Source organism: Suncus etruscus, chromosome 4, assembly GCF_024139225.1.
Source record: "Suncus etruscus isolate mSunEtr1 chromosome 4, mSunEtr1.pri.cur, whole genome shotgun sequence".
Lineage (NCBI taxonomy): Eukaryota > Metazoa > Chordata > Mammalia > Eulipotyphla > Soricidae > Suncus > Suncus etruscus.
Genome location: NC_064851.1, coordinates 120,976,981 through 121,049,069, shown reverse-complemented (window position 1 = coordinate 121,049,069; position 72,089 = coordinate 120,976,981).

The following is a 72,089-nucleotide window of genomic DNA, read 5'->3' as shown; positions in this document are numbered from 1 at the left end:
TGTTTCTTTATGTTTTAATGATATTTTAACATAATAATTTAATGACAAGTTTTTTAATATTTTAGGGTCTATTATTATTTGATAGCAGGTTTTATTTTTTTATTATATTTCATCCTCTCTTCCTAGTTTGTAGGTTCTTCCCAAAAGTTGAATAAAGTTTGCATAATACATTGTGCCACACTAGCTGCATTTATTTAAAATTTACTTTAATAGTTAAGTAATGAGTTATCTCGATTTTTTTTTTGTAAATTTGAGGTGTACTTTCACCTTCTTGGAATTATTTAACGAAACTGAGATTTGGAAAATACTCAGCTAATATTCTTCTCTTTACTCTTTCAGAGATACCCATTATTCTTATGTTTTATCTTCTAAAGAAACTGTTTTGATTGTTTTTATAATTTTTGAAAATCATATTTACTCTGTTTCAATAATTTTTAAATTATTTCAATTATTCTCTTTTGTTTCAATTGTTTCTATATTGCAGTCTTCTACATCATCAGTTCTTTATTATAGAAGATTAAAATAATTATTTCCATAGCCTTCCTTTCACTAATATACTCTTCATATACCAGATATATTTGGACATATATATTCTCAATGTTTTTGATATAGATTTATTGAAAATATCTTTGTCCAAGTTTCTATGTTCTGATATCCTGGACCAATTATTTTGTGTTAAATTTAGAGTCTCTAATTGTACTTACTTTTTGTTATACCTTTCATAATTTCCCAATTCTATATTTTCTCCATTTTAAGTTCTATGTATTTCCATTCTCCTTAAGAATGTTTTCTTTGTTATTTTAAAGTTGTAATTTTTGGTAAAAATTTATGAAACATTTGTATAGCTGCTCTAACATCTGCTGCTTTTTCACAAGGTGATGTTCTGGGGTGTAGGTTTGGAGCTCTCTTTTTATATAGTGATGATAGAGAGAGGAAATAGAATAAGACTAACACCTATGATCAGAGTCTTGACTATGCATGGAATGCCAACCAGACACTGAGTCCCATACTGTCAATGCTTTCTCTATGTCCAGATTTAGTCCCATTCACGCAAAAAGCCTAGATTGTAGTATCTTCATCTCATATCTATAGTTTTGGTTTCCAACTTTCTCAAACCTTTTAAAAAGAAAGGGGAGTCAAATGCATAATGTTGTTGCCTCCTTATCTTAGAAAATTAGGACTTTATCCCAATCTTTGTCTCTGTATAAAATCAAATACTTCACCTCTATACAGTTTTTACTGATATCAGGTAAGATCTTGACATTCACAGTCTTTAATTTACCTACCTAGGTCAGTTAAAAGCACAAATTGTCACTGGGGTCACAATAGTCTTCCCTTCTCCTTATTCTTCCAATTTAGTGAACTATTATTAGTCACCAAATTTAGGACACAAATGCATGATTATCCAGGCAAACCTGAAAAAGAGTTGATTTAGTTTCTATGTGAAGCGTAGGTGATTTCTGGTGGGCTCAACATCAACTAACCATCAAGGGAAAAAAAGCAAAAAAAGAATAAAAATAATCAAAAAACTTCTACTGACAGCTTTTCAGAATGGCATTCATAAGACAGGAAATGTTGGCAAGAATATGAAGAAAAGGGAATTCAACTTCACTGGTGGTGTGAATGTAAATAGGTAAAGAAATTCCTTACACAAACTATAAAGGTCCCTTAACACAGAACTACTATATTGACCAGATATGGGCATGTATCTGAGGGAAATGTCATTATCTCCGAGAGATAACTGCACACATATGTTCACAGGGCAACGATGTAAATATGTGTTCATTATAATTGAATGAAAAATAAAAAAATTATGAAAACATTATTAAGCAAAAAACAACCCTAGCTATTTGAAAATGATGAAATCTAAAGCAAGATAAGGAAAGACAAAGATTTTACATGTCATTGAACTCAGAGAACGATAACATAAGAGTGGTTTCTCCTGGGGCCGGAGAGGTGGCGCTAGAGGTAAGGTGTCTGCCTTGCTAGCACTAGCCAAGGAAGGACTGTGGTTCGATCCCCCAGCAAACCCATATGGTCCCCCCCAAGCCAGGGGCGATTTCTGAGTGCTTAGCCAGGAGTAACACCTGAGCATCAAACGGGTGTGGCCCAAAAATCAAAAGAAAAAAAAGAGTGGTTTCTCTTGGGGTAGATACATGCAGGTGAAGAAATCAGGGTACAGAGGACTGGTGACTCTAGAAAACAATACAGAATTGTATAACAGAAAGTGGCTATAAGACCATTAACCACAACTGTACACACACACACACACACACACACACACACACACACACACACACACACACACACACACCTTCTTGGAGATCTGAAAAATAAATTATGAAGAAAACTGGAACACTTGGAAACTTCTGAGGAAAAAGCTTAAAAACAAAGCTGTGGAAGTTCCTGCACCTATCTAACTTATGTGGTGTTTATGATGGCGGTTTTGAGAAAATTTAAAAAGTCTTTGTAATTACTTTTAAGATCAAATAAGATTTAACAATACCATCCCATTCTCAGTCCAAACTCACAAGGGGCTAGATTAATACTAAGAATGGTAAATGATGGGAGACTGATACAGGTTTTGTTTCTTTTTTTGTTTGTTTTTGGTTTTGGTTTTGGTTTTTGGGCCACACCCGGTGACGCTCAGGGGTAACTCCTGGCTTATGCACTCAGAAATCGCTCCTGGCTTCGGGGACTGACTCTATGGGACGCCAGGTGATTGAACCTCAGTTTGTCCTAAGCTAGTGTGCACCAGGCAGATGCTTTACCGCTTGCACCTCTGATACAGGTTTTTATAAGAGAAAGTCGTATGGAATGCTGACAGAATTGCGATTATTGCAAAGCTTGTTTTAATGATGAGAGAACAGCAGAGCCTTTCAATCTATTTTATGCATTAGACATATTGCCATAAAGAGGATTATGATAACTTAGTAAAGATCTTATATCACACCTCATTCAGAGGTGCTTTAGGAAGAAAATCAAGGTTATCTGATTGTTAATAACATTTTTCTTGTGATGGGATTGCATTGTAAAGCCTTTTATGAGAATAAGTTCTTAACTACTTAAACAGATACTGTATACTGTCACTACTATTTCTAATTCCCAGTTACTTAAGGAGGATAAAGTTGTAGCTCCAAATACAAGACACTACACTGAAAGGCATCTATGACCTATTTTTAGAAAGATTAATATCCTTTCTGTAGAAAAATTTAACCTAATCTTTGTTATTACGAGGTTGTCATTCTTCTCCAGGAAGTACCATACTAGTGTGATCTGAATTGCTGCAAATCTAAAGAAAATCTAAAGAAAAAGAAATCTAAAGAAAAATCTCAAATTTGTCTTAGGATTTGGGCTCTTCGAAAGATGGGAGAATTATAAATATGGGGGCCAGAGAGGTAGCATGAGGATTAAGGCACTTGCCTCGCATATGGATGACCTCAGTTGAAGCCCAGGAACTATGGTCACTTTGCCCCATCCGCAAGCACTGTCAGAAGTGATCTGTAAGTCCAGAGCCAGGAGTAAGACCAATGCAACCAAAGTGGAACCAAACCTTCCCCTATCTCCCGCCCAAATATATCTACCTATACCTATCAATTGTATATACATATATCAACTATTTCAATAAACTAATGATTAACTTGTAGTTATATAAGATATTAAATTATTTAATCCTAGATATTAGTTTTATGGAAAGATAGACAACAGCCAACAGTTTCTCTCGTCTGTATCATCATCCCTTATTTTCTTTATTGTCCAACTCTACATTTGGAAACTAATGTTTTTTTTTGGGGGGGGCACCTCATGTGATGCTTAGGGGTTACTCCTGGCTAAGCGCTCAGAAATCACTCCTGGCTTGAGGGACCATAGGGGATGCCAGGGGATCAAACCATGGCCAGTCCTAGGTCAGACACATATAAGGCAAACATCTTACCGCTGTGCCACTGCTACAGCCCCTAATACTTTATTTTTAAATTTTCTAATTCAAACATCATAATTTATGAAGTTACTCATTGTTGAATTTTAGACATGCAATGTTCCAGCAACAATCGCACCACCAGTGTTATCCTTCCTCCACCCATGTTCCCCGTTGGGACCTAATGATATTTTGCAGCATCTTTCTGGATTTTTCAACAATCATCATGCCACTGATGAAAAAGTAAATGAGAGAAAATATATATTCATACACACATGTGTGTATATACACACAACACATACTTATACTTACATATTGTTGCAAGCACAATCATTTTTGTGTGAATGCTTTGGTGTATATAATAAAATACCATCGTAAGAATTTGACAACCTAATAATTGTGGGATCTATAAAGAAATAAGAGCAACCAAACATGTTTTTAATCAGTGCTTGTAGATTCTTCTTAAATATCAAATTACTCACATTTCCTTCCAACCTCACTTTCATTCACTTACTTCATGTTGGTGCCTGAAATAAGACATTGTGGGAGCATTTACACCACAGAAAGAAGTTAATACTATAAATTAGAGTATGTACTATAAATTAGAGTGTTTTGAAGCTTTCTGTTTCTTGCCCCGAACATAACTGCTTAAAACCTAGTAAAATTGCAGCTAACCTGGACCTCAGGGAAAGAATCTGAAGATCTTCAGGGAGCTTCTCAATCAGAAACCACGAAGCTGCCACTCTGACATCAGATGTCAGAGACAAGAAGCTGCCTAACTCTGTCCTTTGGGACAAAAGGTTTAACTGCACCACCTGGCTTACTGCGAACATAAAGTAAATGACTATATTTACTTTTCCAGCTCTTTAAACACAATGTTTACTTGCGGAACCTCAATGGAATCATATATTTTAAATGTTATTCCTTGATACATACCACCTGTTTAAAATTTGCAGTGAGGCTAATGAGCCTTTTAAATCCAAAGTAAAGCAGACTCTTGATGTAAACTTACTCAGGGTACAAATGCTTTTGCAATGTTTTACTTTATTAATTTTTAAATATATTTTTTATTTAAGTAACATGATCATAGTTGGGTTACAGTCATAACCAGAACATCCCCCTTCACCAGTGAAACATTACCCCCTCCACCCTTCCCATCCCCTGCCTGTATTCGAGACAGGCATTCTACTATAGTTATTTTTTTTTATTTAATTTTTATTTTGATCATAGTGGCTTACATATTGTTGACAATAATATTTTAGGTACATATTTACATAAAATCAGGGAGGATTTCCATCACCACTTTGTCCTCCTTACACCTCCGTTTTTGTTCTACCTCCCATATGCTCTTCCCTCACCCCCAGGGCTGCCAGAATATGTTGTCCCCTCTGTATTTAGCCTACTACTTAGTAGTCTTGCACCTGTTTTGTCTTGTTGCCTCCCTTATTTTAAGTTCAGTAAGTTGTGTTTTTTTTTCCTTAAAGGATAAGAGTAATAAAATATAGTAAAGGTGTGATAGTGGCAATCGCCGTTGTTTGCATAGGTCCAGAAAAATGGGGAAAATGGAAAAAATTCCTTGACCTGATTACAAAAAGGCCTCACCCAGAAGTTTATTGGCATAAAACCGACTCTGGGTTCCAGGCATACCAGCCCGTCCAATCCGAGTCATTCTTCGTGGTCCCGGTGAAACTTTTTCACACTTTAGCTATTGTTGGTATCAGATTCTTATATTTAAAGACTCTAGATTCTGTGCATTTTTTTCATTGATGTCAGGCTGATGTGGAGCATCCTCTAGTTTCAGCATACCATTAAATGCGGAGCGATCTGTCCTACATGCAGACTGTTGTTGAGTTGTCTGGGTGTTGGGAGCACTCTTTGGAGTAAGTCAATGCCAAAGCAGTGGTAAGTCTAAAATGATGTTTGAAACCCTACCAATTGTAAAACTTGTCCATTAGCCCATATTTAAATATCGTAAGATAATACCATTAATTTTTGGCTTTGAACATAGTCAAACTTAAACCCTAATCTATCACAACTAAATCTAACCCTACTACTAATTTTAGCCCTAACCCTATACTAAATTTATCCTAATATAGGACTAAAACTAACAATTATCCTAAATTTAATGATCATATTTTACTTTTTTCATTTAAGGATTGGACATAAGCAAACTTAATACAAACTTAATTCCTAATTTAAATTAAACTAAAACATTTAATATAAGTTAAAATATTAATTCCAAAACCAAACACAAAACTAGCCATAAACCAAACTTACACAGACTGGATACTATTTTAGGCCTAATGTTACAACTTATCTTAGAGTTAAATTGCCATATACCCAATGTCAATATTCAATTTTGAACCTAAGTCCTAACCCTAGACATACCCTTAAATCTAAAAGTTACCCTAAACCTATTCCAAAAATACTCTAATCTAGGCTTTAACCTACTAATCAACCTAAATTTAGCAAATGTCCTATCCCTACCTTTTACATTCAACTTTAAATATAATTTAACCTTTAACTTAACCCTAATAATACCAAAATTCTAAATCTACCCTTAATTCAAGCCACACCTTTATACTAAACCCTTACAAAGAGTATAACTGAACTTACCAATTAACCTTAATTGGACAATCAACTTTCAGTTTTAAATTTAAACATAGCAAAACTTGTCCAATAAATCTATCATAAGCCATAATCTTTTTTAAAATACATATGTTGTTTTATTTTTATTATTTATTTCTCTACTAAAATATTTCTTTATTTAAATGCCATGATTACATAGTGATCATAATATATTTGTTTCCAGGTAAATGGAAGCAAAATTGTTTAAAAAAATGTGAAAATCATTGCATCTCACAATTATTTCATTAAGTCATTGTCAGGAGATTTATTAAGTTCTTGTTGCTAGTTGATCTTTCTGTTACATCTTTTGTTTCTGAATATTAGGTGGCTTCAAATACATATTGGTATATAAAACAGTGTGTTCCCACCAGAATAACAGTAATAAAAGATTAGACTCTTTGTATGACTGCTTGTGCAGCCATGCACTCCAGAAATTCCAAGCACTGTAATGTATACTGTAGCTTTCATGGGGTGTATTTTCTGTTACCAGGCCTGCTGTATGCATAAGAAGGTAGCATGTAGAAATTTGGGAGTGTGCAAAGTCCTGATGACATCAGCCCTAATACTGACTACCTGTTGATTTAGTTAGACTGGTGTCTGCAGAAGGTCGTAAATGAGTGTGAAGCTGGGCTTATGGCAAAATGGTGATTGTGGGTGGTAGGTGCAGCTGGCATGGCCTCAGTAGGGTAGGGAATGTGACCTGCATCTCCTCCAGACACTGCCTGCTTCCAGCTGCGTGTACTCATAATTTTTTACATCTTCTTTACATCTCTTTTGAGAAGAGGTTGAGTCATTGGATCTGGGTGGAGGCAGATATGGTCACTGCCTGAAGCAGTGATAAAATGATACCCCTCTGTTAATATTACTGAAAATTATAGTGCCTTGAAGAAAAAAAAGGAAGAGAGAGAAGAGAGGAAGAAAGAGAATAAAGAAAAACAAAGAGAAGAAAAGTATCTTCCCTATGTGAGGGAACTGTGGACATTGATAGTGGGAAATATTCACAGGTAAAGGAACATAAAGGTGTTAGAAATTGTACCTACCTCTGATGCTCAATCATGAACAAATTTGTGACTGTATATCATGGTGATTCAATTTTTAAATACATTCATCACAAATATTTATATAAATTTATATAAAAATAAAAAATAAATAAATAAAAAATAGTACCAAATGCCAGTCATATTAAACAATTGCTCTATACCTAACTTTTAAATTAAACATTAAATATAGCCAAGCCTATATCCTAATTCTAACACAAACTTGTTTACTAACCCTAATCCTCAATCTATCTGTAAACCTTACCCTAATATAGCCTTACCTTAACCTAGACAAAAAACTAACAATTTGCTTAAATTTAACAATCACCCTGCAACTAACTTTAATTTTCAAATTTGAACATAGTAAACATTAATTATTAATCTTATGTGAACCATAACCTTAATCCTAATGCTAAATTTAACTCTAATCCTAAACCCATATTAACTTTAACTTGGTCTATGCTGTCTATTAATTAGCTAAGTTATATATTTTCTATACCTAAATTCCTCTTTAAGCATTAAAAAATATCTGTACTCTAACTTTTGTAGTTGTTGTTGTTTTTTGTTTTTTTTGGCCACACCCGTTAATGCTCAGGAGTTACTCCTGGCTATGCGCTCAGAAATTACTCCTGGCTAGGGGGACCATATGGGATTCCAGGGATCAAACCAGGTCCATCTTGAATGGGCTGTGTGCAAGGCATACACTGCTGTGCTATCTCTCTGGTCCCTATATTCTAACTTTAAGATGAATCATTATTCTGAAACACTGACTCTAACTCTAACGCAAATCCAAACCCTATATTAACCTTACCCTTGCCTAATCTTAAAATTCAGAATTAGCCTGAATGAACAGACTATACCTACTTTCAAATTTTCAAATTTCAGCAGAGCTAAAATGAAACTCTAAACTAAATATGAATGCTATCCCTAATCCTAACCCTTAGTCTAACATTTCATTTTTAACTTTAAACATAGCCAAATTTAGAACCTAATCATAACCCTAAACATAATGCTACCTTTAATCCTAGCCCTGTAAAAACCTTATCTATTTTGGGCCTATATCTTATAATTAAACTAAATGTTAAAATAGATTTATCTATGTTAAAAGTTAAATATTAATGTCATTCATAGGAAAACTGCTCAATTTAGGCAAAGTGTTAAGTTTAGGCTTAGATTTAGGTAAGGTTTAGTGTGAGGCTATTGCATGAGTTAGGAAGAGGTACAGGCTCAATGAATGGTTTTCACGATGACAAAACTTGAAAGTGGAAGTTAGATACTGGATGAAAATCAAATTTTGATTTTTTCAGGGAAGGACTACAGAGCATGAAAACCGGCAAAGCTTTGCAAAAGCCGGCTCCCTGTGTGTGACACCAGGCGGGGAAAATCTGCGAAAGTACACCGGCCCAGTGGGGCCCAATTGTGAAAAACTGTGAGTGTGACCTGTCTATGTCTGTCTACTGTCCTCTTGCATGAAACTCTTGCAAGTGGGGCAAAAAGAGCCTCCAGAAAACTCGCTCACCCAGACGCCATTTTCAGGGAGGGACTACAGAGCATGAAAACCGGCAAAGCTTTGCAAAAGCCAGCTCCCTGTGTGTGACACCAGGTGGGGAAAATCCGCGAAAGTACACCGGCCCAGTGGGGCCCACCTGTGAAAAACTGTGAGTGTGACCTGTCTATGTCTGTCTACTGTCCTCTTGCGTGAAACTCTTGCGAGTGGGGCAAAAAGAGGCTCCAGCGGAGCACGGCCGCTCTGCTTCGCTACACGGCTGTGCACTCTTTCTAAGGAAAGAACTCCATTGCAACAAGAAGGAAAAATCACACTAAGAACGGCGCTATATCACAGAAGCAAACATTTCTCTCCGGACTGTCTTCTCTGTTGCATGCTCGGGCCTAAGATTTGACCCAGTGTGCGGCTTCATCCACGGAGGACTCCCCTCCCTTAGAGGCAAGTCAGCCCATCAAGAAAGGGAGGAGCCAGAGGAGTGTGCTGCCTGCATCATATAGACAATGAATACCACCACAACACGTAGAAAAACCCACAATACAAGTATGACAATGGGGAAACAACGCAGGCCAGCATCAGACATAGAGAATGAAGATGACAATTCTGAGGACCAGATAATGACCAACCAACTAATCAAACTCTCAGATAAGGACTTTAGACTAGCAATATGGAAGATGCTCAACAGACTCCAAGAAACCATGGATCGAGTTGAACAGAACACTAATAAGAACCAAGAAAATATGAAGACAGAAATCACAAAACTCCAAACTGAAATAACATGTCAACTAATAGGACTGAAATAGTCAGTAAACGAAGTGAATGACAAAATGGATAAGCTCTGGGACAGGGTATCAGAAGCTGAGAATAGACTTGGTGCTGTGGAAGATGAGATAAATAACAATTCCATACAGCAGGAGAGATTGGACAAAAAAATTAAAGCAAATGAGCAGACAATGGAAAAATTAGTCAAAAAATGGGAACAGATGAAAATAGAAGTCTATGATAAGATCAACAGAAACAACTTAAGAATCATTGGAGTCCCAGAGACCCAGGAAGAAAATATCCAGGAAGAATCAACGGTCAAGAACATCATTAAAGAGAAACTTCCAGAGCTAAAGAACATATGTGATCAAATCCTGCATGCCCGAAGAGTACCAACCAAAATAGACCCCAGAAAAACCACCCCAAAACACATCCTAGTCACAATGACAAATCCCACAGATAGAGACAGAATTCTGAAAACAGCAAGATCAAAAGGGGAAATCACGTTCAAGCAAGCTTCCCTGAGATTTACAGCAGACCTGTCACCAGAAACACTCAATGCCAGAAAGCAGTGGTGGGATATTGTGACAGGACTGAATGAAATGAATGCTTCACCCAGAATACTATACCCAGCAAAACTCACTTTCCGGTTTGACGGAAGAATACATGGTTTCACAGACAAAAAACAGCTCAGAAACTTCACAGACACAAAACCAGTCTTAAGAGAAAAACTGAAAGACCTAATCTAAGACAAGACTACCCAAAAGACACACCAAATTTTGAAATAAAGATGGCGTTAAATCCCAGGACAATTCTTTCTCTCAACGTCAATGGACTAAATGCACCAGTTAAGAGACACAGAGTGGCTAAATGGATCAAAAAACTCAATCCAACTTTCTGTTGCCTACAAGAAACGCACCTGAATAGTCAGAACAAACATAGACTCAAAATAAAAGGCTGGAGAAAAATTATCCAAGCAAACAACACCCATAAAAAAGCTGGAGTGGCCATACTAATATCAGATAATGCAAACTTTATACTCAGGAAGGTTGTAAGGGACAAAGATGGACATTTTATATTAATCAAGGGGTACGTAGAGCAGGAAGAATTCACTCTCCTAAACATATATGCACCGAATGAGGGGCCAGCAAAATATTTAATACAACTGTTGACAAATCTGAAAAATAATATCAACAACAACACAATAATTGTGGGGGACCTCAACACTGCTTTGTCAACACTGGATAGGTCAACCAGACTGAAACCCAACAAGAATATACTAGACCTGAGGAGAGAAATGGAAGAAAGAGGCCTAGTGTATATATATAGGACACTCCATCCCCAGAAACCTGGATACACATTCTTCTCCAATGTACATGGGACATTCTCCAGGATAGACTACATGCTGGCACATAAAACATACCTCCATAAGATCAAGAGGATAGAAATTTTGCAGACTACCTTCGCTGACCACAAGGCTCTGAAATTATTTGTGAACTCCAAAGGGACTCAGAAGAAACACTTTAACACCTGGAAGTTAAACAGCCTCATGCTCAATAACCAGTGGGTCCGAGATTAAATCAAGGAGGAAATAAAAAGGTTCCTGGAAAGAAATGACAATAAAGACACAAACTATCAGAACTTATGGGACACAGCAAAAGCAGTACTGAGAGGAAAATTTATAGCTTTGCAAGCACACATCAGGAAGGAAGAAGGAGCTTACCTGAGTAGCTTAATGACACAGCTAATAGAACTAGAAAATGCTCAACAAAAGGACCCAAGAATAGGAAGACAGAAGGAAATAACAAAGCTGAGAGCAGAAATCAACGAAGTGGAAACTCAAAAACGATTCCAAAAGTCAACGAAAGCAGAAGTTGATTCTTTGAAAAAATAAACAAGATTGATAGACCACTGGCAAACCTAACAAAGAAAGAGAGAGAGAGAAACTTGATAACTCGTATCAGGAATGAAAAAGGAGAGATCACTACTGATATGACAGAGAATCACAGGGTAATCAGAAACTACTTTGAAAAAATCTACGCCACTAAAAATGAGAACCTGGAAGAAATGGATAAATTCTTGGACTCTTATAATCTTCCACGGTTGAAGGAAGAGGATGTAGCATATCTAAACACCCCCATCACCATTGATTAAATTAAAACAGTAATCAAATGTCTGCCGAAAAACAAAATCCCAGGTCCAGATGGATTTACTAATGAATTCTATCAAACTTTCCAAGAGGAACTACTGCCAATCTTGTCAAGACTCTTTCATGAAATTGAACAAACAGAAACACTTCCAAATAGCTTTTATGAAGCCAACATCACCTTGATACCTAAACCAGACATAGATGCTACCAAAAAAGAAAATTACAGACCAATATCACTGATGAATGCAGATGCAAAGATCCTCAACAAAATCCTGGCAAATAGGATTCAATGCCTCGTTAAAAAGATCATCCAATACGATCAAGTAGGTTTCATCCCAGGAATGCAAGGCTGGTTTAACATCCGTAAATCTATCAACATAATACACAACATCAATAACAAGAAAAATAAAAACCACATGATCATATCAATAGATGCAGAGAAAGCATTTGATAAGGTCCAACACCCATTCTTGATCAAAACTCTCAGCAAGATGGGAATGGAAGGAACCTTTCTCAATATAGTGAAGGCCATCTACCACAAGGCAGTGGCAAATATTATCCTCAATGGAGAAAAACTGAAATCCTTCCCTCTAAATTCTGGCACAAGACAAGGCTGTACTCTCTCACCACTCCTATTCAACATAGCACTGGAAGTACTTGCTATAGCGATTAGGCAAGAAAAGGATACCAAGGGAATCCAGATAGGAAAGGAAGAAGTCAAGCTCTCACTGTTTGCAGATGACATGATACTCTACTTAGAAAACCCTAAAGACTCTATCAAAAAGCTTCTAGAAACAATAGACTCATATAGTAAGGTGGCAGGCTACAAAATTAACACACAAAAATCAATGGCCTTTCTATACACCAATAGTAATAAGGATGAAATGGACATTAAGAAAACAACCCCATTCACAATAGTGCCACACAAACTCAAATATCTTGGAATCAACTTGACTAAATATGTGAAGGACCTATACAAAGAAAACTATAAAACTCTGCTCCAAGAAATAAGAGAGGACACACGGAAATGGAAACACATACCCTGCTCATGGATTGGCAGGATTAACATCATCAAAATGGCAATACTCCCCAAGGCATTATACAGATTTAATGCCATCCCTCTAAAGATACCCATGACATTCTTCAAAGAAGTGGATCAGACACTTTTGAAATTCATTTGGAACAATAAACACCCTCGAATAGCTAAAGCAATCATTGGGAAAAAGAATATGGGAGGAATTACTTTCCCCAACTTTAAACTGTACTACAAAGCAACAGTTATCAAAACAGCATGGTATTGGAATAAGGATAGGTCCTCAGATCAGTGGAATAGGCTTGAATACTCAGAAAATGTTCCCCAGACATACAACCACCTAATTTTTGATAAAGGAGCAGGAAATCCTAAATGGAGCAGGGAAAGCCTCTTCAACAAGTGGTGTTGGCACAACTGGCTAGCCACTTGCAAAAAATTGAACTTAGACCCCCAGCTAACATCATGTACGAAGGTAAAATCCAAATGGATTAAAAACCTTGATATCAGCCCCAAAACCATAAGATATATAGAACAGCACATAGGCAAAACACTCCAGGACATTACAGGCATCTTCAAGGAGGAAACTGCACTCTCCAAGCAAGTGAAAGCAGAGATTAACAGATGGGAATATATTAAGCTGAGAAGCTTCTGCACCTCAAAGGAAATAGTGCCCAGGATACAAGAGCCACCCACTGAGTGGGAGAAACTATTCACCCAATACCCATCAGATAAGGGGCTAATCTCCAAAATATACAAGGCACTGACAGAACTTTACAAGAAAAAAACATCTAACCCCATCAAAAAATGGGGAGAAGAAATGAACAGACACTTTGACAAAGAAGAAATACACATGGCCAAAAGACACATGAAAAAATGTTCCACATCACTAATCATCAGGGAGATGCAAATCAAAACAACGATGAGATACCACCTCACACCACAGAGAATGGCACACATCACAAAGAATGAGAATCAACAGTGTTGGCAGGGATGTGGAGAGAAAGGAACTCTTATCCACTGCTGGTGGGAATGCCGTCTAGTTCAACCTTTATTTTTATTTATTTTTTTTTAGGTACATAGTGATATTTTTTTTAATTTTTTTTATTTTTAATTATGAGAACAAGGATGCAAAGAAAGAGGACAAGGTAAAGTTACAGTGGAAGGACAATACATAACATAATTCTCAGAAGTCCCCTTGCTGATATCCCAACTTTGAAATTTCATCCAAAGAACATTAAGATTGTAACACACTATAATATTTCTTAACAGCACACAAGGCAATCTAAAGCCATAAAACTTACATAACTCCTTAAACATTACAGGCATAGCATTTTTTTTACATTTCCATATTCATGCATATTAGCTTAAGTTAACCTCAAATCTTAACTGGGTTCTTTTTAAGGATTAGAATCAAAGGAGCACAGCAAAAATCGTGTTAGAGTGGCAATTGTTGTTTGCATAGGCCCACCAAAATATGAGGGACATGGCAAGAAATAACCTTGGCCTAAATACAAAACGACCCGACCCCTGAAGGTTCCTGGCACAAGACCAACTCTAGGCTCCAGGCAAGCTAGATCGTCCAATCCAAGACATTGTCTGTAGTGCCAACACACTTATATTTTTCACACAGTCTCTGTTGTTGGTATCAAGCTTCTGTATTTAAGATCCTGGAATCTGTATATCCAACATTGAAGTCAGGATGTGGAGCGTCCTCTGGTTTCACCTTACAATCAAAGGGCAATGCAGGGAGCCCTGTCCTGTAAGCAAATCGTTGTTGTTGTTAAGTCTTCTCAGTGTTAATGGAAGTCTCTTTTAAGCAGGACAATGTCTGAGCAGTGTAGAGTCTTCCTTGGTAGAGGATTGCTTCCAGGTGATGCTATAGACCAGCCTGGATGTTTTGTGGATGGCTTCCCTGGTTCAGGGAAATGCCCTTTCTTCTGAGGTCTGTGCCAGGTCGTTATGTCAATGTTCAGGGTGTAAGGTCCCTTTGCACTATAAGATTTGTCTGTACCAATCTCTATTAGATAGGATCTTATTTATATGTATAGTATTTTCCCATTTTAATGTGCCTATGCACATGTACACTAGAGGAGTGAGGGTGAAAGAGCAACTGTACTCAAAGATTACTCCTGACTCTTTTCTCAGAGATTAGTCCTGTTTGTGCTTGGGGAACATATGCAGTGGCAGGGAGCAATCAGGTGTCAACCTAGTGCAAGATATTTAGGAATGGACCAGAGATCTAGCTGGTTTAGGACAAGGCATGTATCAGAAATAGTGTAAGAGTTTGACTAAGATTAAAGTTATGGTTCTGGTTAGGGTTCTTGTGTGAATACTAGGTTTGATTATGTTTAAAATTAAAAATAAAATGAAGCAGTTTACAGTATTAAGCATTCTTGAAATAATAATTTGTAAAATAATAAATTTCCTTTTCTCTGTGCTTTTTTACAATAAACAAACAAACAAAATGCCCAACTTCATAGCTACAACCTCTTTTTTTGTTTGTTTCTGGTCCACACCTGCAAATGCTTAGTGCTTACTCCTGGCTCTCAGTTTAGAAATCACTCCTGGAAGATTCAGAGGGCCATATAGAATGCCAGGTGTTGAACCCGGTCAGCTGCATGCAGGGCAAGTGTTCTACCCACTGTGCTATCACTCTGGCCTTGCTACATATCCTTTTAATTGTTCTTTAAGAAAATATAATGATTGATGAGCTCAATGAATAAGAAGCTTACTTTACACATAGATAACCTGGATTCAACCATGGCAGCATATATTGTCCTGAGTTCTACCATGTGTGATCCCTGAGCACAGAGCCAGGTTAAGCCCTATACCACCAGTTGTGACCCAAATCTGAAAAAAAAATATAAAGAAAACATGAAAGATTCAAAAATAAAAACAGTAAATTGTGATGTATATAGTAATTAAAATATGTGGCCTTGAAACCTATTAACTCATTAAAAATTAATATAAATAGAATTTCTTTATTTTATTTCTCTTCTTTGTGCTGTATTCAGTATTTTTATCAAAAATTTTGCTTCCATAAAGCTTTAAAATCTATCATATTTTCCTTTTTTGATCATGCTGCTTTCATTAACCACACCACAGAGTCTGGCACACATCACAAAAAACAAGATCAGTGCTGGCAGGGATGTGGGGAGAAAGGAACTCATTCACTGCTGGTGGGAATGCCGTCTAGTCCAGCCTTTCTAGAAAACAATATGGAGATTCCTCAAAATACTGGAAATCGAGCTACCATATGATCCAGCCATACCACTCCTAGGGATATATGCTAGGGATACAAAAACATAACACAAAAATCCTTTCTGCACACCTATATTCATGGCAACACTATTTACAATAATCAGAATCTACAAACAGCCCAGATGCCTCACAACAAATGAGTGGCTAAAGAACCTGTGGTATATACACAATGGAATACTATGCAGCCATTAAGAAAAATGAAGTCATAAAATTTTCCTCTTCATGGATGGACATGGAAACTATTATGCTGAGTGAAATGGGTCAGAGGGAGAGAGATAGAGATAGACACAGAATAGTCTCATACAATTGTGGAATTTAAGAAAAATAAAGAATATTATTGTAATAATACCCAGACAATTAGAAAAGAGGTCTGGAAGGACCGGTGCACTATATGAGGCTTACCACAAAGAATGGTGAGTGTAATTAGAGAAATAACTATATTGACAAAATCATGACAATAGTAGTGAATTTGAGAAATAGAATGCCTGTCTCAAATACAGGCAGGGATTGAGGCACAAGTGAAATGAAGGATACTGGTGGTGGAAATGTTGCACTGGTAAAGGGGAGTGTTTTTTTTGTGGGGGTTTGGTTTTGGGGTCACATCTGGCAGTGTTCAGGGGTTACTCCTGGCTCTGTGCTCAGAAGTCGCTCCTGGCAGGCTTGAGGGACCATAAAAGATGCAGAGATTTGAACCATCCCCCTTCTGCATGCATGCATGCCAGGGAAACACCTTACCTCCATGCTATCTCTCAGACCCCAAGGATGTTCTTTTTTATAACTGAAACTCAACTACAAACATGTTTATAATCATGGTGTTTAAATAAATATATTATAAAAATAAAAATTAAATCTATCATATTTTAACAAATTTTTCTCAGATAAACTTAAGGAATTCTGATGATGTTACCATAGTCCTATTAAGATTATCCTGACTAAATAAATAGGACCTCCTAGTAAAATCTACACAAAATAAAAGGACATACTGCACATTGGGCATACCAGAAATTGTGATCTTTCTTGTATAGTCCTTGCTAGTCAGTGAAGAATTTTACTTCAAAAACAAAGACACCATCTTTGGGAGTGAACACTCATTAGAACATAAGTTGTGAGTAGATACTAGGCAGAACATTACATTAAATTATCAGTGCAAAGCTCTGGAACACTCTTCTTACTAAAGCAGATACTTGCAATAGTAAGCACAGTGGCTATTCCATTTGCCTCAAGATTTGAATTACCATGATGCCAATAAAACTTGATGTAACTTGAGAGTTAGAGATATGTAAAAGAAAAAAACAAACACCAATTGGAGATAATCAAAATTCTTACCAACTAAAACTATGGTTTGTCCTTGGTGAATAAACATATGCTTTTTGTTTTTCCATATATAACATAATGTAATACCATGTAGCTTTTATAACGATGTAGCTTTTCCAACATAGTTATGAAATGGCAACACATTTCTAACATATATATTATCCCCTTAAACGCTCAGGAATCTGGTTTTAATGTGTTATGACTACATAATTGCTCCACATCATTGTGACAATTTTGCCTGTCACATATGATATATGTGGCCCACTCTTTGTTTCTACTTAATGCACCTAGGGGCTCAAGCTTTAAATTCTTTGACTTCCTGTAGCATCTCCCTCCTGAGGAAAATCAAAGAACTTAGAATGATTAGATAATTAATATGTTTAGTGTGCTAGAAGCCATCAAGGCTTCTAAAAAATCATTAGAACTATTTATAACTGTGCTTTAGTGAAATGCAAAATTAGCTCATCCATCAGGAGAACCTTTACTTCTACAGTTTTCTGACCTGAAAATATATGGGGCAGATCCTTTGAAACCTTTAAAAGTGATGCAATTCTAAATGAGGACTTTTCAAATAGGTCAGTCAACATGCAATTTTATCAATACCTTCAGCCATATCATTTTTACATTTAGGAGTCACTTGTATTTTAAGCAATTATATGTTCCAACAAATTGATACACAAACACATTAATTTTGGTGACTTCTAAGGCCTAGAAATAGAGCACTCCTAAACTTTACATTTTAGGCAAGTTGTAGAGATACAATATGTAGATGAAGACAACCATTGTGTGAATCATATATCAAGAATCAAAATTAAACTTGCATCTCTTTTCCTGATTGAAAAAAATGTGAGTCTAGATAAAAATCATGATTTACTAGAAAATATGAACATCTTTAAAATATATAAATGGCATCCATTTATAAGGAAGCATTCTTGGGACACAAGAGTATATGTATAAACTGTTTTCCTACATTTTGAGTTAGAAAGTGTTTTAAATAAAATTTAATCCTGTAAATAAAGATAAAAAGTGTGATAGAAAAATTTAGGATTAAAAAAGAAAAATAAAAAATATTACAAATTAGTTCAGGAGAAGTGTAGTGAAAAATACTTCTCATATAAAAATAAATTATTTAAAATTAGGTTGGAAGGGCTGGAGGATGGCAGAGGGGTTAAGAAGCTGGCCCTGCACATAACTGACTTGGTTTGATGTTCAGCTCTGTGTAGTTAGTGTGAGTGAACCCCAGCACAGGACCAGGAGTAGCTTTCATTTACCATTGAACAATTTACCAAATTGTCCAATAAATAAAATGAATTTGAATAAAAACAATTAAAGGTAAAAACTGCAAAAATGAACTGTAAACCAATCTGATAAAACTCCAGGTATGCATATTTGGGCTGATATCACCAGGACATTTTAGAAGTGAATGCAGCCATCTTCCCTAGCCCCACCTCCCTCACTCTCCTACTTCCAGGAGACATGGCAGCTGAGAACATGCCCCACAAATGCCTTAGTATCAGTAATAGTGCTTTGATTTCATAGACCAAATGGCCAGGCATATGACAACTTCATTTGTTTGATGCTGTCATCACCCTAAGAACATACCAATTTAGGGCCCGGAGAGATAGCACAGCGGCCTTTGCCTTGCAAGCAGCTGATCCAGGACCAAAGGTGGTTGGTTCGAATTCCAGTGTCCCATATGGTCCCCCGTGCCTGCCAGGAGCTATTTCTGAGCAGTCAGCCAGGAGTAACCCCTGAGCACTGCCGGGTGTGCCCCCCCCCCCAAAAAAAAAGAACATACCAATTTAGATACCAATGAATAGCTGAGGTCACTTCATGTTCAGAAACAAATTACTTAACAGAATGGTCAGCTACCAACAAGAGCTTACTAAACTTTCTGCCAATGTCTAAATGACCTCATTGGAGATACAATAATTTCACAAATTTGCTTGTCTCTTTCTTTGCCTTTTCACTTTTTACTTGCTATTTATTTTTCAAAAATAATTTTGCTCTCACTTATTTGAAAACAAAATATATTATGGTAAACTGTGTACTACTAAATGCATATTCTTTAAAGTAAAAATTTTAAAAATCATAAAAAATAATCTAGAGTGTTAGATTATTAAATATGAACAACTCCTAAATATATGCAAAATACAAAACATAAAATGTTATTATATGTAAGATATAGTATATATTAATAAAAATATAAGAAATATAAGATTATGTCAAATATAAGCAATTATTAAGTAATAAAAATCATGAAAAAATAAGAAAAGAGGTGTCATTACATGCAAGATGTCCCTATTTTTGAAAGAGAGAAGGCCAATGCATAAAGCCAAAGTACTAGATCTCAAGATTTTAGCTTAAAAGTTTATATATTATACTTTTATAATGAAGCGTAAAATTTAAAATGTAAGTGGACTTTTTAGAATTAGGAAATAATAAAAACAAGTTTGTGAACCAACAACAAATATATAACAAAATATATAACCAACAAAGATATAAGCTATATTTAAAAATTATTTTATACTTATAAGATCAGTTTTTCATCTAAGTAGATTTTTGTAACTATCCTAATCTTAATTCAAAAGTAGGTGTTAAGCAAGATCAATGAAAAGATAAAATATTTCCCCTGTAGTCTAATCTTCATCCTTCTACCCCACCCCTCAGGCTTTCTCCCACTGTTCACAAGTTTTATAATCCAAGACAGAAACAGTGAAGTTTCATATAAATGAATCAAGCTAGACAATTTACTAATGGTAGCACAAAATCAGTGGAATTCAGGTGAGCAAGTGATTTTAGGAAGAATCTCAAGCAGTGCAGTCAACCTATAGGATCCTTATAATATGAAATTTATGTAGTTCTAAAATGTTGGATTTGGGATACTTTAATACTTGAAACTGAATAATTATAGAAACAACATAATTTATACAAAATAAACTTTTAAGTGCGGAAGTATTACAAAGATATTACTTGATTAATATGCACAACAAAGTCCTAAATATACAAAATTACATTCTATGTTTAAATTATATGTTAAAATATAAATAATATAATAATTATAATTTATTGTTGCCATGAAACCATTGGCCCATATAATTTTAAGTACTATTACTTTTACAATTTTATATTTGATAAAGTTTGTACCTTTAGAAGACATATATAACTTCATAGATAAATTACATTTCTCATAAAGACATAATTTAAGAAACTCACTTGAATGTCATATTTTTTATCAGTCTGGTGGACAGAAGCCCTCCTCTCCTCTATATTTATTCTTTTTAAAAATATTTTTTTTATTTAAACACCTTGATTACATACATGATTGTGTTTGGGTTTCAGTCATGTAAAGAACACCACCCATCACCAGTGCAATATTCCCATCACCAATGTCCCAAATCTCCCTCCTCCCCACCCGACCCCCGCCTGTACTCTAAACAGGCTCTCCATTTCCCTCATACATTCTCATTATTAGGACAGTTCAAAATGTAGTTATCAGCCCCAAAACCATAAGATATATAGAACAGCACATAGGCAAAACACTCCAGGACATTACAGGCATCTTCAAGGAGTAAACTGCACTCTCCAAGCAAGTAAAAGCAGAGATTAACAGACGGGAATATATTAAGCTGAGAAGCTTCTGCACCTCAAAGGAAATAGTGCCCAGGATACAAGAGCCACCCACTGAGTGGGAGAAACTATTCACCCAATACCCATCAGATAAGGGGCTAATCTCCAAAATATACAAGGCACTGACAGAACTTTACAAGAAAAATACATCTAATCCCATCAAAAAATGGGGAGAAGAAATGAACAGACACTTTGACAAAGAAGAAATACAAATGGCCAAAAGACACATGAAAAAGTGCTCCACATCACTAATCATCAGGGAGATGCAAATCAAAACAACAATGAGATACCACCTCACACCACAGAGAATGGCACACATCACAAAGAATGAGAATAAACAGTGTTGGCAGGGATGTGGAGAGAAAGGAACTCTTATCTATTTTTGGTTTTTGGACAACATCATGGATATGCTCAGAATTTACTCTGGGCTCTGTGCTCAGTGGTGACTCCTGGAAGGCCTTAAAGGTTGATATGGGATGCTGTAGATAAAACCCAGATTGTCCACATGCAAGGTAAGCTCCTTACCCATTATACCATAAATGCAGTCCTTCAGTATTACATTTATCTGAGTAGCCCACAATGCTTTTTTAAATAATCCTAAAATATATAGATAGAGACTTGGTCAAATTAGCAAAAAAAAAAAAGTCAACTCTGCCAACCATCACTGATATTCTACACACAAAAAAAAATTGATTAACCTAATAGAAACTGACCTGAAACCAATATGATAGAGATTACATAGGAAAAGAGAAGGGGCTGATATCCAGACAGAATATATGAATTTTTTTTACCTAGAAATCAACTCCACTTGTACTATGCAACAAGTACAAGTACTAGTACAAGTACAGTACAAGTACAAATACTAGTACAACATGTATGAGAACAAGTATAATACATTTGTATTGTGTATTGTGCTGTTTGGTGAAACAAACAGCAGTAATGGGAAGACTGAGATGAGTGAGCAGGAAGTAAGGGATCCTGGTTATTGGCATCTGGGACCCCAATACTATGAATCTATACTTACTCTACTGGAATAGAAGGCAAGAAACTACTGAACATAAAAAAAGTTGTGAGCTTTATAACTGCTGTAAGAAAAGATAAGTTCACTGCAAAGTGGATGGAGCAGGTAGGCATTAAATTAAGTCAAATAAATAAGAAAGAGAAGGACAAATACCACATTATTTTACTTATCTATGGAGTACAGAGAGTCAAGAGATAGACAATATTTAACCATGAAAAGGCCTTAGTCTTAGGTTAGAAAACAGTGGGAGGAGAACAGAGATAGGGTACTGAAGGTCAGACAACTAGAGGAGGTAGAAAGATAATAGTGAAAGTCATGCTTTTGGTGGCGTTAAGAAAAAAATAACTCTACATATCAAAACTGTATAGTTTAACACTACTGAAACCATAGTATATAAACCATAATAAAAATGAAAGATAAAATATTTAACTGAGGGGCCGAAGAGATAGCATGGAGGTAAGGCCTTTACCTTTCATTCAGAAGTACAGTGGTTTGAATCCCGGCGTCCCATATGGTTTCCCAAGCCTGCCAGGAGCGATTTTTGAGCATAGAGCCAGGAGTAACCCTGAGAGATGACAGGTGTTACCCAAACAAACAAACAAAAATATTTAACTAAAAAACAAAATAACAGGATGTGGGCTGCCAGTAGATGCCTTTTGGAGAAATTTCACAATCTTGTGGATAGAAGCAATAAGATGAACTATAATTAACCTATTCTTATAACTAACACACACTACAGGCAAACTAACACACACTACACAGTTATACGCAATAAACATCTGAGTTAATGAAGAAACAGCAATGGTAGCTAAAAGAACTTGGTTTCTACTTGTCTTCACTTATTAGCTCATAAAACAGTCATTTCTATAAAAGACTACATAGCTTCAAAGTATAGACAGTCTAAAAAATCCCCATTGCTGGTGATCCTCCTTTGTTTTCCAAGGGCGAACTAGAATATTTTTCCTGGCTAGACAGTGAATCTGTAATGAACAGAAATGGAAAGAACATCGAAAGTCAAAAAAAAGTTTAGGAGACAGATAAATAAAGGATTATTTCACTCATATTTGAAATATTGGAAAGTAAGACAATAATTAAAAAGTACATCTAAAGCACAGTATTTGAAATTATATCAAAGAACTGAAGGTATCAGTGAGAAAAGTAGAGCAAGAAAGGGTTCATTGACCTATGGTAGAGCTATAACAATACTAGTGTGTGTGGTGCAAGATTATAAAGTGGTGCAAGATTATAGATTTTGAAGAGGTTTAAAACTCTGCCCTTTAAATATGTATAACTGTGTAAACCATTGTTGTCTCAAAAAGAAGAGAAAGTGCTGGAGATCTCACTCACTATAGTGAGCAATGCTTTGTGTATGACTGGTCTGGGTTTGTCCCCAGCACTACTTGATAGTGTTAACCAGAGTCAGGAGTAGTCCCCAAACACTGGTAGGTAAAGTTAAATGACAAAAATACATACATACAAAATAGAAAACACACCCACGCACATACTTAAACACAAATATACCCAATTATGTTGTATGTTATATATTGTTATATATAGTATGTTTCTCATTTTCTAAATGACTTTTCTTTGTTCTTAAATTCATACACAAAGTAAATAACTGAAAATATTTAAATGAACTATGTGTCTTGCATTTGAGAAACTTCACACTCTTCTATACAGACTGAACTCTGATGTCCCCTAGTTCAACACTCTCCTGTCACTTGTTCTGTTTTTATATTTGTAATAATTTCATTCTGTGCAGCCAAAATTAATTTATTTCCTGGTGTGAGAGCTAGTAGATAATCTAATATAAAGTATATTAGTAAACCATAGTAATGTACTCGTACAGAGTAATGCACTTATGTAATATAATACAAGTAATACACTGGTACATACATAATAAGTTGTTTGCCTTTTAATGCTACCTATTCAATACTAGCACATCACATGGACCTCTGAACACCACCAGGGTCATTTTTAAGTAGAATAAAAATAATCTCTGAAAAAATGACCCAGCTTTCCCCAAAAATAATTTGCATCTCTGTGTCACATACTTATTTTGAGGAGAGGGTTCAAAACTTTTATTAGTACCTAGTACTGGAGCTAGTGTATATTAGGCAAACTATTGAAATATGAGGAGAAAAATAACAAAAATCCAAGATAGCTAAATAACTAACTTCCAAAATTTTATTTAAATATGCATAAATATGTAACTGAACAAAGAAAATATTTATATGTGTTAGAGCAAGGTAATCATTAAATTTATATAACAGCAAAAGTAGAAATTTTTCAACATATTGTGAGTAAAATATGGATGTGCAGACAAAATCTGATGATTTTTATAAGGGTGACTTTTGAACATATTTGTCTAACACAATAGTAAGCTGCATATAAAACAAAACAGGTGCATTTATAGACACCGTAATATTATTATTACAAATGTTATATAGAAATGAAAGTGTTTGAATATGACAAAATAATACCTTGAAAATCATAAACAATATTCACCAGGTAATCTTAAATATTACTAGAGTATGCAGTAAACTTTCTAACACCTAAATATAACAAGAAGAGGATATTCTGGATCTTCCCTTTCTTATAATTTGTGCCATCTAAACAATGAGTCCCAATTTCTATTCTATGAATGAACACAGACACTTTTCCTTAAAACAATGTAAATTAGAAGCTGCCTTTGTGCTGTTTCTTAAAATCAGTTTAGACAAAAATAAATCCTTTGGGAATATCTGTAATGAAAAATAACCTAAATGAATAGAAGAGTACAAACAAAAGAAATGTAGCATTTACTACACTCACACAGGTAGCACAGTCTTGGCGTAGGAAGAACTTTTATCCTCCCCCCCCAAGAATACATTAATCCTCTCCTTTTTGTGTTTTCAATAGAAATCCTTGATTGATTTTGTTATTTGTTAAAATAGAACTTATCAGACAATCATTTCTTTTAGCATCTATTTCCCTTCTGTACTTACAGAGAAAAGGGCATAGAGGGGCACTGCTCTCTTTAAATCAAAACTGGAGAAGAATTAAATTTTGTAACTGGGTTTTCCAATAGTAAACATTTTGTCCTGCAAAAACCAATCCTGTTCAAGGTCAAAGAAGCTATTACCTCCATGATTTATGATTTATATCCCTCACTCCTATGACTGCATTAATTCTTATAATTATTCTCTGTGGTTTTAGATATAGGACAAGAGCAGTGAGTTATTGAATCTGTAGGTTTGACCAAATTTCAAAAATAATGTGTGAGAAAGATATTTAACATGAAACAACAATCAGCTTCAAGAACAAGTAAAACCAAAGTTAGGAAAAATATTCTGCAGTGTCAGGTGCTGACACTGAAAGTTATATGATATATCACTGATATAAATAAGGATTTTATGTCAATTGTTTTATATACCTTTAATATACTAAAGTTTTCTTGAATACATTTCACCTATATGAACTCAAATTCTAATAATTTGTTTTAAAAAAAATTGGGCTGCCACACCGGGCAGTGCTCAGAGGTTATTCCGGGCTCTGCTTTCAGAAATTACTTCTAATTGGCTTGGGGGATCATATATGATTTCAGGGATTGAACCTGGGTCAATCTCAAGCAAGGAACACACCCTCCCCACTGTGCTATCACTTCTGCCTACATTTTTTATGGAAGTAACAGTGGTCCATATAAAAACAAATTTGCAGCATTTATATTTTGATATATGCATTTCGTACATCATGATCACTGGCAAAAATCTAGTCAGCCGTAAATTGACTCACTTTGACCATTTTATCTTTTTTTTCTCTCCCTCTAGTAGCCACTACTATTGTATAATCTAACAGTTTGCTTTTAGATTGTTCACTTTATCTTCCATGTCTGAGTACGATCTATTTACCATAATACCTTCCACATCCATCCATGCTGCTACAAATAGATTGTCTTTAATATTTGAATAGCACCCACTGTGCATAGGCAGTACATATAACCTGTTTCTTCCTATCCATCTATTCATTTCTAACATTAAGTTGTTTACACCAATCAAACCTTGAATTGAAAATGTTACTGTTAAATATTGTGTTACATATAATCCTTAAATTTCTATTTTTATAGTATTTGAATACATATCAGATTGGAATATCTAGACAATACCATGAAGATATACACTAAGTTAATGTCATGTTATTAAGAAATATGGATTCTACAAAACTTTCAAAAAAACCTAATATTTATTTTGCTCAAAATAAAATTGTTTTTGGTTATTGAGCCACACCCAGTGACACTCAGGATTTACTCCTGGCTATGCACTCAGAAATCACTCCTGGCTTGCGGGGACCATATGGGACACCCGGGAATAGAACCACAGTCTGTCCTACATCAGCTGCGTGTAGGGCAAATGCACTATTGCTGTGCCACTACTCCTGCCCCCATGCTCAAACTTTTTTTAAAGCCAGTCAAGGTACTTGCAAAAATACTTCAATGAGTCCTATAGTACTCTCATTTCCAAAACTAAAACAATTGAATTTATAAAACTCACTGTTAATTAACTGTAAATACTAATAAAAATTTAGACTAAATTAAATATGTTTCAAAGTAATTGGACATCATAGTCAAGTGGAATTTATTCACACAACTAACAGATTTAACATATGAAAATTAATAAAACAAAACAATACAATTTAGAAAAATTGTAAATAATAACAATACTCTCAACAAATACAAAAGGCACTGAAAATTTTCAGTGGCCTTTCCTGATTGATAAAACCTTTGACAGTGGTTTTAGAAAAAAAAATGCCTCACCTAACCAAGAACCTGCTTAACACAGGTAGCATTCAACCTTGATGGTAAAAGTTTAAACTTTTTTCTTAGGATCAAGGTAAAAACAGAATGCAAACTATCACCACTATTATTTTTTATAGTGCTGGATGTCCGAACTAGAAAAATTAGAGAAGACAAATTAATGGACATCCAAATGAGAAAGCTCTAAAACTGCCATATGTTATATATATTGTGATTTTGCACTTTCAATATGCAATAACCAAAAAGTCATTGGAAATATCAAAAATTAAATACTGTTGATGCATATAAAATTAACATACAGAAATTATTTGCTCTTATCCATATGACTAATGAAATAATAAAAGGAAAGAGTTATCTAAATGACAATGGTTGCAAACGTATATAGGAAATATTAAGTCTTATTTTAATTGTTTATTATTGGTTTACAATGTGACAACATTTCAGGGGATATGTTTCAAGCCTATCTTTGTGTATAAATGCACATCACTCTTACAATTAAGTTCCAGTTTAGTCCCATTGCCAGAAAAAAATGTACACAATTTATAAAGCTCACTATTTCTTTTTCTCTATTCCTTCTAGTAACCAGCCTAGTCTTTACCAGGTATAAGATTTAGTTTTGTTACTGTTTGCAAATCTGTATTCTTTAGTCATACTCCACATATCACTGAACACTCTAGTATATATCTTTCACTTCCTTGTTTTTCTAGTATATTTATTCATGTGAAGCTTCATCAAGTTATTTTATTTACTTTATTTTATCAGTTATTTTATCATTATTAAAATTTATTTTTCCTATTCCCTCACCTGTACTACTTAGAAGTAGTACTATTTTTTTCTGAAAGTCCACTGTGCTCATACATAGGTAAGAGCACATAATATTAATTTTCTATCCTGTTAGATGTATATTTATTTGTCTCCCTGATTCTATTTTAAAATTTTAATTTACATTGAATCATTTAAATTACATTGAATCATTAATCTTTTTGTTCCCTATAACATTTAAATTATATCTTGAATTAAATTGTCAATAAAAGAGGTGAAATTTAAAATACTTTTTATCTATCCAAACTATTATTTTATTCAAATTGCAGTCAGTTGGAAATATTTTAATTTTTATATGGCATATTTTTCTCATTTTTTTAATTTACTTTCTGTTATTGAGTGTGTCTAACTCTTACAAAAAGCATGAATACAATTCTGAGCAATATTCTTTAGATAGCACCTTTCTGGAAAGAGAACTATAAAACAGAAATGTCTTATTGATAGTATTAAAAGAAAACCAAAACAATATTAACTATTTTAGATAAATATTAAAGGTTTTTAAAGTTCTGAACATTTTAATGCAAAGAAAACATGTATGTAGGGGCAAAGACATTTACCTTATTACTCTAAAACACAAAAGTAGCATTTTGATATCCATTATTTTAAAACTGCAGCTGAGATACATACTTATCTCTCTGTCTATTAGGAGACAGGTATTTCTCACAAAGTGTACAACAATTTGAAGCTGCATGGTTACACTTACATCAGCATTGTGAAGTGGAAATAGAACATTTCATTCCTGGTAAGTGCAATCAACATAGATAGCAAGTCTCTATGAGATGAAAATGCAGGAGAAGGGGGATTGTTGTTCTTTTCACACCAAAATATCATGTTTTCTCTCTTCATCTTTCCATTTAATAAAAGCATATGTGAATGATGCCTTTTAGCTTTTTAAAAGCAAATATAAGTGGTGGTTAGAAAAATCGGCACAAAGTCTATTCGACAGAAACTGAAAAATAAAGAGTGTCTACTGATTTCCTAAGACATGGATAGTAAATCCACACACCAATGCTGATATGCTTCATTGTCTAGTAGTCCCATTTCTTTCACAAACATAATGCCTCTCATATGGTGATAAAGAAAAAAAAAAGAAAAATACTATTTTGTATGTCTATTAAGTGCCATGCTATGACTAGGAAATTATTTAAAATCCTTTTTATAACCTCTTGGAGTAAAATGGCATCCTGATTTTATAGGAGAAACATTCAGTTTAAAGAGGAAAATAAATTCCCACTCGTACATGTGACTTGTTTGTCTGACTTCCCGTTCTCAATGAAAGTGGCTTTATTATTTTTAATATTTTTATTTAAACACTTTGATTACAAATATGATTGTAGTTGGGTTTTTGTCGTATAAAAAACATCCCCCTTCACCAGTGCATCATTCTCATCCCCAATGTCCCAAATCTCCCTCCTTTCCAATCCCCCTCCCTTGTCTATACTCTAGGCAGGCTTTCTACTTTCTTCATTCATTCACATTGTTATGATAGTTGTCAGTGAAGTTATTTCTCTAACTGCACTCATCACTCTTTGTGGTGAGATTCATATCGTGAGCTGGACCTTCCAGCCCTCATCTCTTTTGTCTCTGAGAATTATTGCAAAAATGTCAATTATCTTTGCATTCTGATTCTAAAATTCATTTTCTTATTTAAAAACCATAAATGTATCTTGAACTTTTGTTCTGTGGCCCAAGATGCATTGCATCACATCACTTGACTGTTAAATGAATGAATCTAAGATTGCTTCTGAATAAATGCAAATATATAATTATTTTACTTCCACACCATTTTTTATTTTAATTACAGAATCAACTTTCAACTACCTGTTGTAGGAGTGGGGGAAGTCGAAGACCCACTTTTCCTTCTGCTTAATCACCATTGTGATTCATTGTGAATCATTGTTTTGTGAATCATTTCTAGGAATAGAATTTTATCACTTTTCTTTATAAGACAATAGATTTCAAGGCCTTATCTACAATTTGATGTCCAAATGAAACCAATAAAGTTGTATTCAGCCTCATTGATTTGAGTCTTTTAACAAAAGATAAATCAAGTTAAATACCTTGACTTCAATTTTATCTTTGAAAGTAACAAAAGGTCTATTTGAAAGACCATGAGAGAATGAAAAAAAATCTCTACTCAGTTCAGTTTATGATTAAGAAGGGTATTAAAATAAGGTTTGCATTATCTAGTCTTTTATCTTTTTACTGAAGCCTACAATTCCCACATCTTTCTAAATCACAAATAACAGAGAAATAGCCCCAAGTAAACCTCAGTCCATTAAATAAAAAATAAAAAAAAAAAAAACATTTTCCTGCACCATGGAATGACCTGAGACAATGTTGCTCACCTTTTTGAAAGCTGCATTTGATTTGTTTATTCCTATTGTGAAAATAGAATCTAATAAAAGTGAATTCTATAAACCCAAGGTCTTTGCTTGTTATTCTTCCTTAATTATTTTTGTCAATTTCTCTAACTAGTACAGTCCCTCAAATTTTGTATCTTTCTCCAACTCAATCTTCTATGATTGTACAGTGTAAGATACATGAACTTTCACTTGAGACATACCCCATCATCAAGCTTTTCTGAGTCCTGCCTGACTGAAATTCATATTTATCAGCTACTGATTCATTGGGGTCACTCTCAGTGTTTTGGCAACTCCTGGTAAAGCTCAGCCCAGTTTGAATCTAATGTTATGATGTTTTGGCATGATGATATGGTGCTCAGTTCTGGCAATACACCATGGTGCTGTGTAGAAAAAAGAGTAAAAAAAGAGTGCTAAAAAAGATTTATGTTAAAATGACATTCAACTAACTGACGTCAATTACTGGTTTCTGATAGCACTGTGAAACATGACAAAAGGATACCAAGGGATGAGGTATTCTTAATTAACAATAATTACTTCTACATATAATGCAGTCATTTTTAATAGTTTTAAATCCCTTCCCATAGAATTAAAAAAAAAGCCTTGTAACCTCTAGGTATTGAAACTCCAGCTGTGATAAAATGGAAATACTTAAAGAAATTAAACATTTACACAAAATTATAATATGCTACAACATTATTAGAAAGATTTAGTGCTGAGCACACATAGAGTGAAACAATTTTGTTCATGTGCAGCATAATAGTTCCCTTTATTCATTTTGAAGAAAGGTTATATAAAATTTTATACTTAATATATAAACATATTTAAAATTTAAATTGCTTACAGATTAATTTTTAATTAGATTATCCACCCCTGAGTGAGAAATTTGAAACTCAAATCAAAGATATTTGCACCAAGTAATCTTATCATGGGTAGCACAGTATTGGAAGTTCTTATTTTTCACATGTAAATAATTTGAATAACCTCATTAGAATAAATTATTTTAAAATATGAAAATGCAAAGTTAACCTGTACAGTGCTATTAGAAGGGTATACTCGATCAAATGTAGATTGATTTGTTTTTATCTTTGTAAAATCAAATCATTAAAAAAAATCTATATCCAGGAATTCTCTATAATTACTTATATTTTTACAATCCTTAATGTATATCTAAATTTAAATTGATTAATGATGTCATCTAATAATTCACAGTCCAGAAGAATCTATAGGTATGGTAAAAACATGTGTAGTTGCTCTTCAAAACAAATACAAATTATGATAGAAAAGACAGATAAATTTGGAAATCAGTTAAAGATTATATATATATACTCTTCAATTATTTTTTGGGAGAAAGGTAAGGAAGCCTATCTGGCAGTATTCAAGTCTCCTGAATAAGTTCTCAGGAATCATTCCAGGCAGGATTTAGAGAACCATAAAGGATCCAGGTATGGGACCATGATGCACACCACATATAAGACAAGCACCTTATCTATTATACTATCTCTCCAGCACTATACTCTTCAATTTTAATAAAAAGACTTAAAAGAAAAACAATAATATATATGATAGATAACATAATGGACCATTTAAACATCAGGCATATAATTTTCATTGTGTAAGTACATTTAAAATTTTAATATAATCAAGTTCAAATACTTTAAAACTTCTGATAAAACATAGAACTTATTTTTTAGCGTACTCTCATTAATATAATAAAATGCACCTTTATTTTCTGCCGTAGCTATTCCATTCATTTCTATAACTTTAAAATGAATAGATACCATGTTCCTTCTTCTAGCACATGACATAATTTTTCCCATATATTCCTGTTTTTTTTTTTTCCTTTTTGGACCACACCCTGTGATGCTCAGGGGTTACTCCTGGCTATGTGCTCAGAAATCATTCCTGACTAGGGCAACCATATGGGACCCCGAAGGGATCAAACCAAGGTCCATCCTAGATCAGCCACCTGCAAGGCAAGCACCTTACTGTTGTGCCATTGCTCCAACCCCTATTTCTGTGATTTTTATGCAACCATGAGAAAAATTGACATGCAAAATTTGATGGTACATCATCAATTTTAAAAATTACAAGTCTATGTATTGCAAATAGATTACCAGAAAGTTTAACACCACCTTTTGCTGCTGACTAGCTCTTGGGGTCCAGTTGAATTAGAGGATTTCTTTGAGTACTCTTAAGGAGAGTGGGTGAAATATGAAGAAATGAGACCATACAATGAATTTATGGGAGAAACAGCATTCTAAGTTTAATATCCAGACTAGGGTTTTTTTTTTAAGGGGTTTATTGCCAGTCACAGGTATAAAAAGAATGCTCACGTTTTGTTTCTTTGCAAAGTACAATATATCTGTTAACAGAAACTTATCAGTGTGCATTGTTTGATCTTTAAAACAATACACAAGGCTTGAGATTGTTTACAGACTTTAGAATAGAATACAGTTCAGTTAGGAGCCCATAGGATAAAAGAAAGGTAAGTTTTAACATTTTAAAGTAGTTCCTCTGGGGCCAGGCCCTTGGTGTCATAATGATGTAAATTAAGAGATTAGCTAGAAGCCAGGTTTCCTTATCAAGTTTCCTTTTCCTAAATGAACAGGTTTTTAGAACTTGGGGCTTATAACAAATGACTAACTTCCTAAGGTCTGGTTTTGAAAAGGGCAAATAAAAGAGATAAACTTATATGAAAGGGGTACAGAATCTATACCTGGTAAAATTCAATAGTCCAATGCTATCCTGGCCAAACCTTTTTGGAGTGTAAATTGATTAGCATGTATTCTGTGTCTAGGGGAAGCCCCTGAAGCAAAGCAATCCTTTCTGTTACAAACTGCTATGGTATTCAAAGACAAGGAAGAAAGAAATTGTTTTTGATGCTGAATTTTCCAGGTAAAGATAAATTTAATCAAGGCTATATTGCCTATAAATATATAGCAGAAGGGAAAATTAATTATAGACCAAATAAATGTGAAGGAAATATAATGCCAGTACCATAATATGAATCTCAAAAAATATCTCTACCGAATTTCACCAACTCTCTGTGCAAGGGGCTTTTTGGTTAAAATCCCATGGAGGTATTTGAATAGCTATCCATACTAAGAATATGACATCCTACTGGGTCTTCTTTTGTCCCCCTCAGAGAAATATAGAAATTCCTATAAATGGTGCAGCAACCATTATCTCACATGATTATCTGTTTTATGTATGTTTGTATGTATACAAAGAGCATTTAAGAAAAGAAAATAAGGGGCCGGGCGGTGGCACTAGAGGTAAGGTGCCTGCCTTGCCTGCGCTAGCCTTGGATGGACCTCGGTTCGATCCCCTGGTGTCCCATATGGTCCCCCAAGCCAGGAGCGACTTCTGAGCGCATAGCCAGGAGTAACCCCTGAGCATCACTGGGTGTGGCCCAAAAACCAAAAAAAAAAAAATAAATAAATAAAAAAAATAATGCATGATTCCACTTACCTGTGCTTCATAGAAAGAAAAAAAAAAAACAATCAAGCATTAAAAGAAGAAAAGTTTTGGCCTTGTATTATAAAACTAGGATTACCAAGTAGTGAAGGTTGGTGGCTATGTAAAGAGGAAGAGGGAGACTAGAAATGAATTAAAACCATAAATGGTAACACTATTGAAACCATGTTAAACTGTAATAATTTCAAAATACATTCTCCCATACTAAGACTCAAACATAAAATCACATAAGACTCAAGTAACTTTGTAGTTATTTATTTATTATGGTAATATACTTGCTTTCTTTGAATGTACAATATTGGTGTTCATTTCACAGAATCTCAGTGACAGTTATGCAAAAATGAGAAATAAAATTAAGTACTTAGAGATTTTAGATTAAAAAATACTTGTGTTTCTTCCTTCCCTCCCTCCCTCCCTCCCTCCCTCCTTCCCCCTTTGCTCCCCCCTCCCTCCTTACATTCCTCCCTCCCTCCTACCATTCCTTCCCTCCCTCCTTCCTTCCCTCCCTCCCTCCCTACTTCCTTCCTTCCCTTCTTTCTTTCTTTCTTTCTTTCTTTCTTTCTTTCTTTCTTTCTTTCTTTCTTTCTTTCTTTCTTTCTTTCTTTCTTTCTTTCTTTCTTTCTTCTTTCTTTCTTTCTTTCTTTTCTTTCTTGTCTTCTTCTTTCTTTCTTTCTTTCTTCTTCTTTCTTTCTTTCTTTCTTCCTTCCCTTCTTTCTTTCTTTCTTCCTTCCCACTTTCTTTCTTTGTTTCTTTCTTTCTTTCTGTCTTTCTTCCTTTCTTTCCTTCCTTGTCTTTTCTTTCTTCTTTCTTTCGTTCTTTTTTCTCTTTCTTTCTTACTTTCTTTTTCTTTCTTTCTCTCTTTCTTCTTTCTTTCTTCCTTTCTTCTTTCTTCCTTTCTCCTTCATTCCTTTCTTCTACTTTCTTTCTTTCTTTCTTTCATTCCTTCTTCCTTTCTTCCTACCTTCCTTCCGTCCCATCTTTCTTTCTTTCTTTTTTTCTTTTTTCTTCTTTCTTTTCTTTCTTTCTTTCTTTCTTTCTTCCTTCCATCTTTCTTTCCTTCCCTCCTTCTCTTTCCTTCCTTCCCTACATCTCTTTCTTTCTTTCTCTCTCTCTTCCTTCCTTCCTTCCTTCCTTCCTTCCTTCCTTCCTTCCTTCCTTCCTTCCTTCCTTTCTTTCTTTCTTTCTTTCTTCCTTCCCTTCTTTCTTTCTTTCTTTCTTTCTTTCTTTCTTCTTTCTTTCTTTCTTTCTTTCTTTCTTCTTTCTTTCTTTCTTTTTCTTTCTTTCTTTCTTCCCTTCTTTCTTCCTTCCTTTCTTCCTTCATTCCTTCCTTCCTTCCTTTCTTTCTTTCTTCTTTCTTTCTTTCTTTCTTTCTTTCTTTCTTTCTTTCTTTCTTTCTTTCTTTCTTTCTTTCTTTCTTTCTTTCTTTCTTTCTTTCTTTCTTTCTTCCTTCCATCTTTCTTTCCTTCCCTCCTTCTCTTTCCTTCCTTCCCTACATCTCTTTCTTTCTTTCTTTCTCTCTCTTCCTTCCTTCCTTCCTTCCTTCCTTCCTTCCTTCCTTCCTTCCTTCCTTCCTTCCTTCCTTCCTTCCTTCCTTCCTTCCTTCCTTCCTTCCTTCCTTCCTTCCTTCCTTCCTTCCTTCCTTCCTTCCTTCCTTCCTTCCTTCCTTCCTTCCTTCCTTTCTTTCTTTCTTTCTTTCTTTCTTTCTTTCTTTCTTGCCTTTTTTTGCATAGGCATGGTGAATATTGGGAAAATAAGAATGGGAATTTCCTTGGCCTAAGAGACACAGGGTTTCTCCGCCCTTGAAGTATACTGCATGGGGACACCTACAGGCTCCGTATTCACTCATTTACAACACCCCAAGTTCTTTTTATCCTGCAGAAATTTTCCACACAGATGTGGGTGATGGCATCCCACCTCTGTAGCTGAAGCTCTTGTTATTTGAGTAAGACATAAGGTGAAGGCTAGGGGAGATTTTTTTCTTTTTTACATTTTTATTGTGGTAAAAGTGAATTACAAATCTTTTACAGTAATATTTAAGGCAATAGTGACAATGAATGAGGGGCATGGAACAGAACCCCTAGAACCACAAAGAAAAAATATTATTTTGGTTGTATAATGAAGTGAGTGTAGACATTTTATTTGCATCTTTAAGTGATTTTGGGGAAATAGCATATTTTATTTCTTTGAGTTTTGATTAATTTTAGGGGCACTTAATTTTCCCACTTACTTTCCTTAACCACTGCTATGGTTACCTTTAAGTGTCAGCTTGGCTAGACTTTTAATGCAAATTAATCATTTGATTAAATATTAATATAGTTAAAGCTAGGAAGAAATTTTATCATGTGATTAGCTCTTGTTTTCAGTAATCATCTTTAAATAGGAAGATAACCTCAACAAAAGTGAGTGCCATTGAAAGGCACGGATAAACTTGTTCCATGGAAGAAGAAATTCTGCCTCCAGACTGTACCAAATTGTTCATGAGTTTTCAATTTGTTGAGCTCTCTCTAACAATGTATTTAGGTGTGCAAACTCCTTCATTATCTCTCCTAATTTTATTAGATAAATTTCAACTACCAAATCTAAATATTGTGTGCCTTCCTAGTCATCACTCTTAGATGGAGTAATGATTTTTCAATATCAAATCTCTTGTTTGAAGATATGTATTTTTCAAAGTATTAGTCACAATAAATTAAAGCTTATCTAGTGGTGGATCCCAAGACTAAAACAAACAAAACCATCCTCTGGGCATGGGTTATTGAGAATGAAAAAACTAATTATTTGTCCTCCTAAAAGAACAAAGAATGTGATACTGAAATTTTTGGGTGGGTGGGGCCACACCCAGTGGTGTTCAAGGGTTACTCCTGGCTGTGAGATCAGAAATTCCTCCTGGCAGGCTCAGGGATTGACTCCAAGTCGGGTTTGGTCACATGCAAGGCAAATGCCCTACACTGTGCTATCACTCTGCCCCTTATTTTTCTCAGACTAACTTTTTTATTTTTTGGTTTTTGGGCTATGCCCAGCAGTGCTCAGGGTTACTCCTAACTTTGCACTCAGAAATTGCTCCTGGCAGGTTTGAGGGACCATATAGGATGCACATGCAAGGTGAATGTCCTACTGCTGTGCTATCACTCTGGCCCCCTCAGACTGAGCTCTTAATTAGAAAATTTCCTTTAGATTTGCAAATAAACTGCATTATGCCTCAATAGACAAGGACCAGAACACAAAAAATGTATTAAAAACCTCTACCCCTTTAACTCCTGGTTTTGACAGTCTCCCACATACCCTATTTAAAAATATACTTCCAGAAAAAATATACTTCCAGTTCTTTTCTTTTCTCATAACTGTGGATGTAAAAATGTTCTCTAGGATCTGTTTCCCATCTTCTAATGAGCTGGCTTTTTGTTAATAAAGCTATTTCTATACCCCTCACCAGGTATCTTGATTAATTGGTTCCCTTATGTGGCCACAGAACTTGACCTTAGGCTATAGCACATTATGACTATCACATCAATAATTATTTTCTACTTTAATGAGATAATTAGGAGGATAATTGGACAATGATATGAAAAAATCATATGAAAAATTGGACTATTTATATAGATACTAATATATAGACCAAATAACATGGGTATTATATGTATAAAATTTAAATCCATATTTAAAAATTTAAATAGCTATAATATATAGACCATATAGTTTATAGACCATATATATATAGATTCAAAGATTCAAATAAATAAGTAAACAAATGATGCTAGAATAAGTTCAATAGTTTGATATACTATAAGTTATAAAGTTTGATATAAATGATGAACAAAATAGTTTGATATAAAAGTATCAACTAAATAAAAAATAACTTTATAATATTCCTAATATGCCTTTCCTGTCAGGTAAAAATCAGTTGACTCTCCATTGTACAAATTAATTCTCATCTTAATATGTTTTGAAATTTATTATTTAGCTTAACAAAATTATAAATATTTGGATTCTACTAATTGTGAATAGTAAAGGAGAAAAATGTATTTCATCAGAATTAGATAATTTACTAGCTAGTCAAAGTATGATTTATTATGATATTATAAATTTTTTATAAATAAGTTTTGTATAACATTTTTATGCATCTAGGATTCTGAGAGAATAAAGCAGTTTAGTCCTTGCATTGCTTATGGGTGAATGGCAACTGCATATGGTCCCCCAAGCACTGTCAGGAGTGATCCTTGAGTGCAGAGCCAGAGTAATCTCTGAGCATTGTATGTGCCCTCACCACTACCACCAATTATTATCCCATACAACCAAATGTATTTCTTTCATGTAATAGTATTTTAGTTTACTAACTTTCAGAAATATTCTCAGTATTTCTGCACTTAATGCAATAGTTTTACTGGTGTTCATAATTATCTGTGATTCAACAGCCTTAAGTTATCTCCCTCTAAACTAAAATGATGTATGTGAACTTAGTATGTGTTTATTTACAGACATTTGGTGTTCCTTGTTTCTTTATTATAATAAAGTTTTGTTATGTTTGCTTTTACTTTTTTTTCCTTGCTCAACTTATGTTTTTTAAGAAAATAATTCAAATTTGGGAAAGGGTAGAATCTAGTCTCTGGATAGGTGAATTCCTTTCTCAAGAAGGATGAAAGGAATGAGTGTTTACCACCATATATTTTTCCCTCCATTGGTCAGGCCATTATCTTTAAATTCTTTGCATTTTAATGATAGGAATAAAGTCAATGACCTATGCTAAAATAATTTCATGGGTCAATAAGTTAATGAATAAAGTATAGTTTGAGGCATATGAGGTTTCCTGCATTGTGTTAAACAGAAGAGTAACCTATTCATAAATATGAACAGGAAGTGAGATTGAAGCAATCTATTTAAAATGCCTAGTGAGGATGTTGTCATTTCTCCCTCCTTCTTTGCCCCAAATCTATTCATTCACAATTTCATAAGTATTTGGGATTAGTTTGGATATTTTTTAAATTGCCTGAGGATATTTCAAGAATCTCCCGGGAAATAGGGGAAGTTTTTCAAATACAAAGAAACATAAATCCAATCATCTATAGATTTGGGGCTTATCCTGCCTGTCCTGTATTAGTTCATTCTCAGATCACTGACATTCTATGTCTACCTCTAGTCTTCAAAAGCAAATATTTGCCTATTTTGCTTTGGGGCCACACCCCAAAATAAATAAGCTTATTCCAATGGGATGCCAGGGAGTGAATTTGGATGGGGTAAGTGCAAGGCAAGTGTCTTGCCAACTGTATTATCTCTGTGGCTCCTCAAATGTAGACCTCAGTTTGATCCCCACTGTCCCATATAGTCTTCCAAAGCCAAGGGCGATTTCTGAACGCATAGTCAGGAGTAACCCCTAAGAGTCCTCAGGTGTGGCTCTCTCCAACAAAAAATACCCTTTCTCCTATGATGCTTGGCTCAAACCTTTCTGAGGTCTTTTCTTGTTTTTTTGGGATTTTTTGTTTGTTTGTTTCATCCAATATCAATAATGAAGATTAAATGATGATCACAAATAACTACCAATCTTCCCCTACTTCTGTGAGCATTCTATTCTTTCAAGCTTGCTTGATTTAAATCAGTCAAGATTCCAGAGATGGATCATTCAATGAAATCAAAATTTAAAAGCTGTATGGATGAAAAGAGCAGGAGATACCCTAAATAAGCATATTTATAAAATGGACCGGGGAGATAGTACATATGACAGAGAGCTTGCTATGTATGTATCCCACCCTGGTTCAGGTATCTGGTATCCCATGTGGCCTTCCAAATCGCATCAGGAATGATCCCTGAGCGAAGAGCAAGGAATAACCCATAGCACCAGTGGATGTGGTCTCCAAGTGAAATCTATGAATGATATTAGGCATGATATAGAGAAAACTGAGTGACCTAGATATTTTACCTCTAGGAGCAATTTGTGAATTAATATGATTTTAAGAGTCTTTATGGTCTGATCAATAGTACAGCCGAAAGGGTTGTTGCCTTGCGTGCAGCTGACAAGACTTGACCTTTAGCAACACTTGTGATCCTTGAGCACTGCTAGAAGTTATCTTTGAGCAAAAATTTAAGCAACCATATGCAACCCAAAACATAAAGCAAAACAGTAAAAATGGGGGCCAGAGTGATAGCACAGTGGATAGGGCATTTACCTTGAATATGGTTAACCCGAGTTCAATTCCTTGCTTCCCAAATGGTCTCCTGACCCTGCTAGAAGTGATTTCTGAGCACAGAGCCAGGTGTAAATCCTGAGCACTGCTGAGTATGGTGTAAAAACAAAAACTAAACTAAAAGTTTAACAACAGATTCATAATTTAAAAAGATTATGCCACAGAAATAGTATAAAGGGTAGAATTCTTACCTGGATTTTATCTCAAAAACTGCATATAATCTTCTGAGCAACAACATGATAGCTAAAATAGTGGCACTTTGTAGTGTCAAACCATAAATGCCTGTGGCTAGAAGAAAAATAATATGTAAAATTATTATTTAACATGTATAAATTTTCAATAATATGAGTAAGCTCTGAAAATGTGCTATATAATATTGTCCTATAGTTGATAATACTGTTTTATATGCATTTTTGTTGTAGGTTTGTTGTTATACCCAGGCAGTGAGTGGTAAGGGCTTATTCTTGGCTCTTTATTCAGGGATCACTCCTGATAGTATTTAAGAGGCCATATGGGGTTGTTAGAGATTGAATGGTCAGTCTTTTGCAAGGCAAATGTCCTACCTTCTGCACTATCACCCTAGCCTCTGTATACACATTTTAAAGGAAATATTTCCTATGTTAATATTTTAAGCAAAAAATAAGGAATAATCACTTATAATATTTATTGTAGTTGGTAATATAAATCAGTAATTGAAAACATGTATAAAGTTTAAAAATATCTCTGTAAATTAGGATTATGTCATATACATGAAATCAATATTTAATAAATTTCATGCTCTGTTAATTAACATCATAAACAATAATTATGACTAGACATATATATCAGTTCTATTTTTTATATTTTAATTATAGTAATACATAGACTTGCTTAAGATTGACCTTTGAAATTTCTAACATTTAATACATTCCTATTTAAGAAATAAAACCCATAAATTTCTTCCAATTTAGGCGCCACTTGTGGTCCACCAGGGACCCCGACCAGCGGGTAAAGCTGGGGACCATGTCAGTAATTCGCAGTTCTCAAGAAGAATCTGGCCTGAAATAGAAGAGGGACTGAGAAATAAAGAGACTCGAGACAAAGGGTTCCGATTAGGAGTCCATTTAATAAAGGAAAAAATAGACCTTTTATAGACAATGCAAAACAGAGAGAGTAGGGGCGAGGTACAGTAGGAATTGCTGTAACTTTCCACGGGAACATCTTGATTTTCCAAGGTTAATAAGATTATCATCAGTCAAGAGATTTACATTATCTTTGAGCAACAAAATACAAAATCTAATCTCTGCTTGGGCTTTTTGACCCCTGTCTTTACAAGGACATCTTGGAGCCTAGTGACTCCCTAGCTCTAGGCTATTTCTATTTCTTTGGGTCCAAGGTCAAAGAAGGCCACATGCAGCTTGTAAGCACTTTGGCTAAGACTTTCAGAGATTCCATTTTGATTAGTGAGAGGGCTTTTTAATTATTCCAAACAGTCTCCAACAACTATTGGGGATACTGTAGAAGGAATTCCCTTGGCCTAGGAGATACAAGGTTTCTCCACCCCTAAAGTATACTGTCATGGGATTAACTATGGACTCCTTGCATGATCATTTACTCTCCCCTTGGTGCTTTCGTGGTGTATGGAAGACTTCTGCTTCGTCTTGGATGGTAACATCAGACCTCTGTATCTAGAGATCTTGGTGACTGTGCAGTTCAAGTAATGGAGCTTATGATAAAGTCTTTCTTTGTGGTTTGAGCAGTTCTGCTTCTTCTGTGTCATTTTAATCCATCTTCTGTAGTTGGTGATCTTGATCATTATGTTGCTCCTAGGATGGAGCCTAGGATAAGATCTTTCATTATGTTTCTAGAAGACCCGTTCAGTTGCGGTTGTCTCAGTCAGACCTCTGGAATTGGAGATCTTGTTTGTTGAACAAATCGTAGACCAAAAGCTAGGCTAGAGCTTTTTGTTGCTGTTGTTGTTGTTGTTGGTCCCTGGATGCATACTGTCCAGTTCTGGTTGTAACAACCAGTCGTCTGTATATAGCGATCTTGGCTTTTGCACAGATCAAAGGATGACATATTTTCTGATTTTGTCTTATCGTTAGCTGATGAGGAAGGACAACTTGCTCTTAGATCAATTTGTCCCTATTTCCTCATTGTCAGGTTATCAATTTAGAACTGGCGCATGGTGGCGTCAGAGCAGCATTATGAATGCCCTGGAGGGGGTTTGGCTCCTGGAGTTGTTGTGGAGAACTCTGTCGTTTCTATGTCTGGGATCCAGGAGTCAAAGCTGGACGGTTGGAGCCCAAGTTCAGGTGGGGAGATGTCCCTGTGCTAAACTACATTTCTACGTAGTTCTAAAATATATGTTAAGCAGTATACTAGAAAATATATGGCAAGCAAAGCATGAATTCAGAAATTCTTATATTTGTTGTAGCTTTTAACACAATGATCCAAATGTGGAAATCACCCATATTTATAACATCTGATGAATAAAGACATGGTAGTATACATACACAATGGACTCATGTACATATATGTGAAGTTGAAATTCTGTAATTTAATGCAACTTGTCTAGAAATGGAAGACATCAAGATAAGAGAAATAAGTTATAGCAAGGAAAAAAAATAAGGAAAAAAATCAGCATTTCATTCTCAGGTCCAATCATTGAACTCTCTAAGCTGATTGGCCAAGTACTTCTGGCAACAATCTTTATTCTACCTGAATAATGTTTTGAAGACCCTTCCCTGAAAAAAATAAATTATAAGGAGACTACTTTCCTTTTATTATCTCTTATTGTTCTTTCTTCCTCTCATCTCATCCCTGTGCTTATCTTAAGGTACAATGACATTTGCTGTCCAAGATTTGCTCCTCAACTTAGGAACAGTTTTAAAGTATAAAGCTGTAGTAGAGGTTACATCAATCAAATAAATGAATATAGCACAAAATCCACAGTGAAGCTAAGACTCAGTAATTGTGGAGAAAGAAAAAGAGAAGAAAGATTCAGTTATCTTTTGTACCTTGGAGTTTTATCCCATTACCTCACTCCTAATTAATGATCCATAGCTTAAGAGCACAAGGTCAGATGAACAGTTTGCAAAAGGTGAGCAAGGAGGTTGTGTGTGTGTGTGTGTGTGTGTGTGTGTGTGTGTGTGTGTGTGTAGACTATAAACCTATGAGAATAAAAGATGAACTTTTCAAGACTATTTATACTGATCCATGGTAGATCCCTGGTAAAAATCTATCAGATCAATTTCACCTGCCACATAAGAGACTTTAATAGCTATTGTTTAAACTGATTTAAGCCTTGCCTGATGACAGTTCAATCTAGAAATGATGGATTTACATAGTTCAGTTGTGTGTAAAACTATGTGTGGATGCAGTCTTCCCAAAGAAGAATTTAAAATCATTTCACTGATTCTTCACGGAATTGATGAGTGATCTATTTACATCTAACCTTAGCTGAATAATATGTTTACTTAAACTATTAATGAGAAAAAGATTAAACATTGAACACAGTCTTATATTAATATATTGCCAACTCAGCACTGACATTAGCAAACCCATGTTATTCTTTTAAGAAAATCATAAAAAATAATAAAATAAAATAAATTGAGGCCGGCGAGGTGGCGCTAGAGGTAAGGTGTCTGCATTGCAAGCGCTAGCCAAGGAAGAACCATGGTTCCATCCCCCGGCATTCCATATGGTCCCCCCAAGCCAGGGACAATTTCTGAGCACTTAGCCAGGAGTAACCCCTGAGCATCAAATGGGTGTGGCCTGAAAAACAAAAAAAAAATAAAAGAAAGAAAAGAAAATCATAAAAATGTTCAAAGACAAATAATGGTTCATTGAGCTGTAATGTTTCTAATATGGATATAATATGGCCATATCTTAATTATTTCACTATAGTAATCTATACCTATACTATATTATAACTAAGACACATAACACTGATTAATAGGAAAAGCAGCCCATTCTATTGGCTACTGGGAAGGAATAAGGAGACATTATTTAAAGGGAAAATAACTACAAGCAAGAGCATTTTAAAAGAAAAGTAGTTTTTTGCAATCTTCATTATAGATATTTACTTTTTTCAAAAAAGAACATTTTTAATCAATACCTAACACTCTTCATAAGTTCCTTTGAATTGAAATTTTATTTTTATTTTTTATATAAAATAAGAGAATTCTACTGACACAATTGTGGCTTATGTTGAATGCTTATTTCAGCTTTGCTGTCTACTAAAAGTTAGTGAAAGCTAAAGTATGCAATTCTTACTCTAAAACAGTTAACAGGCCAAAAAGATAAAGTAAAGCATAAACTTGCTTTACATACAGGCAGCCTAGATTAAAACCCAGCATTGTATACATACCTTGAGCAGTGCCAAGAGTGATCCCTGCTTATGGAGCTATGCCTGAGCCTTGAATATAGACAGACATGACACCAGAGAAAATAAAGTTATCCTTAAAAAATGGATCTCTATAGGACTCTTTCTTCTCTTTCTCTCCCATACTTTCCTCACTCTATTCTTTATTTTCATCCATATTTGCTCCAAAAATGTTACTTGGGGGGTTAGGAGACAGCTCAAGGAGATAGAGTGTGTATCTTTTTTTTTTCCTTTTTTTTTTTTTTTTTGGTTTTTGGGCCACACCCATTTGACGCTCAGTGGTTTACTCCTGGCTATACGCTCAGAAATTGCCCCTGGCTTGGGGGGACCATATGGGACACCGGGGGATAGAACCGCTGTCCGTCCTATGGTAGCGCTTGCAATGCAGACACCTTACCTCTAGCGCCACCTTCCCGGCCCCTAGAGTGTGTATCTTAATGGTGGAGGTCTTGAGTTTAGCCCTGGCACCACATACCCCTGGAGCAAGACCAAATATAGATGTCATGATCCTTAATATAGGCTCAAAGTAGTAACATTTAGCTTGGATTTCAAGAACTTCTGGAAAGGATCCACTGAACCTATTAGAATAGTGATGAAGGAAATTAATTGCAAAAGTATTGTGTAATTATTTCAGAAATAATGTTTACTTAAAACATGCAAAATACTAAGAATATGCATTATAACATTATAACAGCATTAATATTCTATCATTTTTCATAACTAAGTAATGGTACCTCAAAAATGAACAATCCATATAACTCATTTTCTTAATCAAAGCATAGTAGATAGCATACACAATTGAATGAGAATAGCTAGATAAGATAAAAGACAGAAATATTAAATTCAATACAATATTAGAATAAGTAATAATACAGTTTTGAATTTTATTCCAACAGGAAAGTAGACTATATATTATTTCATCCAGCAGCATCTGTACTCAAAAATCACTATGAATGCTTTATATATAGGTAGACAAATTCAGTGTTGAGAATATTTTAGATTAAGAACAACTAATCAGGTAGGTGACTGGAGAATCAGAGTATCTGATTCAGTGATTCTGCTGTTTGCTTTTCTTTTCAGGGAAATGAACGTAAGGCCACACACAAGCAAGGCAAGTGCTGTACAACTGATCACTACCGAGTGATTCTGGATGTACAAGAAGAATAATTTTGATAAATATTTGTTGAGAATAAGGAAGAGTCTATAAGAATTATTTTGCTATTACTGGTCCATATGTACCTGTTCTCAGATATCATTCTTTGTTGTGTGTCATTCCTGGTGGGGCTTAGGGAAACTATTAAGGATTTAATAAAGGTGGGCTATATGTCTTTATTTCTTGCAGACCACTCATAAAATTATTTTGATTATAAATTCTCTTAAAATAATAAATAACTGGAAGTCTCAATAAATCTTCTATTTTCAGTTTAATCTTAAATCAAAATAATGAAATCCAAAAATTAAAAATGGCAAGAATTAGAGCTGTAAAAGGTAAATATTCTGGTAGTGTAGGAGATTCCTCTACACTAATAGAAATAACGTTTACTCAAAACACTAAAGAACTAAAAATGTAGAACAATAAAAAAATTTCAGGAAAAAATATTGAGACTCAAGAATATAGTCCATAATACTGTAATTTTTATGTTCTTTATACTAAAGACTTGGTTTGGTATCTGATTAATTAAACACTATACCACCTTATCTTCCTTATTAAACTTTAATAAATGTATGTACACACATAAATATACACACACTCAACACTGTGTATATGTGTTCATATAATGACATTTAGTCAATGCAGTTTAGGAGAATACAAAACCAACTACTCAAGACTTGAAATGGTTGCTAATAAATGTAGGAAAACTTGCAAATTGAAATTGCACAACCAAATGTATCTCCTTAAATAAATGTTACATGGATTTAAAAATTGGGACCAAAAAAAAACCCTAGTCTAGGATTTGATCTATGACCTGCACAACAACCATGATCTCTAATTCCAGAGGTCTAACTGAGACAATAGCAACTGAATGGGTCTTCTGATAACATAATGAAAGAGGCTACCCCAGGCTCCATCCTAAGATCAGTGCAAAGACCAAGATCACCAACCACAGAAGATGGATTAAAATGACACTGAGGGAACAGAACTTCTAGAACCACAAAGAAAGACTTCATCATAAGTTCCACTCCTTAACCTAGGCAGATACCGAGATCTCTAGATACAAAGGTCTGACTTTATTACCCAGGACAGAGCAGAAGTCTTCCATACACCACAAAAGCACCAAGGGGAGAGTAAATGAACCTGAAAGGAGTCTATAGTTAATCCCATGACAATATACTTCAAGGGTAGAGAAGCCCTGTATCTTTAGGCCAAGGGAATTCCTTTTCGAATGACCCCAAAATTTACTGTACCTGTTCAGAAGGGGGAAAAAAGGGCAAAAAGCACAAAGCTTTTTTATTATTATTATAATTTTTATATTTATTTATTATAAGTTTTATTATAATTTTTAATATTCCCATTTTTAGCTAGTCCTTCTGAATTTAAATTAAAGTCAAAATTCAGGACTTTCTCTCTCCCCTTAGCTCAGTTCTTATCCATTATTTTTGCATGCCCCCCATAGGAAGAAAACATTTTTCGCGAGCCCTGCACGATTGTAAGTAGTATCTTTATTAAAAAATATTTTTAACCTGCAAACAAAATATATAAAATAACTTGAGCTGATTTTTAAATAGAGGTGATGTCTGGATTAATGGTTACAATGAGAACGTTTTGTGATGCATAGCTTTTTGAAGCAGGGTTTGAAGCAGGACACAGCAACTCTCAGCTCCAGAGACATACAGAGACACAAACACGGGGCTTAGCTTGTTATGACAGTGTTTGCAGAGGTCAAATGCGCCCCCCCTTTACGGAGCCTCGTGCCCCGCCCTGGGGGACGCGCCCCACCTATTTGAGAACCACTAGCCTTACCTCATAGACATCAAAACAGAAGGCCGACAGTCCATGAAGAATTAGGACGGTCCTCAAAGAGACAGGATTGTTCTGAGCCCTATGGATTCTTGCTTTTATTCAGCTTTGGCTTTGAGTTATTTCCTTTACTTACCTTCTAGTAAATAGTTCCATTTAAAATATATTTTTAAATATTTTCTATAAAGTTTAATTTTTTAAAACTAACTTATCTTGCATATACCAATATTAATATAATTTAACTTATTCTTTAGGAGAATAAATTAAAATAATGTCATTTGTATATTTTAACTTTCTTCATTCTAATTATTTTCATTTATATTTTGTGATTATTCAATAAATAAATATAATGTAAATATATATTAAAGGAAATCCAGGGAATATTGATGTTTGTAACCTGCAATACAGATAAGATTAACAAATATTAGTTGTTCCTTTAACTTAAAAAAAAAAAAAAACACACAAAAAAATTAGACAATAGTCATTAGGCACAACATCTAAAAGGCCATGGCTAATATTTGCACTAAAATTCCCCTTAGGTGAATAAACTAAAAATTAAAGAAAGTTCAATAGTTAAAGACTCTAATTAGTAGAAAGGGGGAAAAAGGCATAAAAATCTAACACAGTCAAAAGTTCAAGAGATTTTGATTTAACCAGATTTGCCTTCTTATATACACCCACACTCTCCCAAAACTGAGAGCAAGCAAAGCTATATTCTACTAAAATTACAATGTAAATGAATCCCTGTGGCTCATGGGGATTACTTATTTTTTTACCTTTGCAACAATCTTGAGAGATTTGTTTGTATAATTATCCTGGCTCTGATACAGGAAAGTCAAGGTACCAAGAAATTTAAATAACTTTCTCAAGGTCACAATAGCTAGCAAGGATACTCCACTAATGTAAACTTTCCTTTTGTCTCTTCAGAGTTTGCAAGAATTCTGTCATTCTGTTGTTGAAGATCACACATATGTCGTAGTGTGCTAGGACTTGCTCACTGGTTGAGGTACCTGTACTCCTGTTGGTTGTGATATGGTGCAATCAGACTCAGTAATACAGGGTAATGCTGGAGATTGAACTTTGCTGCCCTCACACCTGCTTGTCAGGCAAGGACTATAACACTAAGTATTATCCCGGGTGCTTATGAAAACTGTATAATAAACTACTGCTGCAATGGCATCACTTAACCACTTCTTTTTTTGGGATTTCACAAAGATATGCCTTATTTCATGTGTCCTTCACTCTAGTCCTTGGTTAGTTTTAAGTGTGTTTTAGCCTCTCACAATAATTCAGGCCAACCATATTCTCATGAGTTTCCATAACAACCTGAACTTTCTCACAGAAAAGTGCCTATTACTTGGTGCTAGACTGTTACTTTGCTTCCCTGTAGACTCAGAAGATCCCTGAGGCACAGAGCTCCTGTTTGGGGTCTAAGCTTAGCATTCTATACTCAATTGTCTAGCAAACTGTGGCACAAAGTATGGATTTGTAAAAACTGCTAAGGGATATAAAGTAATGAATGCTATTACTGAAAATAAAAAGAGAAATGAATATCATGTTGACCAAGTATACCCCTGGCTTTATTCCACTCTATTAGTAATTTGATTCAATAAATATTTATGGAGACTAACAAGCAAGGATTTATAACTTAGATATATAACCCTAATGTGAAAGGTGGCTTTCCTATTGCCCCTCAAGTTATATCGTAGTACAGGAAAGAGACAGAGAGAGTGAGAGAGATAATTAAAGAAATAGTTATAATAATTCATGACAAATATGGAGAAACAAGTTAGGATCTAGAAGGGTATACACATATTAACAGAGGTCAAAGAAAAGACTAACAAGGAGATTTTTTTTTTTAATTTTCTGACTCTCTACATTTTTAAATGTTTTTGATGTCAGCTTTAAACCAGGGACTTACACATGTGTTATTTGCTCTACCAAGGAGTTATGTTTTATATTCCTAATCTGAGATTTTTAAACTGGAAACTAAAATATGTTTTAGCTAGTATAGTGGAAGAAAACTTCTCACAGTAGGAAAATAATGTACAATACTCTAAGGAGGTTATCAGTATGAAAGCAAATATAAATTTAACCAATGTGCCTATTTTATAAATAATCAGAATATACCCAGGATCAATCAACACATCTCTCTCCCATGGAGCCCCTCACCCATAACTTCAGCTTCAATGCCATAATCCCAATAAAAATTCTAACATGGAGAACTAATTATTTGCATGACATTCCTAAGGTCCCTGACCAAATTTCATTCAGAGAAATTTATTCACAAGGATTCAGTGAGCATTCAAATTGTATTTCAAAGCCCTTCTCCATTTCCACATCTCCCCATTGCTTACTGCACTTATGCCCCTGGGTTTAACTCAAGAGAAAGTGGAGAGATCACTATTAAGAGGCATTTTGTTCTTGGATCACCACCAGGAGAACAAATCAGAGAGCCTTGTCAACTTTTCCTTGCAAATAGTTGATGCCTAAAATGAGACTGTGAAATTTTACTTTTACACACACTTCACTGATTGGACTGAGAGATAGTATGACAGGAAGGGTTCTTACTTACACACAACAAATCCAAATTCCGTACCAAGCACCCCTTTTGGCATTCATTTTCATCCCCCTGATCCTTGCCAGGAGTATTTCCTAAGCACAAAGCTAGGGTAAGCTTAGACCACCAGTAAACATGGCCCCCAAACAACAACAGAAAATTTTTTCATGTAGTGTCATAAAGGAGGTCAATCTCTGATCAGTTGCAGAAAGATGCAACAACTTCTACAGAATGAAGATAAAAATCTGTGAAACACAAAAGTGGACAAATCACTCAGACATTCTCAGCATTAACTTCCACCATTATTCCACTCAATAAAAAAATCACTAAAAACTTATAATAAATTAAAAATTAAATTACTAAGGAAGTTTAAATCATTGTAAAGATACCTAATTACAACTAACACTTATTTATATAGTGAAATTTATAAATAGGTTTTAGTTGATATAAATAATGTAGTTATGTTTTGCTATGGCAAGATGTTTATGATTAGTGAAAACTTGTCTGGGAAGTAAAGCATGTTATCTATGCAAGAGGCTCAAGTCTGAAGAGAAATAATTAAAAATATTACTTATACTTCAGGGGCCCGAGTGATGATGCAGTGGTAGAATGTTTGCCTTGCACGCAGCTGACCCAGGACGGACCACAATTCAATCCCTGGGCATCCCATATGGTCCCCGAGCCAGGAGCTATTTCTGAGCGCAGAGGCAGGAGTAACCCTTAAGCATCACCAGGTGTGGCCCAAAAACCAAAAAAAAAAAAACAAAAAAAATTACTGATACTATAAATGTTTTGGAAAAATTTAGATTTACAACATAGTTTAGATTCTTTTTGATAAGAATTCACAGAATTGTTAGACATTATTAACATTTGTTCATTTTAATCACACTGGGAGCTATGCTTTTCTTATGGTTATATCTTACAATGTGTATGCTGTTATTAATGTGAGATGTATATACATATTACATTATAGAAAATATTGAATAAAAACAATTATATATATATATAAAATACCCAATTACAGAATCGCAACACTTATGTTGTAGTAACCTCTGCTTCCTTCAACCCTTGCAGTAACCAATCAAGACACATGACTTCAACAAGTCCACCCAAGCCCCCTTTTTTCTACAGAGAAAGAAGTCTTTGTTCTACGTGATCTTTGACTTATTTATTTGTTTATATTTTTATGAACTTTCCTAAACATAGAAAAATGTGTAATTTATGTGGTGGAATGGTATGTAAGCCAAAAAAAAGAATCCTGAGTAATTTCATTTTCTTTTTCTTATGCTGTCATTCTTTGAACCTAGTGAATAAAATGGAAGACATCTTTTAGAAAAGATGGTTTCAGAATAGGAGTATATTTAATGTAAGAATATATACAGGTTAGAATGTAATCAATCAGTGGAAGCAACAGTTATAATTAAATTTGAAGAAGCAAAACTTACCTCATGAGATGCCTTGTGAGTATATTATGTTGTTTACATATGATTTTATAGATAATGCAAAACAATTGAGCAGTATTAAACTGGAGAAAATAACTATGAGATTCATGTTCTCAAAGCATCTCTTTGGGGCTAGCATCTCTCTGTAATAGATTATGGGAGAGATGGAAGTCATTAGGAGGCAACTGAGGTAATATAGTTGATAAATGCTTGAGTCTGTTCAGGGACAGTGAAAATTGAACAGAGAAAATCCACTTAACACATAGAAAGGCTGAGGTTGAATGAGTGCTTAGAGGGGGTTGGAAACACAAATGTTACATATTAAGCAACAGAAAATAATATGCAGATACCCACCCTGGAGAGTTCTAAAGAGAAGGGGATTTACTGGTATAGAAATGGTAGTGTAGTGTATGAGCTGCATAAAATTTGGTAAGAACAGCATGTCTAGGAATACTTTGAATATGCTGGGCAGGGGTTCAACTAATATGTTGGAACAAGGGTAAAAGTTTGAGAATAAACAACCCATAGAATACAATTGACAATGAAGGAGTAAATAAAGCTGTCCAGGGAGAAAATGTAACACCTGAGCTCTGAAACTATAAGATCCAGGAAAGAAGCTTCAAGTATTAGTTCCATTCCTATATAAATTCATTGGGAGAAGAAGAGAAATAAAGTACATGCTCCTGCATCAAAGACAAAAATGAACCTGGGGGAAAAGACAATAGAAAATTAGGGTCAAATGGTGAAAAACATTGACATTTTTATAAGACATCACAAAAAGCTTATTGAACGTAGATAGGTTATATCAGGAAAAGAAATTAGGGTAATATAATAAAACTATGAAAGATGATATTTCAAGGAAAATTTATCAATGGTGCTGAATGCTGGAGTCTTGATAAATAAATTATGACTTAAAAAAATCAGTGGTGTTTACAAACATGTAATGGCTGACCCTGGCTAAGGGAGATATCTTAGAAGCAATAAGATTAGAGATCAACTAGTGCTTTGTGAAATAATGCACAAAAATAGAAGGCATAAAAATTTAGACACTCTATGAATATTAATTTTAAAATACCACATCATAGGGCCTTGCACACAGCTGACCCAGGATGGACCTTGGTTCTATCCTTGGAGTCCCATATGGTCCCCCAAGCCAGGAACAATTTCTGAGCATAACCCCTGAGTGTCATAGGGTGTGGCCCCAAAACAAAAAACAAGACAAAATACTACATCATATAAAATATTTTATAACTAGTCTGAATATTATATGTATTAATTATTTGAATAGCTCATATAGTGAATAACATCTATACAGATAAAATATTTATATCATATATCATGTAAATAAACACATTCATATATGTGATAAACAATATTTTTATTCTCTCTATTATTTATTTGCTTTTGGTTTCTGGACTACACCAAGCATATTCAGTGGTTACTTTTAGCACTGCACTAGGGAATCACTGCTGGTAGGGCTCAGGGGACTATATGAAATTATTGGCATCAAATCTCACTTAGCTACATGCAAAGGCAGTGATCTTCCCACTGTACTATATATCTGGCCCTCAAGTTTTCATCCTCTTCAGCAAGAAATTTTCTATTTTCTTCTGGGACTTTTTTCCCCCAGTCACATCAAACTATGTTTAGAACTTACTCTTGGTCTGGACTCAGAAATTACTCCTGGCAGTGCTCAGGACCATATGGAATGCCAGGCCATATGAGATCAAATATTCTGATTGGTTGCATACAAGATAAGTGCCCTACAGGCTGTACAATCTTTCTGACCCCTATTTATAAAATTTTTATGTACCATAAATATGTGTATATTGCTGTCAGAAAGGAAGGAGCTCCCAAGCAGTGTTCAAGGAGTCAAGACAGCTTTCAGTGAGACTCAAACAACTAGGTCAGATGGTACCATACAAGAGCCTTGTAATGTGGGCCTGTTCCTAACCAGTGACACAATCATTTGGGCCAATATGTGGCTAGAGGACTCCGCACATCAAACTGGTGGCAGTAATTACAAGCCATTGTGGTGACAGAAATTGAACTTGGTGTCACAGATATGCACCCTCATCCCTTTGCTATCTCTTTGGCCTAGAAATAGACCAGTTTATAATACACTAGATATTCTGCTAAGTAAAGTCTGTCTATATGTTCTTAATATGTTATGTCTTTTGTTCATGAGAGATTACTTTTTTGTTAGTTTCTGATTCTAAATCATATTCTTTTTAAATCTTACGTTACATGGATTGAGGGTGTATCTGTCTAAATCAATTTTGCATTTGCTTTTCCAAATATTGAAAGTATTTTCTGCCTTAGGACTACCTTATGTGTTATTTATTCAGTGGAGAGTATCCTGAGCAGTTCAGGCATATATATTCATATCACGGACTGATTGAGGGCATACACGTGATTCTGAAATTTCAGGGAGCTCAAGTTATGAAAGACATGCCTGACATATCTCAGACTTTAGAATTTTTTCCAGGCTAGCTCTAATTGAGGAAATATCTACTTTTATATAAAAAATCAATTACAATATTTCACCAGCTCCCATTATATTTTTTGTTTGGTATTTACTTTCTTTTCTCTAGAAATTTAATAATTTAGCTTGTATTTTTATTATTTTTCTAGTGGTCCCTAAGAAAAAAGAATCAGGTGGAAAATGTTGCATATTGCTGTAATTATTTATTTTTTTAGATTATATTGTTAATGAGTTTGCCAGCTAGGATATACATGAATTTTGACACCAGATATCAAACTTACTAGCCTTAAAAGAGCTTTACTTACAAGTGTGAGATTCTCATTGGTTCATGTTATACTTAATGTTTTTCCAAATTTAATGATATTTGATTATGAATATCTAATAATTCAAAGCTATATAAAGAAAGGAATATATGGTTAAACTGGATTGTGAAAGTATGTCTCTAACTTAGAAATGATCTAATAATTTTGTCTAGAGAAGTCTATGGAAAAGAAGCTTTAGATTCCCTAGACTCATGTTATAGTGCTAACAATACAGTTCTAAAGAACATTGAGCATTTGGAAATTTCAGAAAATCAAGATTCTGTAAGTATTCTTTGTGCTCTATGAATTGGGAAGCTTTTTTTTCTTTCTTTTGTAATTTATTTATTTAAGCATGAAGGTTACAAACATGTTCATAATTGGGTTTCAGCCCTAAGATGCATACTCACTTCACCAGGGGAACTTTCCCACCACCAATGTCTCCATTTCCCTCCTTCCCCATTCTCTGCCTGTCTTTGAGATAGACATTGTCATGATAGTTGTTAATGTAGTTATTTCACTAACTGCACTTACCACTTTTTGTGGTAAGCTTCATATTATGGGCTGTTCAATCTGGCCCTCATCTTTATTATCTCTAGATATTATTACTATACTCTTTTATTTTTCTTTTTTTTTCAACTATTAGGCGAGAGCTTTATTTTCACCTTGCAAGCTTTATATAGTTATAAAAACTTTACTCTTGAAAAAAGTTTAAAATTATACAAACTTTATAAATAATTCTGTCAACGTTTATAGTACGCAACCGCATATATGTGTAGTAACTTTAACTGTGTAAGCTGTAAATCACATTTGTAAATCAGTGATCGGTTTGGTACATGTATCTCTAGGCATAAAGGTTGCTCAATCATTCAGTGTTCCATTTCCAACAATCAGACAATTTTAGACCTGGCTTGGTAAAACTTCATTCAAACTAGTGATGATGGAAAACTAACTATCCCTGAACCACTATTCCAGTTGTTCCCAAGTATGAGCACACCTCTACCTAGAGGAGCTGCTCACTTTTTTATTTTTCTTAAATTCCATAGATGAGTAAGTTTTCATTTACTTACATAAACTTACATTATTTACATAAACTCTTCCAGGTTTATCTCTCTCCCTCTGACTTTTTTCACTCAGTATAATACTCTCCAAAATTTCATGACTTCATTTTTTCTAACAGCTACATAGTAGTAGATATTGTAGATATATTGTGTAGATATATCACTGTTTCTTTAGCCAATCATTTGTTGTTGGACATCTGGATTGTTTCCAGACTTTGGCTATTGTATATAGTGCTGCTATGAACAAAGGCATATTGTATTGTGTTTTTGTGGTCCTAGGGTATAACCCTGGGAATGGCATTGCTGGATCATATGGGAGCTCAATTTCGAGCTTTCTTTTTTTTTTTTTTTTGTTTTGTTTTTTGTTTTTTTTCAGCCACACCTGTTTGATGCTCAGGGGTTACTCCTGGCTAAGCGCTCAGAAATTGCCCCTGGCTTGGGGGAACCATATGGGATGCTGGGGGAATCTACCCGTGGTCCTTCCTTGGCTAGCGCTTGCAAGGCAGACACCTTACCTCTAGCGCCACCTCACATATACATGTTTTCCAGAAAGGCTTGACTAGATGACATTCCCACCAACTGTCAATGAGAGTTCCTTTTTCCCCACATTTATTTCAGCAGTAGTTGTTCTTGTTCTTTGTGATGTGTGCTAGTTCTGTGGCATAAGATGATATCACACTGTTGTTTTGATTTGCATCTCAGAGATTATTAGTGAATGTGGTGCATTTTTTCATGTGCCTTTTGGCCATCTGTATTTCTTCTTTGAGAAAATGTATATTTGTTTCTTATCCCCATTTTTTGATAGGGTTAGATGTTTTTTCTTATTAAGTTCTGTCCGTTGCTTGTATATCTTAGATATTAACCCCTTATCTGATGGGTGATGGTTAAATAGCTTTTCCCATTCTGTGGGTGACCTTTTTACAGAAGTTGGTGCCTTTGAAGGGTAAAACATCAGTTCGATGTAATACCATTTGTTTATCTCTGTTTCCAATTGTTTGGACAGTGGTGTTTCCTACTTGAAGATGCCTTTAGTCTCAGTGTCATGGAGTATTTTGCATACGTTTTTTTTTCTATATCCCAAATTACCTTGATATCAGACATGAAACTAAATGGTGATGATTAATGATGTGGAATACTTTTTTATAATCTTTATTTCTATAAAGATATTTTATATCTTTATTTTTTACTTCTATATGTTTTATATATCTATCTTTTATATCTATATTGCTTCTTTGAGGAAGACTTTAAATTATTTTAAAATCAGTGTCACTGAATTATGTAAAATTCACTGGGAAAATGAGTATGCTTTAATTTAACTCCTGAAGACATAATCATTTTCATCTAATATCTGTAACTCATAGCAGCCTATATGACAAAAGAAGTTATTTAATTGTTATTGATTGGGATTCTTTAATAATTTTATGTATGTACTGATGGTTTGTGATAGCTTCAAAATTCTACTGTAAGACTCTCAGAATCTTAAAAATAAGGCAAACCAGAAGCAGAAAGTAAAAAGTTTTTGACACAAAATTTTCTATGAACTGTTTGCCAATACATTCATTATCCCTATGCTGAATACGAGAAAATATTACAGCTTCAGAATTCATTGAGCATTTGTGAAAGTTCTTTTTCTTCTCCATAAATTAAAATGATTTGAAAACACCATGCAAGTATATTTCTAAGGTCCCACAAGGGCCAGTAAGATTTAGGCAAATGACTGAAGCTCTAAATGTTGAGAAGTACATTTTCTCTCAAACTGAGTTATAGAATGCATTATCATTTTTGTGGTGAGGCACAAATATTCAGGGATTTTTAAACTGCCAGGTCAACTGAACCTGAACAAATTTCAGTAGAAAGGAAACTATTATTATTTTATCTTTTGGGTTTAGTATCTAGAAACATCAGTCAGTGCCAATGACAGTATAAGGTTTAAGGAATAATTCACAAATGGAAATGAACAAATGGCAAACCAAGACAGGCGTTAACAGGTATACTTAAAAATAACCATATGGTTCTATTCTGCTCCTTATACTGGAAATAAAGATAATATAGGACAAGTTAAATATCACTGCTAGAAGGCGATTTCAATGAAATGATGCCAACCTATTTTATTTTACAGAAATCCTAAAGTCACCAAGTCAAGCTTAATGACAGAATAACTTGTGTGAGGGGAGTATTTTGTAGAGACACTCAAATTTCTATCTGAACCATTTTGGCTTGTCAATTTTCTATTTATTTTATGGAGATGGCAACTGAAAAAAGGCTTGCTGCTGGTTCTTCAGCACACATAGACCAGATGATAGAGTTTATTGGCTCCCGTCTCAATCATTCATCATCGCCATCTTTGCGTAATCTTTTTGCCCTTGAAACTATTGTACAACCTATTTTACATATATCCTGCATACCTTCTGTACATTGAGAATAGTATGCAACCATTCAAAAAGACATATAATTGTTCAAATGTTAACAAATAAAATTATGTTCAAGAAAAAATTAGACCAAGGCTATTTTGAACTAAGGGTTCTCATTAATTTCTATTAGGGAACAGCCTTTCTTGTCTCTCTCTTTCCACACCATTTAATAATCAGTTCTAAAAGGCAAGTCTGCTTATTTTCAAAATACTTATTTCCAAAAATGTAAATTGAGAACCCAGAAAACAATTATGGAAGAAATGCAGGGCAAAATGCAGTGTTCACTCATGCTATGTAAAATTTTTTTTCAGCATCCATTTTCAACTGTTTCTTTCTCATTTAAATTCTTTTGACATACATGCTCAAAGCTGAGGGTCTAGAATTTCAAAAATGGTTTTGACAAAAACAGAAGTTTTCCTTTAAAAATGCCAACCATCAGAGTTCTTAAAAGCATATATGCTTTTTTCTTTTGACATCATGTTTGCAATATGTATAATTGAGAGAAAATAATAGAGCTTTGAATTATAAGTCTAATGAATCAATTTTAGTCACTTAATTATTGTACATTTCTCAAAGAATTTTCAGCAACTAGGACATAAAAAGATCAACTAAACAGTATTTTTAACATATGTATTTGAGAAAAACATCATTTTCCTTTAATCATATTGCATTGTTCTTTTGGGAAAGCTTTATTTTGCTACTTTTGAAGGAGGACACAGTGGTAAAGACCATAATGATGCCTTTCAGATGAGCAAAAAGAATGATGCATTCTTATGTTGCTATCTCTGTTTAGCATCAACGATGATACAGGCTCAGCCATAGAAAAGCAATTGTCTCTTTAAGAGCTAAGTCTTATTTGTGCACAGCATTAGCAGTAGCCCCAAGGCAACAATGAAAATGTTTTCAAAGTATTGCTTGGGAATTTGTCAGTGATTCTCATTGACATTAATGGGAGTTCTATAGGCAGTTTTGCTCCCATCACTTTGAAATGTGAAAGTGAGAGTTTTGGCAAGAGTGCTTTTGCAAGCTTTCCACAGATTCATGAAGAAATATCTTATACTATAAAGGTGTTGAAATAAATGTTGAAATAACAGTGTGATCTAGTGAATATGTTCTACTATAAATTTAGGTAACAGTAAATATAGATGACCACATTAATAAAACAGGTCTTTTTATTTTTCAGCTTTCAGGAGTGGCTATTTTATTCCCTTCAACTATGCTCCTTCATTTTTCAGCTATCTGAAAGGAGAATACATTTGAAGTTTGTGTGAGTTAATGCTTTTATGAAATGACTGACTGCTTGCACATGTAAGTGGCTTAGCACATCATACACCATTACCAGAATGTTTATGGGACAGAAGAAAGATAGTACAGAAGTTAAGGCACTTACCTTAAATACAATCATCACTGGTTTGATCCCCAGAATAGATGTTTCCCAATCACTGCCAGGAGTGAGCTCTGAGTAGAGTCGCAAGTAAATACCGAGCACAGCCATGTCTGGTCATAAAATACATAAAACTAAACACTACAATATGTTTATGTTATTGAGTTGAGATTAGATATTATTTACCCAATAAATTATTCCAAGTGCTCAGTAATAATAAGCTAGGAACTCAAAATTTAATGGTTGCTACAAACTCCAAAGCTTTCTAATACTGTCAATAATGGTAATCAATTATTCACTATATGAGTGCTGGTATAGGTATGAATCGAATGTGAAAAGTGCCACAAGAATACAGATAATGGATATTGGAATAATAAAGAGATCAGAGAATATTTTGGAAATAATCTTCTTGAGCTGTGTATTAAAATATGAGAACTTAAACTCTATAGTAATAAAGACATAACTTTTTCAGAAGAGGAAAAATAATGTAAAATTATTCCTGAGTAATAGGAGTTATACAAAGTACACAGAATTAAAAAATTCCATTAAGGCTATAGTGTGCAAGAGATGGATCAAGGGGTAGGTAAGGGTCATCTGGAAAAGAGGCAGAGACCAGATGATAAAATTTTTAGTGTTGATTGAAGGAAATTTAATAATTAGGAGATTCTAATAGCTATTATGTGTTTAATTAGTGTGAACTTAATGTAAATCTCTTATTTATAATCAACTATATCTGACACATAATAGTATAGTGCAATATAAATTTCAATATAAGAAAAGACAAAATCATAAAATTTAAACTAACGGAAGGATCTGGAAAGTGTCATACTGAGTGAAGGTAGTCAGACAGGGAGAGACAGCTACAGAATTATGCTCATATTCAGAACATAAATAAACACAGTACAGAAAAAACAAATGTTTGAAAACAACAGAACTGACCCTAAATATAGCAGAGGCCAGGGCTATGGCTGAGGGGATACAGAAAATGGTGGGTGTAGATAGACTGATGGAAGTGGTGGTGTGGCATATTGTATTCGTATGTTACATTTCTACATATGTTTTCATGCCTTGGATGCAATTTATCTGTTTCTGGTTTAAGTCTTTTCACTCTTTGTAGTTAGAATGTCAGTAGGGGCTGAGGACACTTAATAAGTAAAGATATTTTTTTTATGTGAGATTCACTCATAGGACTGTTCACAGGAATCTTGCTTCCAGAGGCTATGAATTTGTCCACAGAACATGAGGTCTTGGGACTAGAGCGATGGTGCAGCCATGGGGCGTTTGCCTTACATGCCGTTGACCTAGGACTGACCGTGGTTCGATCTCGCGAAGTCCCATATGGTCTCTCAAGCCAGGAGCGATTTCTGAGCCATAACCAGGAGTTACCCATGTGCGTCACAACAAAAACAAAACAAACAAACAAACAAAAGAACATAGGGTCTCAATAGTGAAGGATCCAAGGAGTAAAAAATCAAACTCCAGTTATAGTTGTGACCTAATCTTCAAAACTACACATCGTCATTTATGCTTTATTTTCCTAGCAATTATTCGTGAAATCCAGACAATATTCAAGAGAAGAATTAACACCTACTAAAAAAAAAAAAAAAAAAAAGAGTATTTTGGCGGAACAATAGTACAGAGGGAAGAATGCTCCCTTTTCACATGGGTGACCTGGATTCGATCCCTGGCATCCCATTTCTTTTACTAAGTCCCTTCAGGATGACCCCTGTTCTGTCTGCTATATATTAGTTTTCACATATTCTATTAGTTGGCTTTACCCTCTTCTAAGAAGATAGATTATATTTATAAATCTAACTTCAAATACAGTAATTTCTTTGTTTTTGTTTTTTGTTTTTTTTTGGGGGGGGCACACCCGTTTGACGCTCAGGGGTTACTCCTGCTATGCATTCAGAAATCGCCCTTGGCTTGGGGGGCCCATATGGGACACTGGGGGATATAACCGTGGTTCGTCCTAAGCTAGCACTTGCAAGGCAGACACCTTACCTCTAGCGCCACCTTCCCGTCCCCTCAAATACAGTAATTTCTTAAGATTTGATTTCTCTGTGTGCTTTTTTCCTGCTCATAATATTCACTTAATTCTGAATCAATTTACCACTCTTTAAGAACATTAATATATATAACTTATGCACAGATATTTTAAATTTATAAAATAAAAGAGAAAAGTTTTACTTAAAATAAAATTTGTTTTTATTCATGTAAGCAAAGCATCTTTTGCATGGTATTTTTAATAACTTCTGAAACAGCAAAATTATGGTTGTAATTCTATTTGCTGCGAGTAAACAGCATTTGATACATACTTCTGATTAATTTGCTTTTGAAATTTATTTAACCAAATTTTTATGTTCTTTCTTTTATTTATTTTTTAATATCTTTAAGTACCACAACTACAAGCATGTTTGTAGTTGGGTTGCAGTCACAAAAAAAACACACACCCCTTCACCAATGCAACTTTCCCAACAATGCTCCCTATCTCCCTCCTCTTCTACACCCTGCCTATTTTTAAGACAGACATTCTATTTCTCTCACTCACTACCACTGTCATGGTAGTTGTCAGTATAGTTATTTCTCTGACTAAACTCACCATTCTTTGAGGTAAGCTTCATTCATATCATGAGTTGGACCTTCCAGTCCTCATCTCTATTGTGTCTGTGTATTATTACAATAATGTTTTTTATAATATCTTTATTTAAGTACATTGATTATAGACATAATTGTAGCTGTGTTTCAGTAATATAAGAACACCCCCCTTCACCTATGCAACATTGCCATCACCAATATGCCCCATTTCCCTCCCCCTCCTGTATTAGAGACAGGCATTATAATTCTGTCACTCATTAACATTGTTATGATAGTTGTCAGTGTAGTTATTTCTCTAACTGAACTCAACCACTGTTGCAGTGAGCTTCATATCGTGAGCCAGTCCTTTTCTACTGTCTTTGAGCATTATTACAATAATGTATTTTTATTTTTCTTAAAAACCCATAGATGAGTGAAACTATTTTGTGTCTCTCTCTTCCTCTAACTTATTTCACTCAGCATAATAGTTTCCATGTCCATTCACGTATAAGGAAATATTATGACTTCATTTTTTTTCTGGTGGCTGCATAGAATTCCATAGAGTATAGGCACTACAATTTCTTTAGTCACTCATCTGTTGTCAGACATTTGGGTTGTTTCCAGATTCTGGTTTGTAAATAGTGCTGTAATGAATATACGTGTGCAAAAGGTATTTTTGTGTTGTGTTTTTGTGTTTCTAGGGCATATCCCTAGGAGTGGTATAGCTGCAATGAATATAGGTGTGAGGAAGGGGTTTTTGAATTGCATATTTGTGTTCCTAGGGTATATCCTTAGAGTGGTATAGCTGAATCATATGGGAGCTCAATTTTCAGCTTTTTGAGGAATCTCCATTTTGTTTTCCATGAAGATTGAACTAGACGGCATTCCCACCAGCAGTGAATAAGAGTTCCTTTCTCTCCCATCCCCGGCAGCACTGCTTGTTCTCATTCTTTGTGATGTGCACCAATCTCTGTGGCATGAGACGGTACCTCATTGTTTTGATTTGCATCTCTCTGATGATTAGTTTTGTTGAGCATTTTACATGTATCTTTTAGCCATTTGTATTTCTTCTTTGAGGAATTGTCTGTTCATTTCTTCTTCCCATATTTTGATAGGGTTAGATCAATTTAAATGATTACAAAGTTTGAATATACTATATTATATGCTATTCATGACACGAAAATAGGAAGCCCTTTACTATGGAGTATAAAATTGGATATTTTAAAAAGCGAAAGATATTTGAAAAATATATACACATCAGAATTTTATTTGACCGGGGAAATCAGAAAGACTAAAGAGCAGCATGGAAAACCCTTTGATATTGAAGCTCATGAAAGAATTATAATAAACATCTTGATCCATTATAATACCCCAATTCTCAAAGTATTGTAGTTGGGTACATTTTAACTATAGAAGAATATAAAGACCTTATACACACTGTGAATTGCTCTTAAGTAAAAGTTAAAATTTTACTACTGGGTTAGCAATAGTGTCACTTGTTCTTTTGTTGATGAAGACTTTTTACTTTCTTGTCATTAATAGATTTGTATTCATAAGTATGTAATAATTTTAGCAATATTTTCTCTTCCTTAGATAAAAATTAAAATTCTTTCTCCAGTTCCTTCCTTTAAGTATGGGTTTTGCCACTGAATCATAAACTGAGAGTCTCTCCTGCTTTATGACTGATATCAGCATAACTTTTGACACAGTCGCTTTAGTCTTTTCCGACTGACTGTTAATCTGATCCAGGCACTGATACTTCAGAGAACTGGACAAAATACATGCACTAAATGAGTCTAAATTTTTTCTCCCTAGACTGGAATATATACTTCCTTTACTTCTAGAATCTATAATTTTCTCAGGCCTTAGTATAACTCATAATAAAAAACTTATCCAGAACCTCTCAAAATCTATGTTCTGATCCCTAGAACCTGAGCAGATTATATGTAAAAAAAATACTTTTTTAATGATACAAAGTTAAAGAGATTCAGAGAGGAAATTATTTTGGAAAATCTTATTAGTCAGTCTACTAATGCATTCATATAACTAGAGGAACATTTGGGCAGTTTTAGGGAGAACATAAATTCACTTCTTTGTAAATTTATTACTATATTTCAGAGAGACCATACAGTGGTAAGAGACTTCCTTGCATTTGGTTGTCTCAGGTTTTATTTCCAGCACCCATTGTAGATCTCTAGCCTGCATGGAGTGATCCCTGAGTATACAGTCAGATGTGGTCTCAAAACAAATAAAATATTGTATCTTGAGATTTGTTTCTAATAATTTTAGGAATTATATATATAATTAATTGAAGCAATTCAGGAAGACCATGTTCATGATCATTTCAAAATCATTAAGATAGCTGGAATAACTGAAAACCCATAATATGTTTCATGAGAGCACAATCTTATTTTACCTAATAATCTGAATATGACAATCTGGAAATAGGTAGCATTATATTCAGTATTAAAATTACAATGTAAGGTCTCATTTATTAGTAAAATCATAGATACTGAAACATATATAATTTTGAATAAAAATCTAAATAAATTAATTGCAATCAAACACAAATTGTCTTTGTATGATGAAACAATTCAGACAGAACAATGGAGGACAGTTATGAAAGAGTGAGAAATTATTCTTTTGCAATGATTGTATTTAGCTTTCCAAAGCAAAACCTGCAATTTCTCAGAAACACCATATTTCATTATGAGTTCACACAATTTTCATTTTAAACAAGAGTATTTTCCCGGGGGCCAAGTATTTGGTATGGAATTTTTTTTCTTTGAGATGATGTGTATGCTTGTTTCAACAAAGGGAAACCCCGGTGTCACTGGTGCTCTTTTCATTGCTTCCTAAATTTTTTAATATAATTTTTATTTTGACCTTAGTGGCTTACATATTGTTGACAATAATATTGTAGGTGCATATTTACATAAAATCAGGGGGTTTCCCATCACTGATTACCTTCCTACACCTCCGTGTTAGTCCTATCTCCCATATCCTCCTCCCTCACCCCCGGGGCTGCGAGAATATGTGGTCCCCTCTGTACCTAGCTTACTACTTAGTAGTCTTGGTCTTGGTGCCTCCCTTATTTCGCCCTCTAACTGGGACGAAGGACTACATAGTTCAAGTTATGTGGTTTTATTTGAAGAAGAGAAAAGTAATAAACTGGAGTAAAAGTCTAATACGCTGAAAATGCGCGGAATCCTTCTAGAGGCTCTCATCGCCGGTTTGAGAGACGAAGGAGAAAAAGAAGGTGAAACACCCCAACAGTACAAAAAGAAGTGTCAAATATCCAGTGAGCACTCCAGTGATAACGATAGGCACCACAAAAAAAAAAAAAAAAAAAAAAAAAAAAGCCATGGTCTTGAGTTAAAAAACATGGCAGAGCACCTAAAGAAAGAAAAGAAAAGAAGAAAAAAAAAAGCATAAATATAAATGGGGACAACAACTTCAATAACCACACCAAAACAAAGAAATCGACAAAAAGTAAATAGGTAAATAAAAATAAAAATAGTAATAATAATAAATGAAGAAAAAAATCATATATAATATATAAAAAATAAAAAATGTTTTGTGCTTTTTGCCTTTTTTTTTTCCCTCCTGCACTGGCACAGTAAATATTGAGGTCATTCAAAAAGGAATTCACTTGGCCTAAGCGCTATGGGGTTTCTCCACCCTTAGGGTATATTGTCACAGGATTAACTATAGACTCCGTTCAGGTTCATTTACTCTACTTTCGTAGAGTGCTTTCATCGTGTTTCGAAAACTTTCGTAGTGGTGCTTTCATAGTGTTTGGAAAACTTCTCTGTCCTGGGTGATGAAATAAGACCTCTGTATCTAGAGATCTCAGTATCGGAATGGGGCTTCTGGAAACACAATGAAAGACGCTATCCTAGATTCCATCCTAGGATCAGTCCAAAGAACAAGACCACCAACCACAGATGACACTGAGGGAACAGAACTTCTAGAACCACAAAGAAAGATTTCATAAGTCCCACTCCTGGACCTGTGCTTCCTAAATTTTTATCAGCCTCTGGCCAACAAAAAGTAATCAAGAGTTAGGCCCGGAGAGAGAGCACAGCAGCGTTTGCCTTGCAAGTAGCCAATCCAGGACCAAAGGTGGTTGGTTCGAATCCTGGTGTCCCATATGGTCCCCTGTGCCTGCCAGGAGCTATTTCTGAGCAGACAGCCAGGAGTAATTACCCCTGAGCATTGCCGGGTGTGGCCCAAAACAAAACAAAACAAAACAAAAAAGTAATGAGTCTAAAATAGGCCTTATTTCTTAGAGTTGATCATTAACAAGAAAGGGGAAAAATGTATATGCCCTGGTGTTGTTGCCTTTTTTTTTTTTTGCTTGCCTCTTCTCCTCTTCTCTCTCTCTCTCTCTCTCTCTCTCTCTCTCTCTCTCTCTCTCCTCTCTTCTCTCCTCTCTCTCTCTCTCTCTCTCTCTCTCAGAAAATCTTTAATTCAGGGATCAGAACATTAGTAAATGTTGGCACCCCATATAGTTTTTCTTACCTATAGTACTAAGTATCCCGTTTATCATTGCCAAAAATGATTCCTGGGCACAGAATCAAGGGTAAGCCTGGAAGACTACGGAGAATTCCCACCCTCCAAAGAAATAAAAAAAAAAAGAAAGAAAAAAAAAGAAAAAAACTGCTTTTTTCTTTCTTTCTTTCTTTCTTTCTTTCTTTCTTTCTTTCATTTTATTTCTTTCTTCTTTTTCTTTCTTTCTTTCTTCTTTCTTACTTCTGTTCTTCTTCCTTCCTTCCTTTCTTCCTTCCTTTCTTTCTTTCTTTCCTTCTTTCTTTCTTTCTTTCTTTCTTTCTTTCTTTCTTTCTTTCTTTCTTTCTTCTTTCTTTCTTTTCTTTCTTTCTTTCTTTCTTTCTTTCTTTCTTTTCTTTCTTTCTTTCTTTCTTTCTTTCTTTCTTCTTCTTTCTTTCTTTTCTTTCTTTCTTTCTTCTTCTTTCTTTTCTTTCTTCTTTCTTTCTTCTTTCTTTCTTTCTTTCTTCTTTCTTTCTTTCTTCTTTCCTTCCTTCTTTTTCTTTCTTTTTCTCTCTCTTTCTTCCTTCCTCTTTCTTTCTTTCCTTATTTCCTTCCTTCTTTTTCTTTCTTTTTCTCTCTCTTTCTTCCTTCCTTCTTTCTTTCTTCTTTCTTTCTTTCTTCTTTCCTTCCTTCCTTTCTTTCTTTATTCTTTCTTTCTCTCTCTCTTTCCTTCCTTCCTTCCTTCCTTCCTTCCTCCCTCCCTCCCTCCCTTCTTTCTTTCTTTCTTTCTTTCTTTCTTCTTTCTTTCTTTCTTTCTTTTTCTTTCTTTCTTTCTTTCTTTCTTTCTTTTTCTTTTTCTTTCTTTCTTCTTTCTTTCTTTCTTCTTTCTTCTTTCTTTCTTTCTTTCTTTCTTTCTTCTCTTTTTCTTTCTTTTTTTTCTCTCTTTCTTTCTTTCTTTCTTTCTTTCTTTTCTTTCTTCTTTCTTTTTCTTTCTTTTCTTTCTTTCTTTCTTCTTTCTTTCTTTCTTTCTTTCTTTCTTTCTTTCTTTCTTTCTTTCTTTCTTTCTTTCTTCCTTCCTTCCTTCCTTCCTTCCTTCCTTCCCTCCCTCCCTCCCTCCCTCCTTCCTTCCTTCCTTCCTTCTTTCCTTCTTTCTTTCTTTCTTTCTTTCTTTCTTTCTTTCTTTCTTCTTTCTTTTTCTTTCTTTCTTTCTTTCTTTCTTTCTTTCTTTTCTTTCTTTCTTTCTTTCTTTCTTTCTTTTTTCTTTCTTTCTTTCTTTTCTTATTCTTCTTTCTTCTTTCTTTTTCTTTCTTTCTTTCTTTCTTTCTTTCTTTCTTTCTCTTTCTACTTTCTTTGGTCTATTTTTGGACCACAGCAAGATTTGCTCAGACTAACACACAAGTTTGCTTCTGACTCTGTGCTCAGATATTATTTTCTCATAGGCTCAGGGGATACGGGATGCCAGAGATGGAACTCAAGTCAGTGACATGCAAGGTATATGCCCTACCCAATGTGCTATTGCCTGGCCCCAGAAAAACATACTTTTTAAAAATTAGTAATTTCTTTATTTAAACACCATGGTTACACATTCTTCATGATTGAGTCTCAGTAATAATAATATACAACACCCTTCACCAATGCACATTTCCTGCTACTAATTTCCTCCTACACTCCCACTGCCTGCCTGTTGGCAGACATTTTACTCTCTCATCTCTTGTCTCCTCTCTTTGTTTCTCTTTCTCTCACACCCCTTATCCCCGTTTTTGGCACTGTGGTTTAAACTAGTGTTAAATGAAGGGTATCATGCATATTACTTTATCCATTTTTAGCATCCTGTTTTTTTGTCCAGTGTTATCACCTTCAACTTTCATTATTACTGTGTTTTTTTTCTGTACTGTTTCACTATTTGTCGCAAACTTTCTACCATGGACTCATCCTCCTGGTCCTCATCACTATTACCTTTAGATATTATTACAATACTATCTTTTATTTTTCTTATATCCCACAAATGAATGGGATTATTTTATATATTGTATTTTCTCTCTCTGACTTATTTCCTCAGCATGCTATCTATATCATCCACATAAGCAAATTTCATGACTTCACTTTTTTCTAACAGCTGGGTATTTCATTGTGTATATATACCACAATTTCTTTAGCCACCCATCTGTTCTTGGGCACTTGTGTTGTATCCAGATTGTGACTATTGTAAATAGTACTGTGACAAACAGGAATGCAGAGGGCTTTTGGTGGTGAACAAACACTTTTAATCCAAATCCTTATCTGGTCTAACTGAAATTTGAAATATGCATTTTAAGCTGTCATTCCCAGGTATATGACAAACTCCATGTTATTGATTTGACCACTTTTTCCTCCTCTTTTACACCCGTAAATGTGTACTGTAATGCACAGTGGCTGATGATGCTGAGAATAAATAAGGAGTGGAAAGTGAAGAAAAAATATATAGAAAAGGAAGAGAAGAATCCTCCTCATTCTTTAGATCTCTGCTTTGTAAGTCAAAGATAGTTGTCTGTCAATCTTAAGGGATGTAGAATAAGGGGTCCATAAAGAATAAATAGAATGAAATGTTCACAATTCTGTGGCCTGAAACAAAGTGAAATACTTCTAGTCTTTCCCTTGCATGGGACTCACCCAAGCTCCAAATGCAGCATTTCAGATGACCCTAAGTCTCACTAGGAATGACTCTTGTGCATGAAGCCAGACTGAGCACAACCAAGACTGTCCCAATTTCTCACATCACCACCCAAATATTTAAAACGTAACTGAGTTATAATTAGCAGGGATGAAGAGTTTTTCTGTAACATTGATGGAAATGTATCTCTATAATTCTCAATTTTGCTAGATGCTATTAGTAAACTTTTCTATATTTATAAAGTACATGATAAACTAGTAGTAGTTATAGAGCAATACAGGACAGGAAGGAAATAGGTAGGGAAAGAGTATGGACCTGAAAAATAAAAACCCTCCTGCTTAGAATATGCAAAAGAGAATAATCTAAAACATCATGTATTCCCCAAATTATTTTGTTTACTTACCACCTTACATCTCATAAGCTCAAAGCTGAGTATTTGCCTGCACATGTAGATAAGATAATATAAAAATGAGATTTTGTTTTTACCATCCTTGGAGCATCCTTAAGAATACACCATGTCCCTGCAGTCCTGCCCTCACAGGCCTGTATTTCCTTATATTTCCTCCCATTGCTTCCTCAGATCAAGTTTCTACTACATTTGTCTCCAGTCCTGTTTTCAATCTTACTGCCTAGGACAAAGAACTCAGTGCATTATAACCATAGCAATATATCCTAGACTCACAGTTTCCAAGGAGGCAAATTTTGTCAAACTATTTAAAGAAAATTGAAGAATTAAAACAACAAAGCAAAACATTTTTTGGACTCTCTTCCTTATCATACTGCTTCAACTAAATGATTCAAAGTTATGTGATTTCATTTCATGGAGATAAGCTTAAAATAAATGAAAATGTGTTCAAAATGTTATGCTATTTTAACATAGAAATATAAGCCTGACCAAAGTTGGGGTTGTGTCAAAATTATTCTCCTCAAAGGGAGAGATCCATATGTGATACCATTGTGAAGCTGAAAAATACAGATGGAATTATCCCAAAGTCCATAATAATTGTGTGGGTGGTCATGTGAAAGGTTAAATTATAGATTGTTTTTTTAAGAATCTGCTATTTACTTTCTTTCTGCTCTGTAAAATCTCTGTAAATATTGCTCTACACAGCAAATGCCCAAAAGCAGCTTGTTGCTGAGGCAGAACTTAAGAGTTAGAACACAGGGAGACCTTTTAATAAAGACACAGGCAGTCCCAGCTCTATCATTATAAAGCATAGATTTAGAATTCACTCAATTCTCAACTCTTTGAAGGCCTGGTTTACACTAACAGACCCTATTCTATATTTGCACATACCAAATGTAAGAAATGGAGTAAAGTGGTTTCTGACATTAATCATTAAGTGCTGAGAAAAATTAATCATCAAATGCCTTTTGGAATATAATTGTCAAGGTAGCTAACATTTCCTAGAGCATGGGGGGTCACATATAAATATAACTTCCTTGTTATTTTGTACTACTATGTGCTACATCTCTAGAATGGCTAACTTTCGCTAAACCTCTTTTCAGGAATGACTGTTTTAGGTAGAAATGCATTTTCAATTACTTTATTGCTTCACTGATAGAAAATTATAATGGGATTTGATTGCTAATAATTATTGAAATAAGTATTTTAATGTATACGAGCTTAAGCAATGCATTGCCATGATTTTAATTTTTATATTTTTAGTATAAAATACCAAGAAGACATACTACTTCCTTTTCCTTTGTTTAATACCAGTTCTTTCAAGAATAGATGTAATCCCCTAAATTCTACATGGCTATATTAAAACAATGCAAATTATATCCAAGTTTTCTATCTATCTATCTATCTATCTATCTATCTATCTATCTATCCCCTATCTTTCTCTCTACCATCTCTCTCTTTTCACTCTCACTCACTTACTCTATAAGGAGTTCAATTGTGAGTATGAAGATTATGGGAAAATATTAAAAAGACTCCTGAGACATTTCTATAGGTCACACACACTTAAGTCTACTGGCAATGATGCTCTCCAACTTTTTATCCATGACCAAATTTTATACTAGCTCACAAAGACTAGACAATTCTGACTGCATTAGCTACTAATTTATTGAGAGTTATGAGTTAAGTCTAGGAGAGACATTTTTTTCCTCCTTCAGAATATAATCCATACACATACACATACAAATTGAATTTCAAAATATATTTTATGTAGGCAGCCTTGATTGAGTTCATAGACATCGTTTCAATCATATTTTATTTCTGTGTTCTATTTCAATAATTATTGCTCAGTAATGGAGGATGTAACTAATGTTGGTTCCAGGAGTGAAAATGTACAATTCAAATACTCTAGGTTAGATACTATTTTTTTGTTTTGTTTTGTTTGGAGGTCACACCTGGTGATGCTCAGGGATTACTTTGGACTTTGCACTCAGGAATCAATTCTGGTAGTGCTCAGGGTACTCTATGGTATACTAGAGATCAAACCTGTGTTAAGCCACAGCAAGGCAGTTCCTTATCTTCTATATTATCACTTGGGCACATATAGCCTACATTCTAGAAATCTGTTATTCTTTCTTTAAAAATTGTTGTAGGAGATGAAGCTCTCTTAAGATAGGCAAGGCTTTCTGTATCCAAGGTTAGCTCTGGGGAGTGAGGGGAGGGACAGAATCATTTAAAAAAGTAGAGGTGAAACTCTGGGAAGAACGTGCAAATATTACTCTTTTTGACAGAGCTACATTGGAATTGAGGAAACTAGGCAGGATGAGAATGAGAAGAGTAGGAAATTTCTGAGAATGGACCTAGAGCCAATGCTCTTCCCCTACCTCCTGCCTGTAGTAGTTTAATACATAGCTCATTTATCTCCTTAGTAATGAGAATTAAAAGAGAAGCTTTCCCACTTTCCCTGGCTTCCTACTTATGCATATGGCCCTTCCATACAATTGTCTTAACTTTACTCTTCCCTTCCTTTTCTCAAATAAATTTTCTATTGAATCTGGACATCTTCCTAGTTCTCTGCTTTCATTCTTTTTTGTTTGTTTCTGTTTTGTTTTGTTGGGGGGGGTCGTCACACTCGGCAGCGCTCAGGGGTTACTCCTGCTCTATGCTCAGAAATTGCTCATGGCAGGCTCAGAGGACCATATGGGATGTAGGGATTCGAGCCACTGTCCTTCTGCATGCAAGGCAAATACCCTATTCCTATGCTATCTCGCCAGCCCTGCTTTCACTCTTAACTGCTCAAGGGCAAGAAACTGAGCAAGCTATAATGTATTGTACACCTGACTGAGAAAGAAAAAAAATGATGTGATTTTTTCATATTATAGGGCTAATAAATAGTAAATTCTTTTAATACCATATTTAAATAGGAGAAAATGTATAATTTGCACTGAACAAGCACATACAAGTATTGTAAAATTAGGTAATCCCCCTCATGAACACTTACTAATAAACAGCCTCTGTAGTCAGTAAGCAAATTGGCCTTTGCTCAAGCTTGACACATCTATACTTTCAATTCATCCCATTATGATCATCGGTCATTCATTTAAAGAAAATGC